The sequence below is a fragment of the Nyctibius grandis genome, chromosome 13 (assembly GCF_013368605.1).
Source record: "Nyctibius grandis isolate bNycGra1 chromosome 13, bNycGra1.pri, whole genome shotgun sequence".
In the NCBI taxonomy this organism is placed as follows: Eukaryota; Metazoa; Chordata; class Aves; order Nyctibiiformes; family Nyctibiidae; genus Nyctibius; species Nyctibius grandis.
In genome coordinates this window covers 14260886-14320903 of record NC_090670.1, presented here as the reverse complement: position 1 = coordinate 14320903, position 60018 = coordinate 14260886, and the positions used below count along the sequence as shown (strand labels likewise).

General features: G+C 47.2%; 1 protein-coding gene across 1 annotated transcript; it reads right to left on the bottom strand.

Moving 5' to 3' along the window:
* Positions 1 to 6312: 6312 nt before the first annotated feature.
* GPR50 (G protein-coupled receptor 50) lies at positions 6313 to 42126 on the bottom strand. Its single transcript, XM_068412009.1, has 2 exons — positions 41722 to 42126; positions 6313 to 7181 (listed from the first exon to the last, which is right to left on the bottom strand). The coding sequence occupies exons 1-2, from the start codon at positions 41894 to 41896 to the stop codon at positions 6313 to 6315; spliced, it is 1044 nt and encodes a 347-aa protein (XP_068268110.1). The 5' UTR covers positions 41897 to 42126.
* Positions 42127 to 60018: the final 17892 nt, after the last annotated feature.

Genomic DNA, 60018 nt, shown 5'->3' with positions numbered 1-60018 from the left:
AAGCAAAATCTTACTAAATTTTTACATTAACAACCAATACATTTGTGCATTTAATATTTTCAGAAGTACGCTCTGGTTTTCTGTAGGTTTCTTTATTTTTACCTGCTCTATTTGCCTTTTTCTGTACTTGTGCTGCAGGGGCTCCCACAGCCAGACACCTGGCTCCACGTCAACTGTGCACCCCAAAGCCATAAAAATCCCTGGGTTATTTTTTATATTAACGGGTTTGTTAACTTCATTGTCCTGGCCAGGTCCAAGTTTGAGTAAGTACAATCCTTCCAAATATTCCCCTCTTATTTCAACCACAAATGTCATCTTCAATTTCTCTCATGCAAATTGTTTTGCGCTTTTTTCCCATGCTTTTTTTTTGTTTTAATTGCAAAATGAACGTCACTTTTCACCCAGGAGATGGTTGTATTTTGATGCCACATTAATACCTCTATCCTACACACTTACCAAAACCACTGGAAACCCACCTTGAGGCAAAGCAACCTGCTTACAGTTGAGGAAACAATTTTGCATCCTACTTCCAGGGAAATTCAGAAGTTTTGCTCACAGGAGGAGCACAATGCAGAAGGAAAGACATCACAATTTATTCAATGTGTTACCTATAAAATATTCGACATACAAAATAAATTCTGTGCTTCAACTGGACAGATTTATAAAACGTTTGATGGCTCAGTCTATTTAAAAGGTAATCTAAGCAAGCCGTGACTGCACAGCCATTGCCACCAATCTAAAAGATGTTAAAGATTCCCTGGCCTCTTAAAAGCTATTATTTGAGTTAAAAACCTTATCAGGAGACCGTGCTTGGGAGAAAATATGGAAACATATTTCAGTTAACGGTTCAGACCCACCTTATCTGCTCTGGAAACTGACCCTGTACTGTAAATTCTATCTCTGCTGTACAGTGCATTACTTATAGCATATGAATAATGGATATTATAAACAGGCATTGCAAAATGAAAATTCAGTTAACGATATTATGGAGCTTCCATTCACAAATGTAGCTCATGAGTGATACAAATTTTATGGTTCTTATCACCAATGAAAAATTTGCATATCCCATCACAGAGTTCTTACAAGAAGCCATTCTGCATTTCTTATCTCAGGGCTTTTATGGTAAGAAATATTGCATTAGGCCCAGTAATCTACATTTTTCCAATAAAATTCTAAATATATATGCAGCAGCTCTTTGCTGACTGGCTTCATGTTATAAATTACAAGCTTGGAAGTAAATACATTAGGACAAATATTGATTTCTAAATAGTCACCATGAGTGAGATTTTATCCTGATGTTGAATTATTGCACCTCTTGTCTTTTATAGTTGTATCTTATCTCTCAGCTACAATATTTTGTGGCAAGTAAGTAGATAAATAACACTGCCTCACTTCTGACAGTTCAATTCATTCAGTTCCACGTGGCAGAAATAGCAAGCAGGAGTCTGTGCAAGGGTTTTCTAGCAGCTCTGCTCAGACATTTTGGGATCTGCAACTATCATAACCACCGCTTTCAGCATGTCACGTCACTGAGCATTGCAGGCTTTACTGTGGAAACAGCAGATGAAGTCCAATGCCTGTTGGAAAAGATTAGCAAAAAAAGTAGCAGTGCTGCTCTGGGATGTCATTGAATGAACAGTGCTTGTTCATTCAACACGTCTGCTCCATGGTTGTTCAGCAATTTTTTGTTTTAATGGATAATCTCGGCCTTTACTACCTTAACACTGTGATTATATATGGTACTTGGTTAGGAAACAGGAATAAGGCACTTGGTCTTTGTAAAAAATCAAATAGAGAGCTCAAGGTGCAGTTACAACTGGACCACCCTCCGTACTCCCATCACCCCCGCTTCAGAAGTGGCACTGAGACTCCCCCAAAACCAGCTCCAGCCAAGCCAGCATGGATATACCATTGCTGCAACCTATGGACAGAACTTACTATCTGAACAACTACATGAATACAGCAAAATCTACTCCAAAACAGAAGTCAGGGGGAAAAAGAAAGAAAAACATCTTGGATACAGCAGTCCTCATCCTCACAAAGCTCCTCAATGGAGACAGTGTAACAGCCCTCACTGTGCCTCCAGCACAAGGGGACTCTGTCCCCAACCCTCCCCTACAACCCAAATGCCACCTTATTCTCTGACTTGGGACCACCCTGTCTCCCACACCCTCCCATTCACAGCTCAGCTGTGCTTTCCTTTCCAGCTACAATGCAGTTTGTAGGGCAAGATAATGGACATGGCATAGTCTTTGCTTCCACAGCACCCAATGGACAGACATAGACACAAGAAATGCAAAGGGCCTTAGAGGGACACACAGCGATGAGACCAATGGCAGTATGGAGAAAGTTTCTTCCTTGAGGAAGGCCGAAGTGCATCAGGCAGCTGGCTCACAGGCAGGTGGAAGAAAACCACGTGAATCTAAGGAGATGTCCCAGATGCACTGGGTCATTCTCTTCCAGGTCTGAGCTGGGCAGCTGAGGTATGCCTGAACTCAACTATATTTGTCAATTCAATCTGCTTTCTGGGAGTCAACAAAACCCAAGCTGTTGTTCCAAATATTTATTAAAAAAATAACTCCAAGAGGAAAAAAAAATCAACAAGCAGTCCAATGGCAGATTTATTACAGTTTTAATGGGTAAAGGGAATGAATCTATGAACAAAAATAGCAACAGGGAAGTATACTGAAGGGTTCTTAATAAAAGGATAAAATGGAAACAGCATATGCAATATATATTTATATATAAATATATTGGTTACATTTTTCTTAAATAGATTAATCAACATTCATTAGCAACATCCAAAAGTATTTCTTTGTGCAAGAGATTCATCTTCCTTCACGGCAATACTGCCTCTCCATAAGTTTATGTCCACTACAACAATTATAGAATTTGGGGCTAGAATAGGTATTCAACACCATGAGGCCAAATCCAGAGCAAGTGATTTAAAACCAGTTTATAGGAGATCTCAATGTTATTTCTGAGATTTAAGGCCAGTTATGCAACAGGTGGAATTGGCAGAACGTGGTTTCAGCTGTGGGATCTCCTTGAAAGCTCAAATTTGGATTAAAGCTAGATTCCCACAGGGAAACTCTGACACTGTTCAGGATTCCAAGTTTAAGACACAATTCCCTTTTTCTGTAAACAATGTTAACAAAATAAACTCTCTGTACCCTGTTAACCATTTCTTAACATAAAAATAAGGAGCTGCTTGGGTAGTCTTAAAATAAGTCAGTATAAAAAAAGTCTATCCTATCCTAAGCACTGTCTCTGTATCAAAGTGCTAGCAAATGGCACAGTGTTTTCTGTTTGAAGCCATGTTCCCTGCTTCTCGTGTTTCATATTGCAAACCTCAGCACCAGCAGGACTGAGCTCAGGACTCCAGCCATGGGGGCTGAATCATCCCAGCCCCGGGATCACTCTTGGGCAGCCCTCACTTATACTGGGACACCCAAAGCACTTGTGCTAGGGCAAGCTCTCTGGGCTGTTAGATGGATGGCACCCATTGCAGACCCATTTCCATCCTGCGGGGTTGTGGCAGGGTCTGCATATGCAGGGAGCTGCTCAGGACCCACCCCAGCACAGCAGGTACTTAGCCTGTCCCCTGCAAAGACCTGGGCAGGAGTTGGGCTCAGACCCTAAAGCAGAAGACGAGCAGATCCCCCTGTCACTTTGCATAGTTTGGTTCAGCAGTGACTCTCGGCGAGTCCTGCGGAGATGCCCTATCACGCTTCTGCTGCTCCCCTTCCTACCAGGTGCTAGCGGAGACTCCCACAGCTTGGCTGTTCAGGACCTCTTTGGCTTACTTGGTTTGGTTCAAATGCTCACTGGCTGTTACTTTGGAGCCTGAATAAGAAATAGTGCAAATACAAGCTTAAAGAAAAAAAAATTGCCACGTTGCCTTCACTGAACATTCAGTTAAAAAGACAAGGATCTGTAAGATGAAACCCCAGTTGTGGGCTATTAGAGACATTTGGCAAACCTGTTCAAGATTCTTCACGATTGCCTTAAAGGAGTATATTTGGCTTGGCGCTAGATGTTTTAAATTATTTGCTAATGTGATTCCAACTAACACTGCTGTAGCTAATTGCAGATGACTTTGAAGACTAGTCACAGAACATGGGACATCTTCTTGGCGCGACAGGACAAACACTCCCTGCAGTTATGGATTCCTCGGTGATTTTCTTATCCAAGTTTGACTCAAAATGATTTTGTTTGCATGGAATGGTGTGAATTCATCAACAGGTTTTGCTGGAAGGCAAACAGACCACATTATTTCTGAGGGTCAAGATACCTTTATTTGGCCATGCTCAGGCAGATTAAGAGGCCAAAACAGAACTCAGTTTGATTCCTATTATGGAAGGCTGGCTGCAGTGCATTTTAAAACAATGATCATCTGAAGTGGCTGAGATGGTCAAGTTTGAAACTTCATGAAGTGTCAGGGTGCTCCATAAATGCAGAGACCCCCTTGCATTGCAGCAACCTTCACCGCGTGGCAGCACACACACTGCAGTCCTCACCAAAGCAATGTGCCGTGCAATGTTTCTTGGGCCACTTCATAAAGGGGCTTAATTTCTCTCAACTTCTCTTCCTCCCAAACATCAGCAGAAGGGACATTCAGCAACAAGTTGTTTTCAGCAAGCAATGGACGAATGGCTTGTTAACCTCACTAAGGATTAGGCACTTAGCCTGCTCAGGGTTTTTGTAAATCCTACGTACTTCCACTTCTAGGCACCTACATGCTATTGCAAAGTTTGGTTCTCAGCGTTTCAGGGTTTAGCCCTGGGAACTAGTCTTGCTTTGACTATGATCAAAGAGGGAAGACTGCACTCTTTGATCAGGAACAGGGCTGACTGCTGTCCTCATTAGACCCACAGCGCTCAGACCTGCTCCTCTCCATTGCACAGCTCCCGCTGTGCCTCTCAGTACACCAGCATCAAGCCAGGTTTGCTAGCTTGAAGGTAGAGAGTTGCACCAGGGGAGTTTTACCTGTTGATTTTATGGGACTGTTTCAAAGCAGGATCCACACAATTAAAACCATAAGGAGATGAATTCACCATGAAGCTAAGGAAAAAAAAAAGTCATATTTACAGACAACTGCCATCACCCCCTTCCCACTTCATTAAAAAAACGCCTTATCTTTGCCCATGTGTTTGTTTCTAATGTGATAGTGGCCTTCCCAGCACTTCAGGATATTGTTTCCAATGACAAAGATAACAGAGTTCAGGCTTTAACTGAGAGCTGCTGTGTGAATATGCTTAAGTATCTTTCTTCTCCCAGCTCCATGAATGAATTACAGCTTTGTACATGAGAAAAAAATTCTCCACTTCCCCACTCCCCTCCCATCAAATTTATGTGGTGGGCAAAAGGAGAGATGTTTGGAACAAACACTTCCTTCCCCTTCTCCCTTTGTCTGCAAGTGTAAATATTACTGGAACTTAAAAGCCAGCATCTGTATTAAACAGATCAGACTCTGCTATGTTCATCTTTTTTATGACGTTCATGTAGCAGGGACTTCTGAAAGATGTTTGGAATGAATGCTGGCCATGACAGGATACTGCCTAAATTAGAATCAGGCTCCAAGTATCTTCCTGCAATTAGATTATTCATATGTTATATTATTATTCATGGCCTGAGAAGGAGAGTGTAAGGGTACTTAATATCTGTAGCTATTCAATTAAAGTGAGTGCATCAGACACTCACTAGGTCTGGCTTTTGCCTGTCTCCCATCTAGCCCAGACTAGCTTCTAAACCTTAAAAGAAAAGAAAAAGGAAAAGGAACACACATGCAGTGGAAGTCATCATGCCCATACGTATGCCTGCTGGCTAATACTGTCACCTAACTGAAAGGGTAAAAAGTCATGCAGTTTACACTTTGTTTGCTATAGTTTGGGTTATATTAACGCTAAAAAGATAGAATTCAGAGGGAGGGGAGAAAGGCTTGTTTGCAATACGTGGTGATTCTGCCAGCTTTTGAAGGTTGCATTTCAAGTATAACTGCATTTCTCCATGCACTCTGAGCACTTCCCTTTTTGAGGGTATTGGCATGCTTGTGGCAAAAGCAACCAAACCAATTAATTAGGCACATAGTGAAAGACAGCATAGGAAAAAAAAAAATAAAGATCAGTCATTTCCATTCTGAAAATCCTTACTTAAAGCCTTGATGTCGCAGCGATAAGCTAAGCATGAAAGGTAGCAGACTCCTTCCTTGTATGAGAGGCCCAGCAACACCAGCTGAAATGCACACATAGAAAGGCTCTTGTATATTATATATACACTACTGTAATCCAGAATAAATAGTACTGTTCTGATTCATAAGTGTATTTCAGCTTGGTTGTTGTTGTTTGTTACAGCTGGAGATGGTTTGCTTTTCATCCCTTCTGTCCCACCCTTGGACACATCGATGAATAGCAGCCTGGGAGTCCGGAGTGTCAGCAGTATCCTTTTGTACTCCTTCCGGAAATTCTGGTTAAGAAGCCCATAGATCACAGCATTGAGACAGCTGTTAAAATAGGCCATAAAATAGCTCAGGACAAAAAGCCACTCTGGAATGTGTGGCTGCACTTTTGAAGGATTAATCGAAACAGCAAGGCCAATAAAGTTTAATGGTCCCCAGCACACAGCAAAAAGGACAAAAACCACAAACATAGTCAGGAAATTCCGGATGTCAGCTGCTCGGAGCTTCTGCTTGCAGTCTTGTCTCACCCGGTGTTTGACTTGAATCACCAAAATCCAGATCCGTAGGTAGCAAAACGTCACGATGGACAGTGGGACAATGAAGTGAACCACCACCACTGTGATGGTGTATGAGGTACTCACCGTCTGGGCAAAGGTGCAGGAGTAAATCCGGGGGTCATACTGCAAGGAGCCAACAAAGAAGTTTGGCACAATTGCCACCACTGTGAGTATCCAGGTTAGGCAGAGATAGCAGCAGGTGTTCTTCAGGTTGAAGAGCTTATCGTACCGAAGGCTGTGGCAAATGTAGCAGTAGCGGTTGATAGCGATTGCCGTGATGTTGAAAATGGACCCGATGACACTTAAGCCCATCAGGAACCCGCTTATCTGGCAGTGAACATTTCCCATGGTCCATCCATTATGGAAAATGGCACTCAGGATCAGAGGGTATGGATAAACTGCAACTACAAGGTCTGCAACAGACAAACTGACGACAAAGATGTTGCCTACAAAAAAGAAGAGACCGTGAGAGGTTAGTGTCGGTCCAGATAGACAACTTGCAACTCAGAACTCCTCTTTAGGCCTAACTCTTCTCACAGGCTTCACTCTACCCTCCATTTGGAATTTGAAACCCTAGAAAATAAAAATTTGCTCTCCTAGTGACAGCAATGGAGAGTAACTAGGCATGATTAACCTGCATATTCCTTCTTAAGAAAATTGTAAACTGGAAGCGTTACCCTTAACTCAGCTATAGCTGTGGGTCAGGTTCCTGCATTCCTCTAAGTTGTGCAGGAGAGAAGGATTTTGCTCTCCTTGTTAATCAGCCAGCATGACTGTAGTCACCAGGCAGCCACGTAGCATTCACTGTCCTGCAGAGAACTTCATTCCTTTAAACACTACATAGGACACAATACTTTCTATAACATCACATAGTGACACTTTACATAAGCTCTGTCCATCATGGGCCAAAGGACTAGGGCAGACAGGTTAAGTTTTCAGGGGTTTATTCATTGCACTGACAGCAGTTGCACAGGAAAGGTCTTTTTTGGTCTTTTGCATGTGAACAGGTATATTTTCACCAGAACTTCTGCAGTGTTCATGCTAAGGAGTGTGTGTTCTTCCAGGAGCCATGGTGCAGCCAGCCTTCATGTGCTTATCTTATTTGGTATGTTTTCCTATTCCTTCAATATTAAAGTTGTCCAATGCAATATGGAAGGTCAATCACTCCTACACTGCCTGGGCCTGATCAGGGAATATGACTAATAAGCTGCTGTCAGCCATCTCTGCAGAGTATATGCTGCAGGTTGTCCATTTAGGCTCTAAAATGAAGAGAGTTGAGAGTCTGTCCAAATATGAAATAACTTAAGCCTTGCTGGATTGAAAATGGCACATTGCATGGGACACCACCAGTCAACTCCACTGTGTAGAGGAGCCTCCAATGACCTGGGCAACCAGGGACTTCCTAACAGCAGTTACTGCTCATTTTATGAGTCTGTGTATTCTTAAGGTAGGCAAAAAGCCTTTCTGTTCAGTTTGCCAGTCAGAGTAGAGATGTGCATTAAGAAAGGGACCTTGAGGTCTTTTGGGAACTGGTGTAACTACAGGACTATCTAGAATGTTGAAGAGGACAGCTGTCAAAATCCAGCTTTTTGATGACTAGACAAATTGTCATTTCAGGAGGAGCTCACCAATGCAGTTAGTGGACAGCACCCTAGAAAAAGTAGTTGTTTTTCCTAACTCTGCTACCTTCAGGTATATCTGCAGTGGCAGGAAGGAAAATATCACTGGAGTACAAGTAGAGGCTATGTTTAACACATTTAAGGTGTTAACACCTATACCCCTATGTGCTACAGGCAACATCCCAGCCCACTGATCACACCTGCACTGTCTCTTCAAACCCTCATATCTTGCTGTCTACCACATTATATGAAAAAAAAACACTAAAAAGAGGTCTTTTTCTGTAGTACCCATGAAGGGACTCTCTGAGATCTCAGTTCAGCTAGGTCACTGCCTTCAGTATTTGGAAAACACACCCAAAGGCTGTCAGAAATCACGGCCACATTGCCATCGCAGTTGGCTCATTGCTGTGTTTGTTGCCAACAAAAACTACCCGGACAAGTCAACAATTCATATCAGGCAGTGGAGTCCACACTGACTGGAAAACAGTCCAGACTCGAGAACAGCTCACAGCACTGTGGATCTGAGACAGCTGACACAAAGCATCATTTTAAAATAAATACTAGCGGAGGTCATGTGAAGTGCTGAAATCTTTTTAGAGAGAGATTTCACACAGACAGGTTTACCACAGCACATAACTTCTGTGGCTTCTGTGCCTCAGTGCTGCTTTTTTGCTGATTAATATCTTAGAGCTTTCTAAAATGCAGTCACTGAACCTGGTCCCCATATAATTAAAACTCTATTTCTGTCCACTGTCAAGGGCAGAACCACCTGTGGTCAGGCTTAGTGCTCATGTAGGCACCCTAGAGAGTGAATGCTCTTCTGCAGCAAAAGTTTTCTTCCTTGGATCAAAAATATGCCACTTCAACAAACAGCAAAACGTGTCCCCAGCACCAGAATTTCCTTTTGGAAAGGTTTTCCAAAACAATTTTCAAGACAGCAAAACAAAGACAGAGAGGTATCAGCAACCCAATCTAGGAGACTTCAAGAAGATGCTGGAGAGAGACTCCACTGATGGGACCACAACCCTCCATCTTCACTGGACCTGTCCCACTTGATACACATTTATACATACAGGTGGTCAGAGAGCAAGCCTCTGCATTTGCTGGGGATGAAAGACAGCCACATTCAACACCCAGTTCTGAATGAGGCAAAGCAGAACGAAGCTGCATATTCCCTACTTAAGACAGCACACAGCAGTGGATTTAATCCCAAGTTTAGCAAAATCATAAGGAAAATTATTAGCCTCACATCACTGCCAGCGGCAGGGAGAAACGAGCAGTCTCTCTCAGTCTTTCTTCACTTAACTTGAATAGTTGGTAGGAAGTAAAAATATAGGGGGAAAAAAATCTATAAAAATAATATTCACAAGATGGACTGAGTAGCTTGTGTTCAATCCAAGAGCACAGTATTGAGTGTATTATTTTGAACAACCACATCATTGCATGTTGCTCCAGCAGGGAGAAAATGAGATGGTTTTATCAAGACAAGAATTAATAATCTCCTCCTTTACTCGGACAGCAAACCTGCCATCCTCTGCTCTGTGCTTTTAACACGAAGTCCTGGCTCTCAGCTAGAAGGCTTATCGCCCTGGCAGGGTGTCGGGTCCCTGAAAATAAGGTCAGAAAGGTTCAGTCAGTACTATTTCACAGAAACAAACCCATCTTCCATTTTATTTGGCAATGTGGTCAACTTCATCTTTTTCTTCTGGTGAGATGAACATGAAGGTCAGACCCATATAACAGCCACTTGCCAGTCAGTCCTGAAAATCAGAGCATTTTTGACCACTGAGTACTGAAAAGAGGGGGCACATTGCATGCCCCCAAAGCAGAACACGCCCTTCAAAGTGTGGGAACTGGCTGCTGGCTAATCATTAAAATGAGTAACTTGAGTTAAACGCTAGCCTGTTGAATGACAACAGGCTGGTTTTGAAAACTGCTTTAGCCTCGCAGTCCCTGGTTTGCTACGAGCCTACCGTGTGCCGGGCCCTGCAGCCAAAGGCTCGTGTCCTTGTCCTCTGTAGGATGAGATGGGACCCTCACTTCCAAAAACACTGCAGAATGGGAAACCATCTAATGTGTGGCTCTTAGGGAAAGCAAAGAGCAGTCTCCTGCCAATGACCCTCACTATATTTTTTTACATTTTTCCACTAGAAAACAAAGGAGTCCTGCCCATAAATAATACCAGCAGGACTTTATGTCAAATTTAAAATTATCTGCTTAAACAACCTGAAGCTCAGCAGCAGAGTAGGTTATAAGCATGTGCGAGTAATACAGAAGGGAATTTATCCCAGAACATCTTCTGCCCTAGTACTCCTGCCTTTGAGCTCCCCTCCTCCCTCCCATACTCCTCTAATTCTTTTTCTGCTCACTCCAACAGCCTCCTCCTGTATTCCAGCAGTTCCCTGGCCCTGCCTCTCATTTTGCCCGGACTGTCCAACAACACAGGTTATCTGAGGACTTATTGTCAAGTCCCGGTGCTAGGAAACGTGGAAATATCACGTTCTGCAAGTCAATACACCACATATGTAAAGGTCTTCAATGGCAGGCTGCCCGAACAGGACCTGACTTTCATACAAAAGGACATCATTCTTCTACACAGATTAACTGAGCATCGCTGTACAAACACAAGGGTCATTGGCCCTGCCTGCCTCAAGAGGCTGTTGGAAATCCCTCAGTGCACAAGCTCCAGTTGCAGAGATTTAGCCTCTGCCTGCTGTTCCCACACAGCAGTTGTGGGCTGTCCTTTAGGACACATGGGCTGCGTTTTAGGTATCTTGAACCTAGAAGCTGTGTTGAAAGGGGGGGAAAAAAAAAAGGAGGTAAAATATTTTTCTGAAAATTGGCTATTTTTATAAATCCCAGAACATCCAAAGCAAGCACCCAACAGCCTTGATCTCTGTTATCCATATAAAGCTCTGTTACACTCACATTCCTTGCTGAAATATTACAGAACTGTGTTTGCTTCAGGTTAACAAGATACAGATGCTCAATGCAGCCTGAAGTTAACACTGTTATCTGTAAACCTAGTGCTGAAATTGAAATGTGCTGAGCGACAGGAGTTGCACCAAAGCAAAGAGGCAGTTTTGCAGATCAACTTCTGCTTGCCTGGCAGAGTCCAGCTCCAACCGAGAAGGAAAGAGGGCTTTGCTGTCCAGGTTGCCCCTTCCTGCCAGCATCTTCCTTGCAGGCATCTGAGTTGCTCTAGAAGAGCTGATGCCCAGCACAGCATTTGGGGACAAATAAAACCACACACAACAGCCTCAAGCCCAGCAGGTGAGAAGCTGACCCATTCACATGATGAACATGAGTGCCACAGGGGCCCACTGCATGACCAGTCCCCCCACTGTCCCAGCCTCTTTCCAGCAGTGAGATCAGATCCCGGTGTCTGTCCAGCTGCACGCAGAATAACTGACAGTTGTAGAACAGCAGAAAGACATGTTAAGATACACAATGCTAAAAGTTTACTGGGGTGACTAGTATGTTTGCGGTGACACCTTACTATTTATGACTTATAATAAAAAGCATCTTAAACTTTATGTTTGTCCTTTCAGGTTTTATGAAAAACTCAACAGACTCGTGTCTACAAGGAGATAAACTGGAATTAAGACTCACACCAACCTCAGAGACATATATATAACAAGGTTCAGTAAACAATTTAACAGGCCATGACTGTAAAGCAAGCCTCTCATGACCACTTACCACAACCTAATACTCTCTATTTAACCTTCCAAAGCTCATGCTCACTGCAACACAGAAACAAGATGTACTGTTTGCCCCAAGCAAAAAGATAAAGTCATAAAAGCTTTATTCAGCATGCAACAAGACTCTTTATTAGCTGTGATAGCCTCCTTTGCTTGCTTGTTTTTACCTGCCACTCGCTGTGTGTTTGCTTGTATTTCACGAACCTCCAGCGTGCAGACGTGAAGTGCGTGCTCGGTTCTGCAAACTAAGTGGCAGTTCATAGAAAACACTTTCACATCAGTTTTGTTCTTTTTATAATATAAAGATATGATACCACTGAGTGTGTGCAATCATATTGATCATACTCTGCTGTAATTTAGACAGGTAATAATACTGTGGTGTTGGGGGATCCTGACCCTGCAGCCCTCCCTCTGACAAGCGTTTCTTACATCACAAACTCTAAAGGATCGCTCTGGGGAAAACAGTGTTTGCCCCATCAAAGAGCATTAAGAACCATCCTTCTATACGGGACTACGACCCATGTCACTGCTCCACACAAGCTCTTGGCTTCCAGGGTACTGTGAACACCACACACATAGCAACAAAATGGCACATGAGAAATCCCAGCCTGTTAATTGCTGTCTCTTTTCAGCATTCTGATAGCACTGATGCATCTGCTGCGCCCGTACAACAGCTCAGCGTGTACTTACCCGTTTTGACAACTGAAAATGTTTGACAGGGGAGCACAAGTGAAAATCAGAGAAACTCTCCCTGAGATCCAGGTGACAGGAAAAAAAAAAATCTGTTGTTTAATTCATTAATCCACAAATTTTAACTGAGAATTTTATTTGTGTATTTAGGGAGTCTGTTCAAAGAGAGGAATAAACAAAATAAAGGAAAGAGCATTCAATCAATAATCTGTTATCATCACTCCATCAGGATTCAGAGGGGGATAAAGCATGGTTTCCTGCAGTTAGGCAATGCAGTTGGGCTGCCAGCTGGCCTCAAATTCTGACTGTGCTGCATAAAATGATATGTAATGAACAGAAAGGACAGGAGGTATTGCCGGCCCACAGCATCCTTAGGATGTAAGGTTACAGAACGTGGAAATATCCAATTTAAGGACAATATGAAGGTCCTAGAAAAAAGCATGAAGCTCCAGAATAATTTAACTTTTTCCTGGTAAAAGTCCTTTGAGATGTCTCAGCACAATTGTGAAGCTAGAGAACAGCAGTATGCTCTGAGCTACCGATCATTACCTGGTTTACTGGCATCATTCCCTACAGGAAAACTGTGGGTGCTTAGTGCTGCTCCCAGCCTTGTGCCAGCCCTGTGTCTGCGCAGGAGCAAGGCCAAGGCAAGGCAGGAGGCAGTCTGCAAAGAGAACTCTCAGCCTCCTCCCGCACCCTTCTGTGACCAAACGTTTCGGCATCACTTTGGCATCACAACCACAAGCTTCATTAGCCATCTCATCAGTGTATCGCCACAGTTGCGTGAAAGTTGCCTTTCCCTCTGGACCTGTGAGAAAGACTTGCTTCCAAGAGGAGGAGGAAAACCTCACAGTATTTACTGAAGTAGAAAGGACCAGCTTCCCCACCACTTCAATTACATTTATTTTGTTATGTGCCATATATTATTTTGGCTGATGGTTAAAGAAAGGAATTGCTTTCACTGCCAGGTGGAGGACTGGATTACTGGATTTTAGACTTACGTTTAGGTCATGACCTTCTAATTGTATTGCTGTCAAAAACATATTTGACATGCCTTCAGCTGCTGTAATTGTATGCAGCAAAGGGCCATTAAGCGGGAGAGGGACTTTTTATGAGGGACTTTTTACAAGGGCAAGTAGTGACAGGACGAGAGGAATGGTTTTAAACTGAAAGAGGGGAGATTTAGATTAGATATTAGGAAGAAGTTCTTGACTGTGAAGGTGGCGAGACACTGGAACAGGTTGCCCAGAGAAGCTGTGTCTGCCCCTTCCCTGGCAGTGTTCAAGGCCAGGCTGGATGGGGCTTTGAGCAACCTGGTCTAGTGGAAGGTGTCCAGGCCTGTGGCAGGCGGGTTGGAACTAGATGATCTTTAAGATCCCTTCCAACCCAAACCATTCTATGATTCTATGATTTGCAGTGTTTACACCCCAGAGATTCATAACTTTCATTTGGCTAAGGCCAGCCAGATGCAAAGTCGTTGCTGAGCTCAGAAGTCTGTGGAAATGGGCCAGAAATCAGAGATCAGCCCTGGCTCACATGATTTCATATCTTTCCTTATATCACTTACCATTATATTGGCACAAATGTAAAGGAGGTGATTTTTCCCTTGGTGTGACGCAGAGGGTAGCTGGATATTCACTCTTGATTGAATAAAAACGATTTTAATTACACTTTCTTCTGGATCTTTAAAAAGAGGTCGGCCCTTTTTTGGGTACCACTACAGAGCGACTTCCCCATTTTCAGAGTTTCAGATATTTTAAAAACAAAAAGGGTTTTTTAGGCCATCTGAGAGAAACACCGCAAAGCTTCCCCCTGTTATTCCACATTAATCCTAACACATCCTGCTCAGCTTAGGCACACCTTCCCAAAAAGCTTCCCAAAACCTACCTCCAACGACTTGCAACTTCTTAGAAAATACCATTTTCTGTTCATTTATGTGCCTTTTAATGACTTCTTCCTGTGTTTTCCTGGAGGTTCTGACCCTTCACATGAAGGAAAACCACAATGCTGCAAATCTTCTGGATTTCTAAACTTAGCTCTTGTTAGCATGATGTTTTTCCTGGGTGCAATTATGGCAACTGGATCTGCTAGTAATGGAGGAGGAATAAGTGGTGGTCTTGATCTGGCTCTTAATATATACAAAAAAAGTGCTAAAAAGAAGCCCTTCTGGTTATTTGCCCCAGACTCCAGTCAGCTAACTGTTATACCCATCAAACTCATAGCCTGCAGTAAGGATATGAGACAGCAAGCCAATCAACTTAAAAACCTCGGTCCCTCCCTGTATCACTGCCAAATGCTTGGGGTAAAGATGGGCTCGGAAACACCACCTGCCTTCACAGCACATCCCAGCAAGGCTGATGGAGAGCAAGTGTCGGAGGCAGGAGGCCCTTGGGGCCACCCTCCGATTTGCACTGAGTGAGAGGAAGCCTCAGCACCTCCATCAGTGCCAGCTGAGCCCGCATGGCACTGGCTGCAGTGTCTGACTCTGCAAGGACAGCGTGGCTGATGGCTACCTGTTCCCTATGGCAGCTTCTCATAGGAGACAGCAGGTCTTTGGGAAGAGTCTAGACAAAACCACTCACAACCACAGACAGCGAGCCCAGGCACCCAAACTTGCACTTGTCACCCTGCCTACCAGTGCCACCCTCTGAATTCCAGCTGTTCACCCTCCTTTTCTGCCTGAAATCCCTACTGAGTGGTACTATGTGATGTTCAGCAGCTGCCTAACTCCCACCTAGGGTGTGCAGGCTGATACCCTTATGTTTACTGTCACAGACTGGCCACATGAGAACAGAGATGAGCTCTACCAGCTCACATTAACTCCAAGCCCATTATTTATCAACTGGTTTGTAAAGTGCTCCGAAACAGGAAAGGCCCTGTATAAACATAAATGTGAATTATTGCCAGCATCCGTTGAAATGACAAACCAGCATCCATCCTCTCCCAGTCCCAGCAGCTGTACTGCCACCATTTGCCATCTGTTACTATTCTGAAATAAAATCTGTGAACTCGGGCTTAAAAGATTTAATAGACTTAATAATGCTCTTTTGCTGTTGGTGCTAGTCAAAGTGTGTTTCTGGCCTGGAAAGGAGCTATGTGCAAGCAGCCGATTCCTAGGCAGCTGACAGGCAGAGCGTAGAGTCAGATCTGAACACACAGCCGATTTTAGTGATAAAAATCATGTCTGACTGTCCTAGTGAGCCCTGCCGAACCAACACAGCTGAGCCCAGGAGCTGGCTCCTGCTCCTCCCTGTGCTTCACCAGCACGGTTTGTTGACTAAACCTTAGTGACAGCACCAGTCACTACACTCACGGACCTCCGCTGCAAGGAGCAGACGTTACCCTGCCACGACTAACAGCTTGTTTTGGCCTCCCAGCCCTGCAATCCCAGGGGTGAGTCTCTCTCCAGTCCCAGCTCTTTCTGGTTAGTTGGTGGGGATGGGAGGCAATTTTTTTTTCCTTGTAACTTCTGATGACCTTAATATATTTTTAACAAACATTTGGTGTCCAATGTTATAAAAGCAGGTTATAAAAAAACATGGAGTAGATTTAGTCCACAGAATTCCTTCCAGCCCACATTTTTTCCTCCTGTGGCCTCACACCGGACCTGGCAATGAAGCAGGGACTGTCACAGTACACACATGCAGTGAGGATGAGGCTGGAAGAGAAACGGTACCATGAGGGGCAGAAAAGCAGCATATTTGAGGGGATCTACTTACATTCCTGTGCATAGTCAGTCCTCCAAACCCAGCATCCAGCCCCACGGCAAGGGAAAATGCTGAGCTACCTGAATTACTGATCATCCAGCCTTCACAATCTGTTAGGAAGAGGAGTAATATTCCTCATGTTACAGATGGGGAAAGAAAGAGACACAAGATTTGACAGCTTCATCACCACTATGTGATGATATGAGGAGAGGCTGAGGGAGCTGGGTCTCTTTAGCTTAGAGGAGACTGAGGGGTGACCTCATTAATGTTTATAAGTATGTAAAGGGCAAGTGTCAAGAGGATGGAGCCAGGCTCTTCTCAGTGACATCCCTTGACAGGACAAGGGGCAATGGGTGCAAGCTGGAACACAGGAGGTTCCGCATAAATATGAGGAAAAACTTCTTTATGGTGAGGGTGACCGAACACTGGAACAGGCTGCCCAGAGAGGTTGTGGAGTCTCCTTCTCTGGAGACATTCAAAACCCGCCTGGACGCGTTCCTGTGTGATATGGTCTAGGTAATCCTGCCCCGGCAGGGGGATTGGACTAGATGATCTTTTGAGGTCCCTTCCAATCCCTAACATTCTGTGATTCTGTGTGATTCTGTGAACTGTGAGAGAAGTAGTACATATAAGTAGGATATTAGAAAGTAAAACAAAATCTATTCTGGACCTCCTGGTTCATTCACAACTATTTACTAACGCCATTGGAAATGGAGAGTTTCATTCACCTGTGAACACTTTAGGGACTCTGATACAATTGCATCAGTAAAGGTCAATGCAAACAGTTAAAGCTGATTCAATAAGAATAATAACGATACTGGAAAGAAATACCACAAAAAAAAAACCAAAACACAACAATACATGCCCTGAAGAACCTTTTCAATTTTCCCGGAAATGAGTCCAAAAAACAGTGTTTCCCAGAAGAGCAGCAAAATCTTCATTCCAGATATTCCACAGGGCTTACAGGACTCATGTCAAGGCTGGGTGCAGGATGGGCAACAAGAAACAATCGATGATATGAGAAACTTGGACTAGGGAGTCCGAAATGCATTGCTGGAAGGTATCTGCTTCTGGTTTTTTTCCTAATGGCTTATGAAACTTAATCATCTTTGAGGTGCAATGTGTGGATATATTAAAAGGGAAAAGATGTTTTTGCAGTAAAGTCCACAGTAAACATGTTCCGACATGAGCCCATGTGAACAAATGGTTCAAATGGGTTTGCTCTAACAATGATCTCAATAGAGAGTCTAATGGTGGCTAACATCCAACTGGCTTGAAGGAGAACAAGATTTCATGGGACTATGACACCTAAATTACTGGAGGAACCTCTTGAAGTAAGCAGCCATACTTCTAGGCAGCAATACACACATTAAAAGGGAGATCTTGCACTTGTGGATCATAACTGATGAGGCTGGCAGACAGCTCTGTCATCAACAGCTTCCAGTACAAGACCATTGATGGATTCTGCTCTTACAGAAACAATGTTTTGCCCTCAGCAAAAAAACATCGAAAAGAATAAAAGATGCTGAAAAAAAAGGCTATTCCACATAAGCCAAAGAAACTCTGAGATACTTAGCTCAATTGCCTAATCCTGAAATACCCCCGAGTCCTACTTTCTCATCTGTGGTGATAAAGGCAGGCCTACTTTTAGAGTTGTATAATCACCATCAAGTGATGACGCTTTTAGTGTCCCCTTAAGCTTCCCCCTCCTTTCCCTTTTTATCTCTATTGAACCTTTCTCAGCAAGAAATAAATCACAGAGATTTCTTCTCTCTGAAACTACTTAACATCCATACCAGGATACTTTAAAGTGGTAACGTGTAACCTTATGACTCCCATTAGAGCCAGGGAGGCCTAGAGAGGGCTGCATGCGACCCTTTAAATGCTAACCCCGAGTGTACCTTTTAAGCTAGTTGGTGCTTGGTAAGGGAGATTCTGCTCCCCCCTTCAGTGCTGGTATGGCCAAGTGTACGATTAAGAAACCCATCAGGGACAATAGAGCTGGAAGAGACACTGGGAGGTCGGTTGACTATCCCCCTCAGGCACAGCGTCTCCTCCAAAAAGCTACTGAAAGAGGGAGCATTTCTAGATCAAGGACATGGCCCTTACTCAAATCCAAGCTGCCTTCCAGCCAGCCCGCTACAAAGAGAGGTTTTAGACATATGCTGGTTGAGCGAGCTTAGAGACAAAGGAATAACTCAACAGCGCCATAAGTCAGCGTGAGACTTCACCTCGGGCAGGGGAAAAATAGAGGAAGAGCTACAGCTTTTTACACTGCCTTTTGCTCCTGAAGTGTTGGAGTGTCTATCAGCTTTAGAGGGGACACTTCCATTTGCCATCCCCTCCAAAAACAAGAGAAATGGTCAAGATTCCTAAATTTCTAAAAGAAAAACCTCAGTCACTCTATGCAATTTCTCAAAAGCCCTCTTCTCCACTCCTAGACTTTCTTTATCTAACAACAGCATTTTTAAAGAGCTGTCATTTATTAAGCATATTATTTCCTGCCTCCCAGTCTCTTCAGAACCATTTGTGACCCTCCATTTCCTCTCCTTAGTAGGATTTGCTGATATTATTCATTTAATTGCTGAAATCCCATGTTGTTATCTGTCCCCAGTGAAGTATTTTTGTTTATCAACAAATTCCAAAGTTACAGAAGATTTAAGGATGAAACGAAGCATGGACTTAATACAGTCTTCTAGTGAGAAGTCCCTGTGTCCAAATGCAAACACCGATGTCATACATCCATCGTGAAATCTTAAGGGTATTTGCAATATCACATATCATTAAAAATGCCTTCCTGAGAGGGTGTTGATTTGACAAGGTTAGAAAGCACAAGAATTTCTAGTCCTCAGCAGGAGTGTAACACGGGCATATCAAGGTAGGCAACAAAAACTCACAGCATGTTGCCCACCTCCTTCTTCACAGGGAGCCCCAAAAGCAAGCTGTTAGAAACACAGACAGGACAGGGAGATCTCAGGTGAGCTTAGCGTGCGTTACAAAGAGCTTTGCAGAAATTCTGTCAAAAAATTCGCTTGGCGCATTGCCGGAAACTGATGAGAGCTTTGCACATTAATGAGAAACTGAGCAGAGTCCAGCAAATGCTCTTTGCTTTCTGAGCAGAGCTGGCAGCACGTTGTGATGTGGTGTGCATTTCCCTGTCAGGCACGTGAACGCACCAACATTGGTTCTACATTCATTTAGGCAGCTCAAGAAACACCTCTGGGAGCAAGGAGGTCACCTTCAGTCTGGCAGGACCACCCTTGCACAACCAAGTGAAGTTTTTAACAGACTTAAATAGGTCAGTCAAGTATCTGTATATATTGTAAGGAATCCAGGGAGTTATTTGTAACATCAGAGCTAGAAGGAACCGGGATTTGCAGCTTCAGTAACAGATTTACACCAAATAACAGAGACCAGCTCTTGCAGCAAACTGAACCACCCAAGAACCTCCCCATGGGCACACCCCACCCAGGCTCTCACGTCACCCAGCTCTGGCTGTCACATCTCCAGGGTGGGGAAGATGCACCCCGAGGAGCATGGGCCCACGTCTGCTAATTCAGCAGATGTAAGAGCCTCCATTTGGGAGCACAGTGAAGAAACACAACAGTGTTGACTGCACCACATTAAAAAACAAACCCAGAATGATTGCCAGAAGCCAGTGTCTCAGTACCAGGAGTGCAGGATGTGGAGTTTAACTGCTAATTAGGACAAGGCAGTAGCAAAGGGCAGAACAGGGGAAGAGGCCAGCTTTGGTTCCCTCAGGAGTTCAAAGTCTTTCCCAAATTCAGCTACATAACACATCCTTTAAAAGGAGAGCGATGGCTTCTTCTACGTTAGCAACAAAGCAGAAACTCTCATGCCAGCACTGCCTTCTGATACTAACTGTCCTTTTATCATTTATTGAGGAATAAAACTGTAACAAGGCAGATTTATATCAAACGACAAATGACAGCTGTGGGGAAAAGAAAAAAAGTGTCGCACTTCATTAGAACTCTCTAAGACTGACAGTCAGAAACACACTGCCAAAGTGGCAAACACAGCCGAAAAGACAAGACAGAACTCACAGCAGCTGTTAAACCAAATGGGAACTTGTTAAAATTAAGGGCCATTTTCCCTCTTTCATATTTAGTCTCAAAACAACATGTAAAGAAATTCAACCTCTTATAAAGACAGGATGAGCTGTTAGTGCAGAAGTGACACGAGACCCTTGCAAAGATTTCAGATTAAAAGCTAACTGTTAATACTCAAGCGGTTCCTAAAACCCTGTGAGTATGTTCATCTTGTATCAGCTGGAACCCTCCAATGTTAATGTAATAAATCTTACCAGATGGAATTTTACCATTATTCACCTGGTGTTACAATATTCCTTAAAAATATGCATTCAACGTGGAGGATGCTGATGGGTCTGTAGCATCAACACCAATGCCATCCTGGATCAGACCACACGTTTCCTTCTTCCCAGACAGGTCGAGGCCATACCTGTCCCCGAGTATCAGCACTCCCAAATTCTCTACACCACTAGGTACTGGTTTCACCCACGAAGGCTGCTGGGATTGCCAGGAAGGAACAGGAGTGCACGAGGCTTACATAAGTCACACCTGAGGTTGATTTTGTAGAGGTACCACAGCAGCTACTGAGAAATGCTCGGGACTGAAAAGTATCCTGCAAGCCAAGCTATACATTTTGCCTGAAGGATGCTGATTTCCAGAGGGTATGGGATGATTCTGCTTCAATCAGGCCCAAAATAAGATCCATTGAAAAACCAAACAAATCTATTAAGTAACCAGCCAGCCAGCCCCAGGTTATCCCACAGCATGAGGGTGCAGTGCTGACAGGTTTTGTTCTGTATTTCTTTAGAGAGCAGGAGGTGATCACACTGCATAATTCTGCATTTAATTAGTCAGAGCTAGTGTCATATTGGAGCACTGACTGTAAGGACAAACAAGAACCCATTCTTGTTTTGAGCAAGGACTTTCCCTGTTAATTGCCATGTAGCCTTGAGCAAACCACTGCCACTGCATGTTTCGGCTTCCTGCTCTGCCAGCAGAATATCTGCCTTCCTTGCATTCACTGACATTTAAAAGTACAAGGATGTTGTTCAGTGGAAGGCAGAATAGAAACAGAAATTAAAATATTTCTGACGTGCTCACCTTTTGGCTCTCAGGCAGTTCTCCCAAACCGAACACTTCATTTTGAAGTGCAGAGCAGTCTCAGGAGCCTGCGATATGCAAGAACAACCAAAAGAAGCGTGATAAAACTGGCAGAAGCACGGCCCTATTTACCTGTCCTGGCATTCCCCTCAATCTCCCAAAACCAGGAGGGGTTTAGATGAGAAATGCTGAACTGCAGCACATGCAACTGTAAATTCAGTAGGCAACACTCTTGCCATGTAACTAGATGGAGTCGTTACCCCACCATGGTACCAGAAGCACATTTTGCTGCTAGAGGTGCTGTGGCTGGAGCTACTGGCCCTGGAAAAGGACAGAGCTAGCTGGGTTAACAAACATCACTAGAATTTCATAACAATAGCGGTCTGAATCAGAAGAGCCCTCGACTAACTCCTAACTTGCACTGCTGCATCCAGCAGTTATCCTGCATCTTTCACTTGACTTGGAAATCTTTCATGCTCTAAGCTGGATGCAATTGAATACAGTCATGGTCCATTCCTGGACTGTCAACTCTTCCATGCTTGCAGCCTGTGTCAGTTTGCAAAGCATCTGAAGATCTCTTCCAGAGAAAACTCACCAGCTGATTTCTAGGGGATAATTGGAAAGGTCCATTGTAAATCACACTGCGTGAAAACAAACACACTGTTGTCCTGGCACAGGGCGGAAGCTGCCTATGGCCTCACAGGTCAGCATCTGGGAAAGCAGTGATGCGGCTCATGGGTAAACTATGAGTGTTGCTTGTTTAATTTATGCCTGTTTTGGAACAGAGGTAGTCACACACAGCCTGCAGACAATTCCCTCTTTGTAACTGGAGCCCAAAGCTAATTCCTTGTTCCCAGAGACTATGGCCTCAGGAACTGAGGTCCAGCCTTGATTTCCCCTTCAGGCTCCTGCTGCTCGCACATTTCCCTGTGGGTCTCACTTAACAAAAAGCTCACACATACCTCTTGGCTTCCCAAAACTAAACGCTTGCTCACGTGCCAGGAAAAAGAGCTTTGCCGTCTATGTACAACAACATGGCTTTGTAACCCTGCCACAACAATAGCACTACATAATAGCCAAGAATGCTGAAGCAGCTAAAACTACCAGCAACTGTACAATACATTGCTGTATGACTGCAGCATCTACTCAGAAAAGGAACATGCAAAGGACATTGAAGTACTAAGAGCAAAAACAATGAAATTGTCATCAAAAGAACAAAATGCCCCTATGCCTCCTGATATACATGCACAGCACAACACACTGCAGGACTATGTTCCCTAGGCCCAGGCGTGGGAACATTTAAGCATGTGTGGCAGAGATTCAAAAGTGACATGGCTCCATGGAAGCAATACCTACTAAAATGTCTGTGAGAAAGCCTTTGCACCAGGAGCAGCTACAGCTGCACTATGGACCTTGGAGTGTTCTTTGACAGCAACACACCTATTCTCTTTATTCTACTTTATTATCTGAGTTTCTTTATCAGCACTTTCTGCAGAATCCTCAGATGGTCAAGTAATTATGGAAGACAGGGCATGGCGAGTCATTGTTATGGTAAATGCTACAAGTTTCTCAGACTGCCTGAAAGACAGGCATGGGCTGAAGCATATGCAGAGGCTGCTTTGGGATAAGTAGCATTTACAACAATGTCAGCTTCCAGCAAGTAAATTCCAGACATTACAGAATCACATAAAAGAGCGCTGTCGCCTTCCTCCTCGGGAGACAGGGAAATATCAAGAACAAAGATGCATGCCTTGGAGACTCCAGACACCAACAAGCTGTTCTCACAGGCTCAAGGAGCTAAACCATCCTGAACCTCCACACAACCACCCTGACCGCCCCCCAAAAGGCCAGGCCCTGTGTTGAGGCAGACATGAAGTTGCTGCTATATCATTACTATATAAACCATAAATTACAAATATTCCCAACATAAGAAGATGGCTTTCACAGCAAAAGGACCTACCAACAACAGCTGGACATGGATACGCTCTTCCCTCGTAGGTATAAACCTCGAAATATCAGTGCTGCTCATCTCCATTTTTCATCCTGGTTTACTGGAGCAATGAAGTGTGTCTGATCACACTGACTGCCTTTCCTCAGTAGTTTTTGCTCCTGAAGGCCAACTTAATTCACATTTTATAGAAGATTGGATGACTCATTTGAAAAAAAAGTTTCTACGCAATGGAAACTGGTCCCCAACAGAGCAGGGGTATTGTGAGTGGTCACAGTCATTAAAAAACATATAGGGTAACCTCAAGTTTTTCAGGAAACTGGGTGATTCAGTTGTTACAAAACCACAGACTGGAACAAGTTTCAGTCAAGTTCATACTCACACAATGCAGAACCAGCCTATGGGAAAACTGGCTTCATCTTTATGCTCGATGTTTAACTCATCTTCTGTACGAACGATGCTAAAGTCCAAGAAAATCAGAAGTAACATCACAATACTGTTGAGAGGTTGCTGCTGGCTTCAAGTCAAACTAACTCATCTTCCATGTCTCAGTCTAGAAGAGGAAAACTGAATATCTCATTGTGGGCAAGGAGTTATTAGCAGAAGTCTCCTCTAAACCCAGACGTTTCCCTGAAGTCCTGACTGCTTCAGCAAGACTAACAAAGGCAGCAATAATAGTCAGCATACATGTTTCTTGGTAGAACTTGTAAAATCAAGACCAGGAAATTAGCAAAGAATCCACAAAAGACAGACACATTATAAATATCTCAAGGGTGGAAAAAGTCTCTGTCAGAGGTTAGACATCAACTGATACCAGAACCTCTGTCCATGAAGCTCCAATCCTCCAATCAGTAGGAAACAAAATGAGGAAAACAAAGACTGGCAAGACAACTACAAGCAGGCCCACCATGGAGACCAGGAACAGGTCTCCTGAAAGGAAGCTCAAAGCTGACACTGAATAATAATGGACACACATACATGTGCAATATAATAAGTAACAAGCTTCCCCAGAAATCACATAGAGCGCCAAGGCAAAGGGTTGCACTAGATGGCGTCTTGGACAAGCTGTAGAAAGCTTACATTTTGATTGTTTTTCTTTTGCTTCAGTTCCCCATGTTTTCAGGTCTCTATATAAACAATATCTTGGACTTTCTGAGTGCCACTAGAAGCAAAAAGTGCTCAGAAAGCCACGTAAATAAGATCAATATTTACCACATTGAATTATTCATTGAATTACTGTGAAGGTAACGCTTTCTCATACCTCAAGGAGACTAAAGGGTTGATGAACGCTCTCAGCATGAGAACCGCCACATCAAAGCAGACCTGAAGGTCACCTGGTCCCGTTCCCCATTGTCAGCTGCTGCCAGAAGGATCTGCCTCACAAAAAACTTCAAGAAAACACATGTTGGGCAACTGGGAGATAATGTGCCTTAAGAGAGAGCCCCTCACTGACACACAGCCAAGCACACCACAGTCATATGTAACATTAATAGAACACAGTAGCTTTTCTAATAAAAGAGTTCATTTTTAAACACTACTACAGTGAATATGTAAGAAAATCTTACAAGACAGTTGATGCACAAAGCTTTCACTTAACAAGTTATGTAAACCTAACTGGAGAAGAAAATATGCCAGGAAGCAGTGGCTGAGGCTAGGCAGGGAGGGAAGATGTTGTGCCTGGCACGAGCTGATGCTATAGGAGCCCAAGCTTGAACGGTGGCCAGAAAAGATTTACGACGTATTCATAGAAAATGCATGCTTGCAAATCTGACACATCTTTACAAGTCTCCTCCAAGACAAGCCTGCATCATTTAAGCCTGACTTCCCAGTTATCTCAGCAATCTCCAAGAAAGCCATAACCACGCTGTCTAGGTGAGAGCTGCATCAGGCACGAGGCTCCCGCAGGTGACAAACGGCAGAACCAGTGGAAGAAGCCACCCATCCTTGGAGACGACCTGGTTACCCAGATGAGATGCACTTCTTGTCTAAGGTAAACCCTCCACAATTTATAGAAAGATCAAAGTTTCATTCATTGTACAAGACATTATACAAGAAAAAAAAGGTCACCTCTGTGTTTCCTGCCAAATCACAGCCGGCTGCTCCTCCCACGGGTGAGCTTTGCATCCCCGAGGTACGGCTGCCTACGGGCTGAAGAAGATGTGATCCTGCAGGCAGAGCTGGGGGCTGAATACCCAGAGGCCCAGATCCTCTTCCCAACTGTGCAGAGCTGTTAGGAACATGTGTTCTCAAAGGCAGTGTTCTCTATCGAGTAAAGAAAACCTTGCTACACCAAAATCAAAATCTTCATGGGAAACATGCTGATATTTGGACAGTTTTCAGTAGCAATTGACTAAATGAACTAGCTTGATAGGTAAACGTGCTTCAGCTTACTTCATCTCCACTTATTTGTATGCAAATATTCAATTTTACCTTATATGCACATTTACATGTTTTCATGTTTCAGCAGTAACAAAGAGTTTTGGTAAGCTGGCATCAACGTTCCTCAGTCTGCAGGGAATTTTGCCTTTTTGTTCCAATTCCAAACACCAAAAGCCAAATCTGGACATGGCAATTCCCCATAGAACGGAAATTAAGAGTCAAAGCCATTCTTTTCCTAAAACTATATACAAGGCCAAATCTGTAATCTTCCTCTGGCTTTTCCCATTCAGCAGATGGGAATAATCCAATACAACAGCACGTGTCTGATATGATTGCTATGGAGAAATTAGAGACTTACATCTAGAGACGTATAAATCCTGCATCACTAAGGTTTCCTCAGCTGCAAGGGAAAGAAACATTGCCTCCTGGTGATTAAGAATGTAATGATTATTATTAATTCTGAAACACTTTGAATTACATGATACATTTTCTTTAAATGGGCACTATCGTTAGTGCAAGCTGATTTGAACCAATGATTTATTCATGGCTTAATAAAGGTTGTTTCATATGCTCAGCACATTTTGCTCAGTACATTGTATTAATGTAGGCTGGTTGCTATAAACAGTCCATTTAAATTTAAACAGAAGCTTTTGGAAAAGTTCTATTTAGAACAGATATGTGAATTAAAACACTAACTACATTGATCAGTAACTACTGTTTCTTCTAAACTCTTAACATTTATGTGTGTGCATTAGGATCTCAATTAATTTCACAGGTAATCTCTATTTGAAGTTCACATTCAAACAAAGTTTCTACTCAGACTGATCCTCATATCACGTCATTTGAAAACCAAGAGGAAGTCTGCCAGACAGCACTGCCAAATTGTGGCATTTCTGCAAATAAATCAGAATCAGGCTTCCTCCATGGTGGGGTTAATAATACACCTCCAGCTTTGCCAATTAACCTCCAGTACTTCCTCCACTTTCTGAAGTAAAAAAGCCTGGCTTTACCAGCTTTGTTTCAAAGCAGGTCTTAAAAAAATTAGCCATTGAAGAAGAGAAAAAAGCATTTACAATTTAGCCAGATACACTTCTGACAAGAAATGATACCTTTTTAACAGCTGTGTAATTACAACGTACTTTTCTTACTGAAACTCCCCCAAAGTTTTGGCTTGAAGTTGTTGGATGCTGAGTAAAACCAGACTACGCCATCGATGATGTACACTGCTGTACAACCAGCTCCTCTTGAGCTACTTCACGTTTGAATTTTTAAAGATATCCCCAGGAACCAAGTCCAGTTGTTTTGTTCTCCACAGTTGCTAGAGACCTTTATAAGGGCCACATGCTGTTCCCTTTCTGAATATTTCCATGTTGCAGTTTCTTAATCCGTTGTCATTTTCAGGATGACAGTTCTTATTTGGCTCTTTGGAGAAGGAAATATTCCTAAAAGGAGCATCATAGCCAAGTATGTGTAAAGATGGCATGAGTAATAACTGCTCCCTGTTACACTCCTTTTATCTACTCAGAGCAGGAGACGAAGCCATGTGTAAGTTAAGAGGCATCGTCTGATTTACACCCTGCTCTGCACAACCCTGTGGGTTGCATCTGTGAGTTTATACAAAATGCTGCCTTCTAGTTATCTTGCTTTGCTAATTAGATGAGGAATAAGACTGTAGAGGACTGGGCTGCTAGAGGCAACAAGGGCTCAGCTTTCCATAGTCTTTCCTGCTCCTTGTTCAGGTAAGTTTTCTGAATTGTGTGAAAAATTAGAATCTAAATTAAAAGTTGAAGTAGATTAAGCCATGAGCTAGGATGATGTATTGGTATCCTACAGATGCAAACGTTTTTTCCTTTAACCAGCACATTTCAAGAAAACATCTGGACATCAATTAACATGCAAAAAGCCCGCTGTTCAGCTCAAACACCTCGGTTGGCTGTGTCTGCCAGCACAAGCCAGCTTTGAAGGCTCATCTCCATTCTCTCAGATCAGCAGTGTAAAACACGCATCCCCCTTTAGCCTTTAAGGAAGTTGTTCATACAAATCCCTGGGCTGCCAGAGTCACTGATAAAATGATTTTTTTTTTTTTTAATAGAAGTTGCAACTTTTGGTAAGATGGCAAAGCACGTGGGTCACTCGTGTTGGTGTACAAGCACCGAGGCAAAGCAACACAGGAGCTCAGCACTCATGCTCCGCTCCGGCAGGCCAGGCACAGCCCCTGCCCACAGCCTGAGCACACGGGATGAGCAAAGGGGCAGGGGAAGGACGCAACGCAAAGTCACTCGTGTTGCACCTTTCCAGCCACTTAAACCTCCCCCAGTGCAGCTTTGCAAAACAGACGTCCCAGAGCCGGACTGCAAATCAGACACACACACGCGATCTTTCCTTTCCACGACTACCTAAAAAGGTTGTGTAGTTCTCAGATAAAACTCCACAAGTTTAACTCCTTAAAGACAATTACTGCTTTTGCTTAAATACTTGGGAAGTCTTGAATGCAGGTTGCGGTTGGGATTCTTTTCCCCAAAACCAGAAAAAGGGTTGATTTTGTGTGTGTTTTTTAAATACATGCTATATTCTTGACTTCTAACAATGGCAAACAAAAATCCGGTTTTTAACATAAGTGAAAGAGAACGAAAGTCATATGAGCAAATAGATATTAATTAATAAAGTAGTTATGAGTTACTACACTCTTGCTTCCAATGTGGTTATAATTATATGAGAGATTATGCATGGAGATGTTCAGAGATTTAAGGAAAAAGAAGAAGACTGGCAGAAGAGAGCAAATATTTTCCATGCCATGAAACCCTGCTCATTGGCTTTACATCGCTCCCCAGCGTGAAACTGTCTCGGCCCCTTTCCAAGGGAGCATCACAGGAAAGGGGGGACTGAGATGATGGCAGTAGAGGTGACCCCAAAAGACAGTGTCGTCGTCACAAGGTAAACCCAAGCACCCAAGCAACAGGCTTCATGTCACCTTTTCCTTTTAAAACCTATCCAAATCCATTCACACAGACAAAGGGTTATTTTTCTGCACAATGATTCAGAACACATATCTTCAGTTAGAAAGCTCCAAGCTGCTTCCCAAAATTATTTTGGACTCATCTTGCTCTCTCTCTGTCTTTTTGCTGCTCACATACAGACGTGTTATGTTGCTCACTTAAACTGTTTTAATGCAGATAATTTACTACTCAGAGGGAAGGGAAAAGGACAGAGTCACTCTTGAAACAGAGTGCTTGATCTCTTTAGGTAAAATTTTTCAGCACTTTCAAGTTCCATGCCAAGATTGCCTTGTACTGCTTCAAATTTTACCTGGCTTCTTACTTCTCAAGATACTCCCAACATGATTCTAGGCAGACACTGTTAATCACTGAGAGAATTAATACAGCATGATTGCGAGGAAGACAGAGAAATACAGATCTGGTGCATTGTCAGATATGTACATTTTGAATTCATAGAGTTATATTTAAGCAACCCGTAAACGTTCAAAAACTTAAGTGTTACTAGAATAATGAATCATAAAACACTTGCTGATAGAGAATGCAGAAGAATTGTGTTCTCTGTGGTGAAGGTTGAGAGTTTCTGAATGTCAGTAGCTTTCCACAGTTTGGAAAAGCACTTGAAAACAAAATAATTTTAAAAGGGGGGAGAAGGAATGAGGCAGAGAAACTAATACAATGAGGGTGAAACTACAGCTCCACAGACAGCTGATCTATAGGTCTCCCATCCTACCACCAGCAATACTCAAGAGGAAGAAGCGTTATCCCTGATGCATCTGTTAAAATGCAAACTAGGCATTTCTGACAGAAATAAAGTAAATGTGATGACGGGATGGATACGAACACATCTTAGCTTCTTCCAGGTACCACAGCTCTAAATCTCCTTGTCTCAGAGAAAGCAGCACATCATGGGTCTGAAATGCATTCATCCAGCAGTAGTCCCCTGAAAGGGATGCTCCTCTTGCAGTCCACAGCTCGTCACTGTGCTAAAGAAATCACATCTCCTGTCTTAGTTTCCTAAGTGTGAAGGATAAGAATAAAAGTTGCCGGGCCCCGTTTGGTGGCAGGGATATCAATAGCATTGGGTTTTATTCCCAGCTGCCCACAAAGCCATCACAAGAGCTTTCTAACTTCTCACATCCTCCACAACAAGAAACTGAAAGCCGTTTTTGACCAATACATAGCCACAAAGAGCACAGGCGGAGATGTAAGAACAGGGCTGTATTCAAGCAAAAGCTACTTTAATCTCTCTTGCAACAGAATAACATTTCAGCTTCAGGGTGCCCTTTTACCACCTTTGCAGGGAATCTCCCCTCCAGTTTCTGCTCTTGCTATTCCTGTGCCACTTCAAGGCCCCTCCAACAGATACCTCACCTGCTTTAAAGTTGGCACCAGTCAGAAGAACAAAAGGTGCCAAGTCAGAAGTCTTTTATGCAGCATCTTTTTAGCGTGTTTGCAAAGTACCTGTCTTCCCATTACAGCAGAGATGTTCGAGTATTTTGAGCTCTAGGATGCCCAGGAGGGAGACAGTCATTCTCTCTCCTGAATCCACCCTGTTTTCCTCCCGACTGTCCTCCACCCTAGAAATGCACAGCGCAGCAGGAGAACAGGACGGGTGCTCAATACCCTATACGTGGGCATCACACACGTTGCGGGCATCGCCTTTTGCTCCTAACAGCAATGTGCCAAGCTCTGCAGTCCCCATCGGTGTTGCACCTCATACGTCAGTGTTCCTTCAGCAGGGGCCGTAGGGTGGCCAGCCCCACACGCAGGACCACCGTGGCCGGCAGCCTCTCCAGGCAGCCTCCAGCAGCACCATGGCCTGGACCATCTCCTCTCCACAAGACCAGTGCAAGTGATACAGCAGGCACGGACGTGTCCTGGGACCAGCATCCACTCTAACTGCATTACTATTGGAATTATTAGAACTAAAACACTCACGCTCCAGACCCACAGGAAACCACCTCTTCCTCTACTGCAAAGGGGAACACGTTTATGCTCTGCTAGCGGCGTTGCAGCCATGGTGCCACAACAGATGCAGCTGTGCCACCAGTAACTTACGGTGTTTAGTAGGCTGCCAATTCGAATCCCACCCAATTTCTTTAAAAAGGATTTGGCGCACACTGAGAACCCCACTTTGAGGAAAGTCCAAGAGTTAAAACAGATCCATCAGAACAAAAAGAGCTGCTGGATTTCCAAAGATAGAAGTGCAATACACTGCCAGGCACCCATCCACACTGGCACCCTCATCCTGCAGTCAGCAACCAAACACACTTAGATAGCCTGGACACAGCACCTTTCCCCTCCCTTCCTGGTTTCCACGGTGAAAGAGCAGTCTCAGCAGAACTAGAGAAGCAAGAGTGTGTGGAAGGACATGCACAAAGTTAATGCTTTGCAGGAATTGCCTTCTCTGTCTCTTCTTTAAAAACAGAAGTGCTTTTCTTGGGTGATGTGATGCAGAATAACCAGTCAGCTTTCTATTTCAAAATGAACTTTTCTTATATGTCCATGGCAGAAAGCTAAACCAAAGGGCTGCTCAGCAAACCCTCTTCATTGACGTGCTGTATCCTTCCGCCCCAGTTTGGGGGGTTTTTACCACAGATAAGGACAGCTTGTGGCTAAAGGCTTGGCCCAACAACTCACCAGCTTTGCAGTAAGGACCCTTACAACACAGAGGTATCACCCAAGTCCTACAGCCATACAGCAAAAAGCACAGGACCACAGTGCACAACAACTTAGCAGCACAACCTTAACACCAAAACCACCTTCATGCCAGCCACCTCTCTGCCAACTTTTATCTTCTGTGAGTACAAACCATCAAAACCTCCTGAGCAAACCTCACCAGCAAGATACATACACGGGTGTACGTTCATTAACTGATGATATCCCACGTGCATATTAAACCATAGGGTAAAATCTGCTTGGGGGAGGGGTGTCCATTACAAAGTAGCATCTACCATAAATCAGACAGTGAGAGCAGAGGCCTGACACACTCATGCCACCTCTGCGGGAGCCATGGCAGTGGTGGCATGCCGTTCAGCAGCACCCTCACAGGAGAATCTTCTGCCCACCTGTTACGAACACTACAGGAGCTGGAAAAGGGGGATCACAATTTGCCACCCAAGTCACCTCTTCATAGCACAGTTTTGTTGATTGCTGGAAGTTGAAACTCATTTAAAAACAGGGGAGAGAAAAATAGAAGGGTCGATTACAAATCAGTATCACGTTCCAAGAAAAAAGTGTCAGACTTTGATCATTTGTCCTCATTCCACATGTGAGGAAAAGTGGGTATCTTTGCACATTTGTTGCAAATGGGCAAAAGAATCACTTTCAAGTTAAGAAAAAAAACTGTGAAAGGCTGGTTCATCAAAGCAATGGGAACAGTCCAGCAGCAGCAACGGGTTTTGTAAAGCTAACAATCAATCAGAAGAAATCCAGCCTCTTCTGGGACAAATTCGTCTCAAAAAAAAAGAAATAACAAATGAGAGAACTACAGTCGAAATACCAGTAAGGAAGAACAGATTCTGCTGTGGGAAGGCTGAAACAGCCTAGCTCCTTGTAAGCCCTGTTTGTTGCTTGCCCACTGCTCTGTTTCTATATCTGTATAATTTATTCCAAAGCAAATTTATTATTTTAAAGACTCCACGGAGAAGGCGGAGAAGGCTGTGTGTCAGCTAAGGGACACAGTGCTGGTGCACATCCAGTGGTTATTTCTTGCTCCCACACTAATCTCAAAGGCTTTGTCTAGTCTAGGATTTAGCAAGACTTTTAATTAATGGCTTCTGATGGTACATCCACACTGGGAAGGCTTCTCTCATTAGCTAATTAGTCTATTGTCCTAATTAGGCAGGGCAAGCCCATTTTACTGCCTCATTGCCTTGCACGAGAAACCCTAGTTTTCCCACTTAGGTCTTCTCCCAAGTCAGTTCCCAGCCCCTCTGTCACAGCTTGCCTGTTAGAAGGACTTAGCACCTTCCAATGCTAATTTACACTTTTAAATGGTTTTGTCTGCAAGCTTTCAACTTAGTCCAATTAGTTTTGCCTAATCAGCTTTGCTTAGCAGAAAGACTGTTTAAGACATAAGACCTAACACATAAAGGCAGAGCTTGTGGCTGACCTAACATTCACATCTTGGGTATGGTAGAAAAGGTTTCTTTCATTTCTAGTCTTCACTTGGAAAAGCCAAGATATAATCTTTGACTTGACAACATCTACCTCTGCATAAAAGGGAACAGAATACTTTATAGTAGTTTAATTTCTCCCTGCAAAGTAGGGCACTGAAGAGTCCGGAGACGGTGCCAATATTCTTGGAAAGGCCAGAAAGAAAACAGGCAGAACTAGTGATGGAAAGCAGAGGACAGCTAACTTTTTAACTCATCTTCATCTTTGCTGCTTCAACAGTGCTGCTGGCACCATTGGCCAGCCTCTTCTTGAATTTCAGCTCTGACCTCCTCCCTGACCACACAGAGAAGCCGCAGGCTTGGCCTGTAGGTGCTGTAAGGCTGGGCTGCTTCACTTGGCTGGGGAACCAATTGCAGGGGCTGGGATTTGCTTTTATTTGGGCTGGCTCACGTCAGCTCTGCAGAGAAGACACCAAGCCAGTGTCGAGAGGCCTCCACCGCCTTCCCAGCTCCTCCACAACTGAGGCAACTTCCAAGAAGTTCCAGAGCATCTCAAAGTAAAGGATGAGGAGGGAGGACCTTGATGTGCAGAGACTGAAGAACAAATTAACCTGGAAAAGGTGTAGTCATAGAGGAAGGCTATCCAGCCACTCAGCCCTGGCTCTGCTCCCCAAGATGCCTCTAAAGTAATGTCAACATAGGGATATGACCCAGGAAACTTTGGTGAAAGGCTGTAGGTAGTGAATGGTACAATGCACAGCCGTTGTCCTCAGACAGCATGGGGACAAAGCTACTGACACTATTGTTCTCCCCTTCTATTTAGAAGAGCGATGACTTGCATGAATGTTGGCTTTGGAGTACGTGCTTGGCAACCCCAGCAGATAAACAGACAGCATTTCCATGGAATACTATAAGGTTCTGAAGAAATACATTTAAGTTATTTTTGCAATATTATTAAATCTAGGAGTGAGTATTTCGAATATGGTATAATCCATTTTCCTAGGAACCAGCCAAGAACAACACTAGGTTTTGTTTGGAAACCAACAGAAGCAGGGGGGAAATGCCACCACGCTGCCACCCCTGCCTCACCATTCCCTCAGGGACACGAGTGGTAGCCCCGCACGCCTCCCTTGATGTCCCCAACCCTTCCCTCCTCCGTCAGCCCTTCCCTCCTCTGTCAGCGTGCCTCCAAACACAGCTCCCATCAGTTCTTCCCTCGCCTGCCACATGGGCAAGCCCCGATCCCTTCTGCTGATGCTAGTGTGACTCTGCTCCCCTCTGAGCCAAGGACTCTCCATCGGCCCAAGGAAGCCCCAAAGCTGAGTGCTGACGAACACACTGGGAGGGCAAATGCACAACACTTAAAAGGCTTGGCAGGAGTATTTCAGCAGCCTGCAGATGAGTCTCAGGGCCAAAGAAGAAGTGGGAGGACAGTAAGATCTAGATGGTTCCGGCCATTGAAACTGGCCAGCAGACACAAGCAGGAGAATAAGTAGGTGGTTTAGGTAGGTACGGAAGAACCAGCCCTGAGCACAGGTCATCTCCTCCTGGTCTCCAGCAGTTCCACCCTAAAAGCAGAGCCCAAACCCATTGCCATGCACCAGGACCCCAGTCTTTTACTCCCTCTTGTCTTCTCTACCTGCTGCCCGCTCCGCAAACTCTCCTACGCCATGTCCGTATGCAACTCCCAGGGCTGGCTCAAGCTGCTGTGATCACCTAAATCAATAGGCTCTGTTCACCCTGCAGCACGTGGGAAAGCAAGTTAGTCACCATGCAAAAGTCATTGGAAAATCCTGGACCACCTGGAGAACATCTCCTTTCCCTAAATCCCTCCTTGTGAATCTCCCCACAAGCAGGACAGAGCTAAAGCCACAAGAGAGCCCTGTGCCCCCCACCTCAGCTCATGCAGGCTTTGACCTCACACAGTTGATGGGATGGAATCCCCTTGGGACTTCCTATAGAGGCCAAACCAGGACAGAGCTGTACGAAGGACCAATTTAGAAATATTTCTGAAGTTGCTGCACTCCAGAAAAACTCCCGAACTGCTCACGTCCGAGGAAGCTGCTGCTTCCTCTGGAGATCCTGGAGCACCGCACGGGAGAGGCACAGCACAGGGCCGCGAACGCCGCTCCGAGCAGGATGGCAGCTCTGAGCCTCCTCCTCAGCACTCTGGGCACCTCGCTGCTCCCGCAGCCCGGGAGGAGCCCAGCACAGCACTGCTGGGAGGAAAGATGTGCAGGGGTCTGGGTGGGAACCTGACCTGAACCCCCACCAAAGCTGGGGCACATGAAGGCGATGCTGTCGGAGGCCTCTCCAGATCACCTTGGCCATGGGGCTGTGCTCTGTGGCTGTGACACGGACCGAGCAAAGTGCCATTCCTCTGTGCCTCACTGTGCAAATCACCTTCTAGGAAAAAACAGGTTAAGACTGTTCTTCACTTTAAACTGCTGTTACACTTAAAGCTCATGCTTTACCTTAATCCAAATTAATTTTCTCACAGGTTTTGTCCTGCTGTTGCTCCCACTTCTCCCACGTCCTGCAGCTGGTGGCCCTGCTCCAGCACCCACCTGCAGAGCCACAGGGGCAGGAGGCTGCAGCACAGGGACACAGGGAGGGACCGACGCATCCCCACCAGCACGCCCGCTCACTGCTCCCAGAGCCCACTGGGTGCACTCGGGTACACCCCCACTGCTCACACAACAGACCACTGCCAACAGCTTCTCTGCACCAGCCACACAGCCTATGCAATCACCGTGCCAAGCCCCAGCCAGGCTTCTCTGGAGCAGCCCTGTCACTGCAGTTAACATTCCCATAGCTGATGGCACAGTGAGCATCACTGGCAGTCACCTTGATATGGTGAATTCATCACCATCCAGCTGAGTGAGTTAATTGTGCGTCCAAAGAAGGGCAACAAAGCTGGTGAAGGGTCTAGAGCACAAGTCTGATGAGGAGCAGCTGAGGGATCTGGGGTTGTTTAGCCTGGAGAAAAGGAGGCTGAGGGGAGACCTTATCACTGTCTACAAGTACCTGAAAGGAGCTTGTAGCAAGGTGGGTTTTGGTCTCTTCTCCCAATTAACCAGTGATAGGACAAGAGGAAATGGCCTCAAGTTGCACCAGGGGAGGTTTAGATTGGATATCAGGAAAAACTTTTCCACTGAAAGGGTTGTCAAGCATTGGAACAGGCTGCCCAGGGAAGTGGTGGAGTCACCGTCCCTGGAGGGATTTAAAAAATGAGTAGATGTGGTGCTTAGGGACATGGGTTAGTGGTGGCCTTGGCAGTGCTGGGTTAACAGCTGGACTTGATGATCTTAAAGGTCTTTTCCAACCAAAACTATTCTATGATTCTAATAACAAAGCTAAAAGCAAACACTGTCATGGATTATTCCCCACCAACAGCGAAGAAGCAACAGCGAGACCATTTGTCAGCAGCTCACCCATTTGATGTCACAGGCACCCATCCCCGCTGAAGAGCAATGGGGTGCCAAGTGTAACCCTTTCACGTCAGAGGACCCAGGCAGCTCCAGGGTCCCCTGGAGTCCCAACAACCTTCAAACTCTTTCATTGACAATCAGCACGTTACCCTCAACAGAGCCCACCAGAAAGCCAAGACATCTGCTGCAGAGTCCCTGACATTTCAGAGGGTCAGAGGTGGGTAAATCAGCAGCACTGGTGGGAGTTTGCTACAGACAGATGAATCAGCGGAACATATGAGCAGATCCTGAAGCAGCTACCCTCAATGTACAGAAAGAAAAGATGTAATTTCAGACTTGTGGCAGATGCTGGAGGGCTTGCGGTGTTAAAAATAAAATAAAAATTAAAAAACATTATCTCAACATACCTACACAAAATAGATAGCTTTCTAGGGCATGGAAATCCTGCAGTAGCTGGAAGAAAATCAATCACAGCTCTCAACTGCATTTGAGATAAGGAAAAAGAATGTGGTCCAACACAACATCTCTAAAAGGTCAATTTCCCAAAACCAGAAACAATCAGACACAAAAATAACTGGGAGAAAACACCTAAATATAAGCAAATGTGACAACGCTTATTTGAAGATGTTTTACAAAGCCTTAGTAGAACCCTCCTTTTCCCCAAAAAAAGCAATACTACATTCAAAAAAAAGTTGTTTTTGTTCAAAAGAAGTTTTTTTGATTTAAAAAAATAAATTTTTTAAGACAAGAGCCAAATTAAAAAATAAATGAAACATGTAACAAATAGAAAATCCACTATAAAAATAGTAGCTGGAAATCAACACATTTTGTAAAGAAAGCTAAAAGATATAAAAAAAACTAAAGGCAATAGGTTTATCCGGAAAAAAAGCATCAATCTGTCAACAAGGCTTGATGCTAAAAAAGTACAATGAAATTATCCTGGTACAGAAGATGTAGAAAGTGTAAGCATTACTTTTTATCTTTGCAGACAAGGATGACATATATCTTAGCTATAATAAAATTCTCTGAGGAGCAAGTTGGGAAGATACCCAACACCGTCTGCTAACCGTTTTTCACATCTGTAACTAGAAAACCCGCACATCAGAGCATGTGAAGGAGCTCACCAAATCCCTAACACTGACTTCTAAAACAAAAAAAAAATGAGCAGAAACACGTCCCAGGCCAGCCAGGAAGTTCCAGAAGTCTTGGAACAATAAATAAAAATCCCCGCTCAAGCAAACAAAAACTTGTTGTTGTGCCAATGTTGTCAGAGGGCAAACGGCCTGACCTGGGAAGCACAGGCTGGTCACCCTGCGGTCCTGGGCAGAGGAGGGAACGGCCAGTATTCGGAGATGGAATCACAATTAGTGCTAGTCACCACAGCTTTGTGGTCGGAGGGCTTGTCAAACTGATCTGGTATTTCTTCTAAGAGCACACATTGGGCTGACAAAGGTAACCGTGTTGACATAATACATGTAGACTTGTGCGTGACGCTTGGCTTTGGCCAGTGTGACAGTCTAAGAACAAAATCCCCAGCGCCATGCAAACACCAGTGTACAGTGTATATCCAGAGGATTGAAAGCTGGTTAAGCCCGGTGACCTCATTAGAGTTACACCTGCACCGCCTGCCCCCACGAAGGTTTCGGCTCCCCGGAGAGACGACGTTTCCACGAGGGAAAAGGGCCCACGGGGTGGCAGAAATCGCTCTCTGTACGTGAAGCTCCAGGCAGCGTTGGAGGGAGACGTGGGTCTTCAGGGAACACACGTTCTGGCTGTGTGCCTAAGTCTGCATCAAGTTCAGGAGAGCTGGAGAAGGGTATTTGCAAAGCCTCTGCCCAAAGAGCAGGGTAACTCATTGAAAAATATTGTCTGCTTTTAGTGCAGACTTTCACCCTTGTAAAGCCAGCGAGACCCACAAATGAAAAGCTGTAGACTCAGACATGTCAGCAGCCTTCGGCTGGTCACGATCCTGCATGAGCCATGTGGCACATGGCTCACTCATGTTATCTCCTACATGGGTCCTAATCTGTGCTCAGCGCTCTGAGCACCTTACAGTAACAACACAGGACACACCAACACGTGCCCGACATACGTGACACCTTCCCAGAGGGAAAGAGGAGTGGAGTGATTTCTCTTGGAAAGTTTTAGAGGTCAGGTCTTTTGCTTTTGAACTCCACCAGTGCAGGGACAGCAGGGTAGACAGGTTTGCGAAGGCTTTCAGCTGCCAAAAAAATTCACCCCTTCTCACCTGCCTCCCATAAAGGTAGACATACAGACATCTCTCCTGCCAGAGGAGCAGAGTTATTCCCCACACCCTTCACCCTCAACCATCTAAATGTCCTGCCCTATGGATATATGAACCAAAGCTTGGAGCTTTGTTTGAAGCTCTCGGACCATATGAGCATCTCCGAGTGTCCGAGTAGCTGGCTGTTACTGTAAGAAAGCTTAATGCCAGCAGCCCTCCAGCATGACTGACTGAATATCCAACTGTGGACGTGAACTGTCCACCACGGAGGAATCCTGGTGCTTTCAGTGAATCTGGATTTCCTCTGCCCACAGGCATCACTCACTTCCTTCTGCTCATTCAGCTCCAGGCAACTGCTGCTGTTCTCCAGGCAGCTGACCACACCGGTGAGAGCACCCCTTGTGAGACCCTGTTCGACAGCCACACTCGTACTCTCTGCCCGTTGTAGCCACCAGCTGTGTGGAGGTGCTAAAGCATGCCTAGTACTGCAGAGGGGTCCAGGGTGATGGACCAAAAACCTCATCCCCACAAGAGTGATCACCCACCACAGCTACTGAAGCAGTGCCAGTTTCACCTCCCAGCCTGAATCCAGCTTATCCTGGTGATACAGTTTTAGCTCCAGCTGGACGACGCTGTAGCTGGGCTCTTGCTAGCTTCCCTGCAAGCTTGCTCCAGAAACAGAGGGCTTGGCACTTCCAGGGTTTAGCAAGAGCTGACACATCCATAACGGGTGTCCTTTTCATTTATTGGACTGGCTTAGGGTAGGTTTGAACATGAGCAGAGAAACTCTTTGTCCAAAGGACTTCAATCTGGCTGCTGCGCTCCAGCTGAGCCCCTCTTGTTCATGGTGGGAGGAGCATGAACTGAGCCGAGACCCCTGACTTCTTGTTTTGCATCCAGGGAGGCAGACGGCCCACTTGCTTTCCAGCATGGACAGATGCAGGATATTATCTGAACATCCTAAACACACGTGATATTTTCAGCTAAACAAGATGACAACAGTTAGATGCTGGTTAGATGTTTTACCTTACTGAACTTCAGATCATCACCATGAGTCTGACCACCTCACTTTCCTGCTGCTGAACCCCTCTAGTGACTTGGCAAAGGCGTTCCCAGTTTAGGCTGTTGACTGAAGGAGGAACGATGCTCAGGTCAACAAAGTAGGACGGGTCTCTCGACACCTACCACCACTTCAAAGCATGTAACACTGAATTCCCCACCAGTCACGTTCAAGTTCTGTGTGCAACAAGAGCCACCTCCCCTCAAATCAGGGAGTTTAACAAAGATTTCACTTGTGTTGGTTTTACTTGTGCATCCCGATAGCTTGCAGTAAAGCAGCCAACTGGCTGCTGACAAGGATTAAGATTTGGCAAATGTCTCCATGGTCACCTCAAGGGAAAGCTGTTCTTTTTCACTTTCGCAGGAACTTTAACTCAACTCACAGAGGAAGCAGTCTGAAGACATGAAACACAGTCAAGTGAATAACAATTCGAAAGGTGATAAAAGCAGATAAATAGTTTCAAATCTGCTTGCTGCCCAACCAGCCAGATAACATAAACCACTAGTTATCCTGGGGAGAAGGGAAGGGTGTTTCTATCGCTCTTGCCCAGAACCACTGATCACAAGCTCACAGCAATCACATTTTAAAGCAAAGCTGAAGAGAATGGAAAATACCTTTCCCAACTATATTAAAGTTCTCATAAACCCAGCACAGCATGTTCATGTATTGTGGATACTATGGGCTGCGTTTTGTGTCCCAGTTAGAGAGCAACTCACTGGTGGAGGTCACTGCATCCAGTGCCTGCCCAAGCCAATAGCCATTTATGTGCTGCCCTTAACAAATCAATCAAATGTTAAAGGCACAGGGGGGAAGTTGTTCCGTCAGTCTCACCCATCAGCTACTTCTACTGAACTCTGTTGTGTTGCTCGGTATTTACAGAAGATTGAGAGAGAGAGACGGAGAGATCAGCATCTCCAAAATGCTTACAGCTTTGTCTGACACATTATAAACACTGGAGATATTTCATTAAAACCATTTTACAAGCTATAAAACTAAAGGTCATTTTATGTCTTTCACTGTAAAAGCTGACAGTGGTGTAGCCCTTAGCAAAACATACTCTACGGTACGTTTTAAGCAGCACTACACAGACTACTTGAAACTCCTTACAAAGCAATTTACATTCAGGGTTATTTCTTTGCTAAAATTTATATCCAGTGCTATTTCTTTACTAAAATAGCAAGACTTCGAAGGCAAAAAAAAAATTCACCCTCAAGAAACACAACCTTCTTAAAAACGGTTATTATCAACATCAACTTAACAATTTTCCTAGATTAATTCATTAAGGAGGTCAATACATAAGGCTCCAAAGCAGACTTTCAAATTACCCATGGAAAAATCTTCACTCTGCTTTCAGTTGGTCATTTAAAGCACAGCACCTTTAAGATGAAAACGCTAAAACATACCTAAAGCTGGGACATAAAAGCAAGTGTTCAGCGGTATAATAGGCTCATCTTAAAAATATGAGCAGCTTTCCTCTGCACCTGACTCCGGCACTGGAAGTTTTCCTTCTCAGCACCTGTTTTCCTCCCTCCTTCCCAGCCCTTCGGGGTGAGCGAACACGGGCTTTACCTGAGTCGCGACGGGAGTTCGGGCTCTGGCAGATAGAAGTTCTGAGAAGTTGGAGGACAGAAGCAGCGGTACGGGACAGACAGACGGGAACGGCAGCGGTAACTCGGGTCACCGGAGAGAAGAGGCGAGCGGGTGCTACTCCGGCTCACCGGCAACTCGCCACCCCTTCACCCGGGGCAGAGACGCTCTTCACCGCCCCGGTGCTAAGGTGAGGGGCTACCGACCCCCACCGCGAGCGGGGAGCGCTGCCGTGCGGGACCGGGGCCGGCGCAGCCCCGGGCACGGCGCGGTGAGGTGCGGTGCCGCTCCGCCCGCCGCCGGCAAGTTGGCCGCGCCGCCCCCCGCGCCCGCCCCGCGCCCGCCCCGCGCTCACCGGCGTTACGGAGCTTCTTGTTCCTCAGCACCGAGAGGATGACCAGCGCGTTGCCCAGCACGTCCACCACGATGGTGAAGATGAGCACTGTCGCCAGGGCGGTGGCGGCCCGCCCCGACGGACCCCCCTCCAGCCGGCACCCCGGGCAGCTCCCGTTGCTCCCCGGCCGCTCCATACGCGCCTCTGCCCGCCGCCGGGGCCCCTGCTCCTCCTCCCGCCCCGACGGCAGCCCCCCCCCCTCGGGGAGGAGCGGGGCTCGACACCCGTCCCGGGGGGCGCCCGCCGCCCCCTCCCCCGGCGGTGCCACCGCCCTGCCCGGGGCGGAGCGGGGGGGGGCTGCCCGGTGCGGGGCGCCCGCAGCACTCCCCGGTGCGATGGCGCCACCGCGCGGCGGCGGCGGGGAACGCCCGGTGCGCAGGTGTGCGCGGAGGGTACGCAGGTGCGCGCAGGTGTGCGCAGGGCTCGCAGCCCAGCGCGCTGGTAGCCGCCTGCTCGCCCGCATCCTGCCCGCTCCGCCGGGCTGTTCCCCCCGCCTCTCCCTCCAGCACCGCGCCGAGGGGGAAAGCCGGGCGAGGGGAAGGGTTATTTTTCTTGTCCGAGGTGCCGGGCAGCGGCTCCAGCTCTATAACCTCCGCCGGCACGAAGCGGGGCTTTAAAGAAGCCCCCGGGAAGCCGTCCCGAGGGAGCAGAAGGCCGAGCAGCACCCACGACCCCTCCAGCCCGCGCAGCTGCCGGGGAGGCACACACAGCTCCTGCCTTTGGACAGGGCTACCAAGAAGGGAGAAATAACAAGTTTTGCCTATTTTCCATCTCGCAAGCATTTTCTTTGCCTTTGTTTCCCACCGCAAATGCTGCATCGCAGCTCTGCGGCCAGCATGCCACCGGCCCCCCGTCACAGCCAGCCCCCCTTGAGCCAAACCCATCCTCACAAGAACTTTTCCAACCAATTACATCGGAACAAAAACATTCATTTTAATGCTCTTTACCGGTTCTGTGTCTGCAACGCAGAAGCCCCAGTAAGAATTTCCACTTCAGCAGCCCACTCGCACCCTCCCCAGCTGCAGGGACACGGCGCTCAGCACTGATTTCCACCTCCCTGGACCCAGCCTCGCGGCTGAGGCTTCCAGGCACCTTTTGTGCTTTACTCCACCCCAGCACGAGCAAGAAGACACCAAGCCCCTGTGGTCAGTTTGCAGCTGCAGTACAGCAACCACATGAATTCTCAGATTTATTTAGAAAATTAGCCCAGAAAATAGGTTTTATAGGCTGTGGAGATCAGCCGTGATGCTGTGTTAGGGCCTGGGTGGTGGCAGGAGAGAGGGCAGGGGTGCACCGAGGCTGCCCCTCTCCCACCAGCACCTCCCGGGCTTCGGCCCAAAGCCTCTTCTCTGCGTGCAGGTCAGAGTGCCCGAGTGAACGTAAAGGCTGTGTCACAACCCGGCCTGGGGATTTTACAACTGCCTGGTTGAGTGAGTCAATAACAAAGCTAAAAGCAAACGCTTTGGTGGTTTATTCCCTGGCGGCAGCACACAAGCAGCACCGAGGCATGGCCGAAACGAGCAGCAAACAGGGCCTGCCCCAGCGCGGGGGCACGAGGTCAGAGCCAGACCCACATCTGCGCTCAGGCCTTGGCTGAGCCAAGCTGCTTTAAGCGTCTTTTTACCCTTTCCCCAGTACTGGAAAGCACTCAATTTTGAAACAAAATAGTTTTTTGAAGATCATGATCAAAATCCCGCATTTTCAAATTGTCAAAAATAGGATTTTGGCTTGAAGTTTGGTTTCTTTGGACTTCTTGGTCGACACTCTGCACCAAATTCTGCATAGTTTTGCAAATATTTTCTCCCTGTGTAAACCAAATAATTTTGTTCACAGACTTTTGGCTGGTCTACGTTCAGGACCTACCTGTGGTACAGGAGCAGCTCACATGGACGCATCCTTTCAGCACCTTTCACCTTCACACCGCTCTGCTCTGGCAGCTCTTTGCACCATTTATAAGACACTCTCAGATGTGGAGAACTGGGATGTGACTTCAGAGGACCTGAACTTTATACACAGGTGTCTTGGACTTGCTGGTAGAAACGTGGTTTGAAGCTAATGAAGGTGGTGTTTGAAGTCAAGGAAAAAGCTTCCTTTCCGAGTGCTTTGCTTAACGATGCGTGCAGTGGTGTCACTTCTCCCCCAGCTCTGGAGGCTTTCAAGAGCCCCAGCAAACCTGCGCCCAGCACGATTATCTTCTGCTAGCACCAAGCCTGCGAGTGCTGTCTTCCAGCCCCTTCCATTGTGGAAGCCACCAAGCTGGGATGTCCCACAGGGAACTGGTTTTGCCTAGTGATAGCAAGGGGTGGTTGTCCTGCTGCTGTCCAGGACAAGAGCACTGACGGGAGCATCAAAGCTGCCCAGTGAAGAATCTGGCCCTCACTTATACTGAAAAAACACTTGCTAGCACAGCATTGTGAGGCAGAGGTTACATTTTATGAAAGTGCTGCAACTGGAAAAAAACCCCACAAAAATGGCTTTTCATCAGGTAACTCCTTTTGGTGCATGATTTACACCTGCAAAAAGCAGGCATCTTGCACAGCCCGGTGTGACTGCCCTAGATGGAAGGTCTGCGTAGCTCTACCAGGCATGTGTGCATCTGCATAGTTATAGGAACTAATCTCTCGTAAGACACTTTGAAGAAATTATGATAGATGCAGTGTGCAACTGTTTTCATCGGTGCAGTGATTTAGATGAATGATATTCAGGCTGTTTCCTCCCACCTTCCTGCTAAATGGACTCTTCACTGCTTCAATTAAGAGAAGGTTAGCACTCTAGGAAGCAGTGGCAAGGAAAAAAAATGAAAGTAGAGGTATCAATAAGACCTTTTTAATTACACTTTACCGGAACCTCTAGTGTAAATCACACTGAAATAAAAATATCCCCAGTGTGTTAGAAGAATTTAAGCTCATTTGATTGTGCAAGGACCATGAATGTGATCACAGGAGAAAGCAACTGAATCAGGGTCGGAAACCAGAGCCCTGCAGTACCCAAACCACACCGGGGAGGGTATGTACATGTACACAAACAGGAAAACCAAGCAGAATGCAACCAGTGCAAAACATTCGAGCACCATAAATGCTTTTCAAACACTCATTTGAAAAAAAAAAAAGAAAAAAAAGTAATAGCTTTGCTAACAGCAAGGCTGAGGGGGGCAGCGCCTGGCACCCTCCCGCCGTGCCGCTCGCACCCATCACAGCAGCCACGCGCAGAGAATCGCTCGTCCCTCGGCGAGCGCAGGACTCATGGACAGCATGAAACACCCCCCTTCCCAACCCTACCTACCAAAGCATGCAGCTTGGTAAGAGTTAATCCAGGTATACCATAACAAATGAAAGCTTGCATAATTGAAAAATAGCTGAGGCATTAATCTTCCTTCTCAGTACCTTGAGTCCTCTTTAAAAAGATTATTTTGTCTTCAGAGAGAACTTTAATGCTACTTAATGAATCGCTTATAAATGAAGGATTTCCCCCCCCTCGCCCCCATACAGGGACAGGCTGACTACTACACTGATTTTGTCAGAGAGACAATTAACCTTTATCAAATATACAAAGATAGCGGCTGCTCTCCACAAATACTCCTATACTGAATTCAGCACATTTAAGGCGAGTTTGTCTTGTTGCTTTGACTGCTCAGTGACAGTGACATACCCACTCGCTTCAGCTGGACCCGGGGAACTCTTCGTGCTAACCAAAATAATTAGTGGCCCCCTGAGCACCCCCAGGAACAGGTAGGTTAGGGCTGGATAAGGAACACTAGGCTGAGAAATTAAGAATCCCCAAACGAGCTCATTCAAAGGTGTTTTGGTGTCCAGCTTCGAAGGAGGGAAGAGACATGAGAAGGAAGAAGCAATATAGAAAACTGGGACACCAGGAAATCTTCCCCTGAACTCCTACAGCAAATGTCTCGGTTGCAGACAGTGTGCAGGCAAGTTTTCATTGAACTGTAACTCCTGCCCTGCAAAAGCAGACACAAGGCAGGACCATGGGGCAGGTTAGTTGTTTCCCACTGCAAATAACTCCCAGTGAGCTGCAAAGGCATTTCTGTAGCATGAAGTCGTTCCCACCAGGGAGGTGCCTGAGCATAAACGCTCAGTCATCTGCCCTGTGTCCCACTGCGCCATTCCCCAGATCCACACATGCACAGGGATGCTGAATGAAGCCAAATCCCTCCCCTCCCACCACACCAGCCTGGCCGAGTGCTCATGTTTATTTCCAGCAAGAACAACACGCAATAAATACTGTAATTTCTCCACAAGTGCCTTTTGACTCAAGCAATGGCCTTTGGGAGAGACACATAAGCAGACACAGAAACAGGGCTAACAAATGCTTTGCCACATGGGCTCCTCCTGTGCTCTTTAGCCCTGGTCGGGACACAGAGGAGCCCTGCAGGGCTGCTCCCAGTGATGGGCAGAGCAGGTTTCCTCCACCCCAAGCAAACCAGATGAGGGTTTAGAGGTCTCTCCTGCCTCCTGTATTGAAACCAGCAGCCTGCGGTGGTTTAACACCACCAGGACATGGTGCTCAGCTGTTGGAGAGCTTCAGCACGTGCCTTTCCAGCACAGCCTGTTCTTCTTGTTTAAGGTTCTGGTCTAGACCCCGGACAACTGAGGCTCATTCCTTGGCACAGTCTTAGACTCCTTGAGTTGACAAACACAGCTAAAATAAGCCATTTAGTCCCTCTGTGCATCATGGCCATTGTCTTCAAAATAAGGACCAACACCTTTTTTCCTCCCTCCTTGTCTCAATTCTACCCTTAAATCCAGCGTGTGCCCAGGAGGCAGAGTTATTTCCAAACCATTACCAAAGGGGGAATCACTATTATCTGCCTGCAACTCCCAAACTTTCTTTTTGTCCATTTGGACCATGCAGCTATTTACTGCAGAGGCGACACAGCCGTACTGTGCACGGCGTAAGAGAATCCCAGCCTTGGGGGAAAAAAAGCACTCGTTGCTTTGGCAATAAATAGCTGAATACAGCAGCTTGCCCTGAGCTGCCATCGCAGAAGAGATCAACAAACAAGCGGCTCTATTTGTGCTGCACAGAAACTCCAGACAAACTAATAACCTCGTGTTCAGCCACTTCCCCCCTTTGTCCCTGAAGTAGCAGCCTCATGCAGAGCGCACGGCTCGCTCGCCCAGAACAGGCTTTTTTTTGTTAATTGCTCAAAGAGCCGCGGACACAGGCCTGTTCATTCAGCTCAACCGCTCAACACTGCAACCTAAATAAAAAGGGGAAAGAAGGAAAACTTTGTATTCCTTTCGTACCCTGAATATTAAATAACACCGTCAATGTCGCCTTGGGACGCAACATCAAACCACCTCCTTCGCTCCGAGATGGGATTTAAGAAGAACGACTTTGAGGCTAACTCGCCGTTTCAAATCTCTCTTTTTTTTCCCCATCTCAAACTCGAGGTCGCAACATGAATGAAATCAGAATTAGCCTCGTTACAACCAAGCAAGGGGGGTGACCTAGATTCGCTTTGCCTCTTAGAAGGAAGTGACGGCAAAAGTTTAAAACCTGCCATACGGGGCTGTCGGCTGCGGCACATTTAGGTCAGAGTTTGTTGTGATCAAATCGTGCTTTCCGAAAAGGCTTTTACTAGCGGGATGATTTGTACGGCGGTAGCTGAATTATGCATAGGATTTGTACAGCCTCTGCTAGCAAATAACTCCGACACATGCGGAGAAACCCAAACTCTTCCCTGCAGCATCTTCAGTGGCTTGAACCCAGCTCTGCGACCCTGGGGACACACGTGGTGCTGGGGCATCGAGGTAGCCCTCACCACCAGCCACGTCAGGTAGCATCCCATGCTGTGCCAGGCTGGAGCTGGTCTTGCTGCAGGTCTCGAGGTGCTAGTATGAAATGTGGAGTTTTTCAATGATCTTATTGAATCCCACCCAAAAAAATCCCACATCAGAGGGCCTGCTCCCAGCAAAGGCAGCCTGGTTGCTGCCGGGGCTGCTTGGGTGGCAGCTGAGTGGTAGCACAGGGCTCTGACCAAGTGACGGTCACGCTGAAGGAAATACATGGAAATGATCAGGCTGGTGGGGTTTGTTGTGGTGAACGGGGAAAAAAAAACCTCAGGGAAGGCCACAGCTGTTTACCCCATTAAGCCAGGAAGATTCAAGTGATGTATTTTGCGGCTAACAAATCCTAAAGTACTTTAGTATCTGAGTAAGAAACTCCTACATTGCCCAACAGCAGGTAAGTTACTCAAGGTGCTGCTTGCTCAGTGCTGGTCAGCAAGGCAGTGAATCTGAAAAAAAAGCAAAGCAAAGCAAGGAAAGGTGGTTCATGACAGACCGGTCCTCCCAGACAGGGGCCCTATTTGTCTTCAAGATCTGCCTTTAACTCTAGCAAAAGAAGGACCGCTCATCCTCCTCACAGCCTCCCCATGGAGCGTGTGCTCAAGCAAGGGTGGGCAAGGCTTTCCCCCTTACACCGAGACCTCCTGGGGTGGCAGGAAGGAAAAAAAGTGAGAGCACTTCCTATTTTTCCCATTGAGATTCCTTATCCAGTCCCTTTTTCTACCAGTGAAAACCAACAACAAACACACTTCTGCTCCTTACAGGTCTCCTATCGCCAGTCCCTTTGCAATCCATCCCTTCTGCCCTGACACACCATGCACACAGGAATCCCACTGCTCCCACAGCCTCCAGCTTGGTGCCTGAAGGGTTGCTGGCTGGGTTGCTCTCGGTCTTCTCGGTGTGGCTCTCGCAGCATCTCACCTCCTTTCTCTCCCCTTTCTTTCTTCCCCCTCCCCAAGCCCGGGGTCCATCCCAGTTCAGGGTCAGCTGCGGGGGGGCAAGGGTCAGGCCAGCCTTTCGGACACACCAGGCTATCACCCAGTTTACCACCAGCTGTATGCAGAGAAGGGAGCTAAGCTTATCCTCTGCCTGTGTTTCAATCCCAATAAAAAGGGGTAATTAGCACCTCACAAGAAGGTAAGACTGGCTGCCCCCTGAGAGCCTGGGGGGAAAGCTCTCCGCTCCACGGATACTGCCCAAGCAGAGGTGGTTGCTGTTTTCTCTGACACCTCCAAAAGTTTGTGCAGCATCTCAGACACTCAGCATCACTCGCCAGGCACCTGGCCTTGAGATGGAGACTGCCGAGATGCTCTGGGGACTCCCTCCTCCATATTCCCCCCATCCCCAGTTTGCATTGCGGTTCACCTGGATGCACACCCACCTGCAAGCATTTTGCCTGCATCCACTCTGCTGCCCAGCACTAAGTCCAAGCTGCTTTTCCAGATGTGGACGGCACAAGCCCAGCAGGACACAGGGCAAACCCGGCTGGGCTCTGGCCAGCCTGGCTCGCTGGTGCCTGTATTACCCACCCAGCCACACTGTCACTGTGGGGACACTCACAGTTGATGCCACTCTCTTGTCAAAAATCACTCCATTGCCATGAGCAGCTGCTTTCCAACACTAAGGCTGAAATTGCCACGGTCTTCCTTTGCAAGTGGAGAAATAACAGTCTTAAGAAAGAAAACAAGGAGACTTCCCTTCCCCGAGCATCTCCCGCAGGCTGACTCACAGGAGCTGCGGCTTGAGCAAGCTTCAGGAGTGCTCGGCACTGACTGCCTCGCAGGTGGGACAGCGCGACATGCTGTACTCCAAATACTGGCCCTTGGTGACATGCCAAGCAGCACCTCTGCGCCTGCAGGAGTGGGGGCTCAGCTACAGCCACGGCTGTTAGCGAGGTCCTGTTTTGGTTCATCCTCGTTACGGGGAAATAGCCTGCTGGGATCCAGCAGCTGGTGGAGATGTTTCCTCTCGTGGAGCAGATTGCTTTCTCCTGTCAATTACGAGCAGAGAGCTCAACAGCCCTGCGCAAATTGCTGCGTGAAAGCATAAACAGGAGTACTCGGGAACGGATTACAGCCTCGGTGGCAGGCTTGCTTCAAAACGGCTGATGGAAACGCAGAGGTCAAGAGAAATAAAAAGCGTGGAGGTGATCACGGCTGGGGGACGCATGGCCCCTGCCCGCCCCTGCAGAGGCACCGCCGTGCGCAGCAGCGGTGCGGCAGGGGTTAACAGAGGGGCTGCAGCGAGTCGACTCCAAAGCCACAGTTTTTTCCCCAATGAAGAGATTCCCTTTTCTCAGGCTATCGCTCTGGTACCTATCAGCACTGTGCATCCCACGGCTGGGAAACTTGGCACTCCTTGGGGGAAGGGAAACGATCCCCCTCTCTCACCGTACTCCCAGCAAAAGCCCCGATTTCACCGGACGCCCCAGCACACCCGAGAGATCTGCGGGATTCCCAAGGGGTGAGCGACCAGGTCTCTGGGCTGAGGTCGCACACCAATCCTTTATGTCACTGGTGCTCACGCTGCCGACAGCGACTGACCTTACCTGGGGAAGTCCAGGGGGGTTAAAATTCAGCTGAGCATCGTTCAATCAATCAGGTTGGAAGAGACCTCAGGGATCGTGGAGTCCAACCATTGCCCTGACACCACCATGTCGACTAGACCATGGCACTAAGTGCCATGTCCAGTCTTTTCTTAAACACATCCAGAGATGGTGACTCCACCACCTCCCTGGGCAGCCCATTCCAATGTCTAATGACCCTTTCTGAGAAGAAATGCTTCCTAATGTCCAACCTGAACCTCCCCTGGCGAAGCTTGAGGCTGTGTCCTCTTGTCCCATCGCTAGTTGCCCGGGAGAAGAGGCCAACTTCCACTCCACTACAACCTCCCTTCAGGTAGTTGTAGACTGCAATAAGGTCACCTCTGAGCCTCCTCTTCTCCAGGCTAAACACCCCCAGCTCCCTCAGCTGTTCCTCGTAGGTCAGACCCTCCAGGCCCTTCACCAGCTTGGTCGCCCTCCTCTGGACTCGCTCCAACACATCATAAACAGACCCTTGTCCTGAGGGTTCCCATTCCAGAGAAACGGATGAGAAAGCACGTGCACTTTTTAACCAACGCTCTCAGAGATGATTTCTTCAGTCCTACAGACCTTGCTGGCTCCTCCCGGGCCAGGTTTACAGCCCCCACTGCCCTGTCTGACCCCCCATGCCTGCCTTTACTCCTTCCTTTGGGGAAGGAGGTAGCAATGTCTCTAGGTCAGCCCGCGTTCGGGGCAGGTTCAGCAAAGGGACAACTTTCCTGCCTGTTCCTGTCAATGAACAAGCTGAGGGCCCACCTTACAATGTCCACTTTGTTCTGCCCTCTAATACATCATTGCTCATGAACTTCCACTGGTCTTCAACCCACTCCCCATAGCCTGGTCTGATCCTCACCTGTCCCCATACCTTCAGCCCACCACCGTAAGGTCCGCGCCAACACCCAACGTATGTGTGAAGCGTCAATCGCGTTTGCTCCCATCCTGCCCATCTCTTCAGAAATTTCCTACTCGGCATCAGCCCTGCACACTCAGGTCCGTCAGCATTTTTGCAGGCTCTGCAGAAAGATATTTATTCATGCTCATAGAGCAGTTCTGTCTGAAAAAAAGCCACGGCGTTTGCCTGCGAGGGCTCTAAAAGCTGGCCCCTCCATGCCGTGCAGATCCCTTCTTTGCCTTTCCACTTCTGCCTTCCCCACAGACCCACGGGGAAGTGGGGTTTGCTCACCTGCTTCGGTCTAACCCCCTTGGTTTCCCTCTGGACCCTGCAGGCAGAGGTGCCTGCAATTTATTTCCTTGTGTTTAATCCTGCTAAGTCAGAGGCACCAGAAACCTGCAGCTGGCAACTCCAGGCTGCTTTCCAGCTCCTCCACGCAGACCTGCCAGCAGACGTTTTCAGTTTTGGTTCTCAGATTTCCATTACAGTCTGGTCTCAAAACAGTGAATCCTCCAGCCCTCCAACTGTGCACGTTCAACTCCGCAGCCCCAAAGCTGTGATAAATGAGCCGCAAGTTCCTCCAGCTTCTCACGAGGAACGGGCATCCCTCCGACGTGTCTTTCTTTGGCAGAGAGCAATACCCTTCAGATCTCTTCAGCACAGTTTGGTGCCTGGTTTTCCCCTCCTACCCGATTGTAGGCTGGTAAGCAAAGACAGCTCCTCAGATCTGGCAATGTTAAAACTCCCCTTTATCAGTAACTCCACTTAACTCTGCGACAAGGTGAAAATTGCTTGAATTTCTGCTGCTTTCCCGGAGAATTTAAGCGACGCTGAACTGTAGGTGCATCCACCCTCCTGCTGCCTTTTCCCTTGGCTCCTTGCTCCTGGGAGCTCCTCTGCCCTTTCCGCAGGCATTTCTGGGCCCACGTTTTATTCAGTCGTGGAGGAGAAATGAGAGCTGTGGTTCATAACTCACAAGAAATTTTACTTAAAGTTGAACTAGTAACTTGAGAGGAGAGAAATGGGAAGAGCAAAGAGGGATTCGTGCGTCTCAGGTTCACCCTGCTGTCCTACAATCTGCCTGAAGAAAGCAGATCTGGAGATGTTCAGTCAGTTATGAAGTTTAACAGGGTTGAATACATTTAAAACAAAACTCCCCCATAGATGGAATGAACCCCCCCATGAGGGTTTGCCCCTGCTCCTGGCCGGGGGCCGAGCACTGGGAGGGGACTCGAGCCTGGCACACAGCATGCACAGAAGAGCCCAGAGGAGCAGGCAAGGCTTGCTGAGGGGAAGCTGGATGCAAACCTTAAGGAGCAATACAGATCTGAGATATAGACAGCGAGCTTGAAATTAAATATGAATTCAAAAATGGAAAAAGTTGCCAGAGATATTTTGGGTTTGTATGTGTATGTTACATATATATATCCACACATAAACACACATATATATAAAGACCAACAAATCCTATCTGCGTGCAATGTGAGCAAGATGTTGCTATAGTAATCTTAATTTAACATTCCTTACATTAAGAAGAAGATTGCAAGTTGTTCAGCACCCAGACTGCCTTTTTGTTGCAGCATGTGCTGCATTTAACCCAGTGGGACTCTGTTCTCTGCCTCTTGAAGCTATGGAAATAGAAATAACTACTAACAATAATAGTATCATCACTACACGGCAGCCTTGGATTCGGTTTCCTTTAAAAAAAGAGAAAAAGAAGGAAAGAGGCAGACAGAAAAAGAAACTGCCTGTGCACGTTAGCACTGAGTTTAGGCTTGGATGTGGACACGACCCCAAGGACAGGCAGGGACCCGGGGAGCAGCGACGGGAGCTGCCGGAGGAGCGGGATGGAGTGAGGGTGTCCAGGGTGGGGCTTTCTGCCCACGCTGAGGGTCCCTGCCTGCAAGATGGGGAACTAAAGCTAAAATTCAAACACTTCTCTCCAAACAGCCCCTCTCTCCTGTAGGAGCCCAGCTCACCGGGGGTGGTGAGGGGGCATCCCGTGCCGATGCTGCCTGCACCCCTGCCAGCTCCGCGCAGCCACAGGCCTGGCTGTGCTGTTTTGAGCTCGCGTCCACCCATCGCTCTCACACAAGAGATCTTTAAGCAGCGATAAGGCCATGTCCCGGGCTCTCTGTTCCCCTGGCAGGAGCTGAACGGCTTCATGGCAGTGGTGAGAGTCTCCAGGAACATCCTCCTTTCTGCTCCCTCAAAGAGCAAAAGCAGTTGGTGCATTAAGGCCACCCCTCAACGCCTCTGCCCCACAGCAGCTAACCCCTACCTGCGCTCCCCGCTCCTGAGAGGGGCTGGGGTCTGCACGGGGGGCTGCTGGCCTTCAAAAGCCAGGACCCAAGCCCTCCCAGGGAAGAGGAGAGGCAGCGCTTTGCCTCCCTGGGTTTGCTGGAGCTTCAGGTGGTGACATGTCCGGGAGAGGTCCGAGGCTGAGGACCCACATGGCCCATGGACACGTCCCCCGTGCTGCAGAGGCAAGCGCTGCCTTCGAACACCCTCACCCAGCATCAGCTCCTGGGTGCATTTGTTTTCTCCAGATTGATGGTGTTTACAGGTCCAGGCGTCTTCTCAGTCATCTGTGCTCTCTGGCCGCAAGCGGGGCTCTTTGGGACACTGAGTGACAAGCATTGTTACAGTGCCAAGGAGATGGCACTCTCAGCTGCCTGCAGCAGGCAGATCGCTGTGAAATCATGATTTATCCAGAGTTAAATTAAGTTATGTCTCCCTTCCCTGCCTGCCCTGGCAGTGGCTGCATACAGGTGTGCTGTATTTCTTCCTCTAAACAGGGAAATGCAGGGCCATTTACCAACGGCTCGAGATCAGAAGGTGCCCGAACGTAAACTGCAGGACAAAGCTCATCTGAGCACATTTGAGGGAGGGAGCTGACAAGTGACAAACAGCCGGAGCAGAGTTCGCTCTGTTTTGGCTTATGCCATTGCTCGGGGAATCGCGGGAAGGGAAAACAGGTGAATTATTGTCACCTCCCAACTTAAACAAATGGAGGCGTCAAACAAAATTGCATTGCTTAGACATTCAGAGGGGGAAATATTTACCTGGCATGCAGAAATAAATGTTATAGTTTATGAGTCATATAAAGCCTTTTATGCTGAAAATCTCCCTCTGGATAAGGATGGGGATATTTCTTGATTGATCCATCCAATTTATCTGCAGAGCAGAAGGATCAGCGAGGGCCTTATTCTCCAGAAGATCTGGCAATGGGAAAAGTTCTTCCAGTGGGCGCTGGATGCCCACCTGTGCGTCCCCATCCCGGCTTGTGCAGGTCCCTTCGCCCACCCAGGCAGCCCCCATCGTCCCTGGCAGGAGGGGCTCCAGGTACCTCTTTGCACCAAGGGTTTTGAGGTCATGGCGTGCCCGGCTGCAATAACAGGGTGGCTCTGCCACGTGGCTGCTCCCCAGGGCCAGGGGATGGTGTGGGGCTGCAGCACCTGGGGCTCCTCCAAAACCCCCTGTTCACAGGCAAAACCAGGGGGCACGGAGCTGGGTTTGGGGTGCGTGAGGAGCAGAGCAAGGTGGAGCACAGGGATGGGCAGGAGCAGGGTGCTTGCTCTTTCTGCAGCCCTGGGTGCACTACCTCACCGGGACATGGGATCCCAAACACTGGCACCCGCTCCTCTCCCCACAGCAATGTGTGTGTGTGCACTGACACACACATTAACGGATGAGCTGAAGATGGGTGACCCCAGCCCTTGGGGTGCACCATGCCCTGGCCACTGGCACCACATCCCGGGGAGACAGCCGGCAGCAGATCCTGGGAGCGGCAAAGGTGGGAAAAACGCATTTGTGTGCAAGGAGTTTGGGTCCCGGGGCGATTGGCAGTGAGTTCGGGCAGCACAGAACAAGCCTGCCCCGATCCCTCTGCCTTTTGGGAAAGATGTTGCTACCACAGGAGCCTCACGCCTTCTGGAAAAGCACTATTCCCTCCATTGCTGATGATTTATTCGTGAAGAAGCGTCATTTTTCACTGATCATATTAGAAGCACAGAATGGATTACGGCATGGAGTAACCTTGATAGCTGAGAAATTCAGTGTATGCAAATGTGAGCCTTAAACGGCTCTTTCTGTAAAAGATTAGCTTGTAGGGGGGATGTCTTTGTGATATGGCACCAATGAATAAACTGGTATTTAAAAGCAGAGACTTTGCCACAAGCCACAATACAGGGCTGACTGACATGTACAAACAGCTTTTCCCTGTGAGCACAACATGCATCTCTCTGCAAACCCGCTCACTGCACTGCACAGCCCCGTGCCCTTCCCAATGCCCCGTATACCCGCACACGTGCACCAAAAGATGCCAGGCTGCTAAAACCAAACCACTGAGTCACCTGCAGCATCCACGGGCTCCCAGGCCCACCCATACCATTCCCTCGCACCTAAACCACAGCCCAAGGGTGGCCAGGATGGAGCACCAAGGGCCTGGGGCTGTTTCATCCTCTCCCACCTCCTCCAGCCCCTCAGAGCTCGGGCATTAGAGGAGAGCAAGCGCAGGTATGAAGAGGGATGAGGTGAAACTCGTGTTTTCCCTGGACTGATGGTGCCCAGTGCCTGGGTCACTTGGTGCCAGGCTGCGGTGAGCATCCTCCCTTGGGCATCCCTTGAGGTACCCGCCACCTCCAACCAGTGCAGGGATGCCGAGGGATGGCCAGGGATGCTGTGCAGTGCGTGGCAGCTGCCTGAAGATGGCAAGCCAACACTGCAGTTTATAATCCATGCAAATAACCCCACCGGAGGAAGAAAGGGGCTCCCTACAAATAAGAGGGCTATATTTTCTTCGCAGCCCATGTAATGCCAGAGCAGAATTTAAATTGCAGTGTTTAATCAAACAGGTCTGAGCCTTTTTTTTCTTTCCTCCTCTTTGTTAAACGCCACCCGTCTCACAGAATTTCGAGCAGTACTCCTGGTACTGCACCAGTCCTCGAGCCCAAATGCAAAGTCTGAGGAAGAAATTGCAATGCATCCCTTGGCACCAGGGAGCCATAGAGCTAGTGTGTGCACGCAATAATTTATCCTAAGCCTTCTAGTGGCATTTTATGTCTTTTTGCTGTAGTGCTATTACAGCTTTGATTACTCCATTTTTATGTTTGTCAGCACAGCATATGGGCAAGATAATTTGTATTCAAAGTATTAAACTGGTAATGTAAATTATTAAAGACCCAATTCATAAAAGCATTACACACCATATGCAGATTCCTTCCCCTGAACTCTCCCCTCCTCCTCCTCTTCCTCCTCCCCAGTTTGCAGACCCGGTTTCACGCAGTTTGTGGGGGACCAGGAATACTGCCAGCTCCCATCCCATAGGCACCAGGCTCATCCCAGTGGATGTCAGATGAGGACCCAGCACCTCCCTCTTCCTGCTGCCCCCTGCACAACCCGTTTATCCCCAAGTGCCTGTTGCCCATCAGCTCATCTCACTTCAGCATCTCCAAAAATATGATAGAGAAGAAAGCGTTCTCCCGTTTTCATCCCCAACCCCCATTTGCTGCAGAGCACCCTCCAATGTATGCACATCTCTAGCGTGGCCATTGTAAGGAGGCGTTGAAGGGGGCACAGGAGGAGGAGGTGAAGACAACCGCTGTGGTGTTCCCATCTCGTTGCCCATCTCGGGCTCCACGCATGCAGGACGATGGCAGCTTGCTACTGGTTTTGTGGTAGGGCTGCCACACCCTTGGGCAAGCACCCAGCCCTCATGGGCAATGGGTCACCTCTCCCCATGCTCAGCCTCGATGGGACTCCAGCAGCCTCTCCAAAGGGCTGGGGGAGGCCAAACCTGCCGATCCTGCAGGGAAATGGGGCTCTTCAGCTGTAACCCCTGCAGTAAGGGGCAACTCCTTTCAGTAGCTGTTTACCAGACCATACACAGTACCATCATGCTGAGCAGATGCCGTATTCTGTTTTTCTCATTACCAAGATTTACTGTCTTATAAGCTTATTATTGACTGAGGCTTTAGGCTTTCTTCGAGGCTGAGGACAAGGGGAACGCAAACTCCCAGCAGCTCCTGTTAGCAGGAGCATCCCCCGCCAAAGCCGTCGGGACTGACCCGGTGCTCGGGGCTGCCTCCCCCAAAGCTGGACCCCTCCACCTCGCAGCAAAGGCTTTGGCAGCCCAGAAGAGCAGCGGGGAGCTGCAGCGTGCCCTGTCCCTGCCATGGGGTCTCCCAAAGCCCCCAGGCTCTCCCCTCGGCACAGGGAAGTTCCAATGCATTGTGCTGCTGGTGCTTCTGAAAAATGACATTAAAATGGAGCAAGAATTGTGGCCATAATGCTTAACTGCACTTAGACTGCGTAAAATCATGCAAGTCTCTTAACCTAGAGTCCCCCCACAGCTCTTCTGGCCCTGCTTTTCAGGAGAAACACACTCATCCTCCCATCCTGGGGGGAAAAGGAGGATTTTGTATCCAGCTTCCAGAGGTTTGACATCCAGAGGGCCCACGGGTGACCCCAGGGGAGTTGTACCACTTCTCCAGACCTCCTTCTCTCCAGCCAAAAACCACTGCTAACCCAGACCAAGACGCAGGCTCACTGGTACGCTTGCACCAAGCAAAGGAGCCGCTTTACCCGTGCGTCCATGCACCACCCAGCACGCACAAATCGCTCTTGGCTCACACGGAGAACACGTAAGGATGTCATGTTCCAACCCCAGCTGGGACACAAAGGCACCCAAAAAGTAAAAACACTCCACCAGGACTCAGCTCTGCTTCCCCGTCACGTCTCCCCAAACAGAAAAGGCAGTTTTGCCAAAAAAAGACGATAAACCAATGTAATGCAGCAGGAGCTGCCGGCCATCGGTACTGCGCCGAGGGGCCCACGGGCAGGACCAGCACATGTGCAGCTAACAGGTACAACAAGGACATCCCACACAAAATACTAAAAAATGGGAACCTGGTGCTTCCCTTCTCTCCCTAAATTTTGCACGTCTTTGACACGATGCGGGCATGTTTCACCGAGTCAGCGCTTTCAGTGGACGCTGCCGCACGGCTGCATCGCGCTCACTCCTCAGTCCCGCTTTTAATTCCCTGGGGCATCACGTCCAGCAGCGACTGGCACATGTCCTTCGACCACCCCTTATTAATGCCCTGCACAGGTCCCTGCTGCCCTGATACCTGTCTCTCCTCTGCAGCATTGATTTTTTTTTTTTTTTTAATTAAAAATCCCCTTGTTTTTATCATCCCAAGCATGACCCCAAGCACTGCCAAGCTCTTGCACTTGCTTTAGGGTGACACATTTGTGCCTGGAGGTCCCCTCTTTACCTTCCCCTAAGCCACTTTGCTCTGGCTTTGGCAGCGACGGGGCAGGGTGGGAGTCACCCTGCTCACCTGAACAAGGCTCCTGTTCCAAACCTCTCGGTGCCGGCTTGCTCCGCACGGTGTTTCCCACCCGTGGGCAGGCATGACGCTGTGCAGGCAGCGGTGGGTATTTGGTGGGAGCGCTGCAAGGCTCCAGCTGCGCACAGCCGTGTTTTGGCACGTTACAGCTGCGGCCAAAATTGAAGCTGCCAAGGCAGGTTGTCCAGGAAGGGGATGGAAACATGGGCAAAGCAAAGCGCTGGAGATGGAGGATGAGAAACAGCACACGCTGAGAGACTGGTAAATAAATGACTTTTGGGGGAAAAACAAAAGCAAAACAAACCACTATTCAGCTATTTCTGTTCACAACATATTTGGAATTCCTTCTCCAATATTGCGTTTTCAAAAAGGCAAAAGCATTTTTCAACTCATGTTTCATCATCAAATGAAAAAAAACAACCCCACACGTCTGTCCCCACCGCACCCACAGCTCTGCACCCTGAGCCGCGTCCTCGTGCCCGGAGGGGGACAGGGAGAGGGGCTGGACGGGGTGGGCAGTGGGACGGGGCAGGTGAACTGACCCCAGACGGATGATGCTGCCCACAGCAGATGCTGGCGGCAGCAGAAGCAGCCCTGCGCTGTAACGATGGGCTCAACTGCGGGAGAACCGGGCTCCGCACACGGGAAGGGTTCAGAAGCCCCGAGTTTGGTTTCTCTCCTCCTCTCCCATGTGTTTGCTTTTCTGTTGGGCTCCGCAGAGCTGCGCCTGCCCAAAAACACAGGAAGCACGGTGCAGGGAGGGCTCGAGCATCCACCATCTACATAACACCGGCCATGGGCACACGCAATGTTTCTCCCCGAAACCTCAAAGCAGCGGGCAGAGGTGGTGCATGCAAATAGTGCCATAAAGCCCGAGCGTGTCCCTCCAGCTGCAGAGGATGAGGTTCTGCTCTGCTTGTGGTGCTCAGGTCTGCATCAAACACACAGAGCTCTGCTGGGGACGGCGAGGTGCTCCGTAAATAACGCCAGAAATCGTTATTTCAGAATATATCCACAGAGAGCAACTGTGATCCCAGCACGCTGTTGCTTTTCGGTGCCTATAACCCATATAATGAAGACGCAACCCACACCCCAGCAGACGAGCTAAACAGCAGGCTTCCAGATGTCCACCCTGCTCGCCCATCTCAGACTCCTAATCCCCTACTTTGTCTGAGCTCCAGCTGATTTCTGATGCATTCAGATTATCCAGCGAGCATAACTGCTAGTGAACATCTGAATATTTCCCCCCCCTGCTCCATCTCACATTTCACCTTGGAGGAGAAGCACTTTACAGAGCCCAGGCCCTTCTTTATCAAGCTAATTAGTGTAACACAAAAGCAGTGAAAAGGACCAGGCAAAGCTCAATGGCCTGTAAAATCCCCAATATTTTGAGATGGGCTGAGGCCAAATATGACTGTTTTGGTTTTTTTTTTTAAAAAAAAAAAAAAAAAAAAGGAAAAGCCAAGGGTGAATAACCGGAGCGCTGGCCTTTCCAGCCGCATTAAAAAGAAAACCCAGCGAACTCGCCTAACGCACAAGCCAGTTCATGTATCGTAAAGTTTACACACAGAGCAGCTATAATTCCTCCTATAACACTGGAGGACCAAAGTTTGCAAGGAACAAAAG

Excerpts from the sequence above, each read along its gene's own strand:
- GPR50 (XM_068412009.1), bottom strand. The coding sequence starts at position 41,896 with ATGGAGCGGCCGGGGAGCAACGGGAGCTGCCCGGGGTGCCGGCTGGAG. Across the intron at positions 7,182-41,721 it reads CAAGAAGCTCCGTAACGCCG|GCAACATCTTTGTCGTCAGT; the intron begins GTGAGCGCGGGG and ends TCTTTTTTGTAG.